This window comes from Heptranchias perlo, chromosome 8 (genome assembly GCF_035084215.1).
Source record: "Heptranchias perlo isolate sHepPer1 chromosome 8, sHepPer1.hap1, whole genome shotgun sequence".
Taxonomy (NCBI): Eukaryota; Metazoa; Chordata; class Chondrichthyes; order Hexanchiformes; family Hexanchidae; genus Heptranchias; species Heptranchias perlo.
In genome coordinates, this window is record NC_090332.1 from 34,138,747 (window position 1) to 34,199,694 (window position 60,948).

The 60,948-nt window shown below is 42.3% G+C and overlaps 1 protein-coding gene across 1 annotated transcript; it reads right to left on the bottom strand.

Moving 5' to 3' along the window:
* Positions 1-12,742: 12,742 nt before the first annotated feature.
* On the bottom strand, positions 12,743-39,445 carry atf3 (activating transcription factor 3). Its single transcript, XM_067988937.1, has 4 exons — positions 39,291-39,445; positions 17,654-17,892; positions 17,352-17,459; positions 12,743-13,560 (listed from the first exon to the last, which is right to left on the bottom strand). The coding sequence occupies exons 2-4, from the start codon at positions 17,882-17,884 to the stop codon at positions 13,363-13,365; spliced, it is 537 nt and encodes a 178-aa protein (XP_067845038.1). The 5' UTR covers positions 17,885-17,892; positions 39,291-39,445; the 3' UTR covers positions 12,743-13,362.
* Between the last annotated feature and the right edge of the window lie 21,503 nt (positions 39,446-60,948).

Consider the following 60,948-nt stretch of genomic DNA (forward strand, 5'->3'; position numbering starts at 1 on the left):
GAGAATGCTTGCTTTTCTCTATAATTAATGACTGCTCACAAAATTACATTCTGAAAAATTGTGTCTTTTAAAGCAATGCATTCCTGCAATTTTGTTGGTGGGTCTTTTAATAAAGAGAATGACAGGCATTAAACTGTTATTTGTTAAAATAGGAATTTCAGGCCCTAAAGTAACAATATACTGTGGTTACAGTAAATTTGTTTTCCAATATTGCTTATAAAGTCGACTGTACGTCCCATTTCCCAGCTAAACTAGAGGAAACAACTTCAGGGATTGGATGCCCTTTGTGATGGAAGCAAAGCTTCATCATGCCTTGAACTAAAAAGCTTTTGTTTTCTTTTTATATGCATTTAAGATAAATTGGAGGTGATTTTTAGCTTCTGCCTTCCTGTTTCTTGCCTAAACATTTTATATCTCGGGATGTTATTTTCATTCTCATCCTCTGGATGAAGCCATGGGCATGATCTCAACTAGGAGGCAGGTTCTCAGCAGGGGAGTCAATAATCGGGTGGGAAACCCAGAGAAAAAAATCATGCCGTTTCCGGAGCGACCGCAACTCAATTGGAACCACTTAACTCAGCTTCTGGGTTCCAAGCCCTCAAACTGTGCAGCGGGCAGACTGCGCACCCGCATGACGCGTTTAAAGGCCACTATTTAAAGGGCCGCTCCAGCAATGCATTTTGAAGGAGAAAGAAGGAAAAAACGAGTGCGGAACGTCGTAGAGCAAAGCCAGCACTTAGATTCTCCACTGCTGCCCTGGAGACATTGTTGGACGCAGTAAGAAGCAGGAGGGAGGTGCTGTACCCAGCTGAACGCAGCAAAAATCCTGGTCGTGTCAGCAAGAAGGCGGGGCTGGAGGTGACAGACGAGGTGAGCTGCAGAAGCACGGTGCACCGGTCATGGCTTCAATGCAGAAAAAGATTTAATGGCCTAACCAGGTCAGGAAAAGTGAGTACAGTTACTGATTGATCTGCATTCCGAGGTGAACATTATTCTCCCTCACACTGCCCTGTGAAGCCTATTCCATCACATCACTCCTCACATCCACTTAGAATCATAGAATGGTTATAGCACAGAAGGAGGCCATTCGGACCGTCGACCCTGAGCCGGCTCTCTGCAAGAGCAATCCAGCTAGTCCCACTCCCCCGCCCTTTCCCCGTAGCCCTGCAAATTTTTTTCCCTTCAAGTACTTATCCAATTCCCTTTTGAAAGCCACGTTTGAATCTGCCTCCTACACCCATTCAGGCAACGAATTCTAGATCATAACTACTTGCTGCGTAAAAAAGATTTTCTTCATGTCGCCTTTGGTTCTTTTGCCAATTACCTGAAATCTGTGTCCTCTGGTTCTTGACCCTGCTGCCAATAGGAACAGTTTCTCTCTATCTACTCCACCTAGACACCTCATGATTTTGAATACCTCTACCAAATTTCCCCTCAACCTTTTCTGCTCTAAGGAGAACAACTCCAGCTTCTCCAGTCTATCCACGTAACTGAAGTCCCTCATCCCTGGAACCATTCTAGTAAATCTTTTCTGCGCCCTCTCTAAAGCCTTCACATCCTTCCTAAAGTGTGGTGCCCAGAATTGAACACAATACTCCAGTTGTGGACGAGCCACTGTTTTATAAAGATTCATCATAGCTTCCTTTCTTTTGCACTCTATGCCTCTATTTATAAAGCCCAGGATCCCTGCTTTCTCAACCTGCCCTGCCACCTTCAGCAATTTGTGGACAAATACCTCCAGGTCTCTCTGTTTCTGAACCCCCTTTAGAATTGTACCCTTTAGTTTATATTGCCTCTCCTCGTTCTTCCTACCAAAATGTATCACTTCACACTTCCCTGCGTTAAATTTCATCTGCCACATGTCCGCCCATTCCACCAGCCTGTTTATGTCCTCTTGAAGTCTATCACCATCCTCCTCACTGTTTACTTCACTTCCATGTTTTGTGCCACCTGCAAATTTTGAATTTGTGCCCTGCACCCAAGTCCAAGGCATTAATATATATCAAGAAAAGCAGTGGTCCTAGTACCGACCCCCGGGGAACACCACTGTACACCTCCCTCCAATCCAAAAAACAACTCCTGTTTCCTGTCACTTAGCCAATTTCGTATCCATGCGGCCACTGCCCCTTTTATTCCATGGGCTTCAACTTTAATGACAAGCCTACTATGCGGCACTTTATCAAACGCCTTTTGGAAGTCCATATACACCACATCAACCGTATTGCCCTCATCGACCTTCTCTGTTGCCTCATCAAAAAACTCAATCAAGTTAGTTAAATATGATTTGCCTTTAACAAATCTGTGCTGGTTTTCTATCTTAATTCCCCCTTTAAATGTCATCCCGCTGGTTTTAATTGCCAGAGGGACTTCTGGGTTTCCGAAGCATGCACGCACCCAGATACGTTTGGGTGAAACTCATTTTTCAGCGCGTTGGAGCTTGGACTCGTTCCCGCTCCCAACTTTTTAAATTTTTACTGCCCCCCGCCATCCCCAACCCACCCGTTCTTCGGGGTTAAAATCATGCCCTATATCTCTGATAGTCCCATCACCTCGTACTTCCCTAATGCCACAACGACTCAAGTCTTATTTCAAAATTCTTCTAACTTTCATGTATATACATCTTATTATAGATTTGCCTCCTCTCGCCTTCTCCCATGTCAGCCTATTCCTGATTTCTGGTTCATGCTTCTCTCTCAAGGTAGTCAGCCGTATCTAATAGGATCGACTAATAGGATCATCTAAATTGAACAAAGTTAAGATTTTAACCAGAAAAAGGCTCAATTCAGACCACTTCTGTTTTGAAATTGGCTTGACCACCTAGACTTCAATCACAGAGCAACGCACAGATTCTCACCTATACTGAGAGCGCCAAGTAAAAAGACAACATTGAAAATCTAAATACAGGTTAATGTGTATCCAGGAGACATCAATAGAGGCCTGTGTTGATGAAATGGTTAAAACACTGGCTGGGACTCTGCACATAGCCCTGTGGGCTCAGATCTTGTTATCTATGCAATTTCTTCAGCTTTAAAAACTGTACTGAAACCACAGTTGTCTTTGTGGTATTAGTAACGTGGTTTTCCATGAGTTAAAAATAAAACTTCAAGAAGGCAACTGAAACAGAAAACTACTGACTGATAAAGACTACTTACTATAAGCTTTGTAAAACCAAACTACTGTTTTCTCCATTTTCTTTTTAGTTCCATGCAGTTTTTAGCAATTACAGTTTGTCCTTTATGTAGAATAGTGGTGGAGAATAGCCTACAAGTAGTGAAAGTGACTGAACGCCTGAATGAATGAATATTTACATTTGCTGTGTTTTGCTGACTTCTTTCAATTGATTTCACTTTTTGCTTTCTGTGACCTGCACATTGGTATACTCTACTTTCATTGAATCTGCTTTCTCCAGGACCTGTCCTCACCATTATGCTATTGTGACTGCCTTAAAGATCAGATAACTCTTTAGCAAGAGTGAAGTGAGCATGACAATCCCAAATCTGAATCCTCACAATTTGAATAGAATTTATTCCTCCAGGATTTTTTTTGCATTATGCACTCAGAAACTCAATACTGTGAAACACTTAACCTACGCTAGAAGTTGCACTGGATGTTTTCTATCTAACCAGGCCACCTACCCTCCATCTAATATTCACTTCCATTTCTATGAGCACCAAGGAACTCCCTATCACAGAATGCTAGTAGCCAACGGTCCCTCAAGGTCTTCAGCCTCTGGTCATCTTTTTTTTTGCTTTCCTTAACATCCTGAGCATGGTTCCGTTTGTAAGCTTCACTGATACACAACTGCTGGCCAATAAGAATGAGGGTCCTTTTATGATCAAAGGAGATGTTTGGTGATGTTTTTAAAATCTTTGAGGGAATCTTTAGTGGATGTGGAAAAGTTTCTCATACTAAACCACATGAAGAGAATTAAGGCACATGGTTATCATTACCATTCAGGCAGCAGCAGCAACAGCAACAGCAACAAATAACAACAACAACATCAAGCAGTGACAGGAGATGAGTATGGGGAAGTAATTGAAGGCCTGGTTGAAGAGGATAGGTATGAGGAGGCGTTTGAAATTGGGACAAGAGATAGCAAGGCATTACCATGTTTCACTATCATCAGCCAAAATTGCCCACTATCTCCCAGCCCACCCTCTCCAAGCTCATTTCATCCATGAGTCTTACCTCCTGCTCTCTTAATCCCCTTCCCACTTAACTTCTGACCACTCAACTCCTTTTGCTGGCTGCCATACTAGTTGTCATTGTCAATGGTTCCCTCTCCTAAGGCACTTCGCTTCCTCCTTCAAAATTGCTGCTATCATCACCTTCTCAAAAACCCACCCTCGTTAATTACCACCCATCTCCAACCTCCCTTTCCTCTGAAAGGTCCTTGAATATTTTGTCACCTCCTAGCTCTGTGGCCATCCCTGCCGTAACTTCCTATTAGAATCCCTGCCGTCCAACTTCTGCCTTTTTTACACCACCAAACCAAAGTCATGAATCATGCACTCTATACATGTGATCGTAGTGAATATCCCTCCATGACCTCTTTGCAGCATTCAACATCATCCTCCTTCAGTGCCTTTTATCCATCATTCAGCTCCATGGGATTGCTGCTGCATGGTAACCAGAGTAGCTCTAACAATGGCTTCTTTTCCACCTGCACTATCACCTTTGGAGTCTTCCAAGGATCTGGCCTTGCCCCTCTACTCTTTTCATCTACACGCTGCTCGTTGGCAACATCATCCACAGAAAAAGGGTCAGCTTCCACATCTATGCCGATGACACCCAACTCTGTCTCTCTGTCACTTCTCTTGACCCATCGTAATCGTAACTGCATTGTACTTTCTTCCCTTTGATTGTCTGAGGATAAGTGACTGTATACATGATCCTGCGTCAAAATGCTTGCCATGTGCCACTCCAATCTGGTTTGACAATTCTGTCTAGTTCTTTCTATCAGCCAAATTATTTGTCCCAGCATGATTGTCTTGCTGAAGTGGTCTCGTTTTGCTCTCCTTGCTCAATGTATTGGAATTTCTTAGTGTCACCTTCATGTTTAAGCATTGTACTTACACTCGTTAGCCTTTCAAGTACTCATCACAACAAAGAAAACAAAAACAATCATATGTAGCAAGAAATCAGCAGGATTCTTTTATACTTTAGCTGTGTTAATTGATGGAATGAACTACCATCTAGCACAGTGAATATGAACTCAGTTCAATAGTTGCAGTCCTGGCATAGAGGCACCAGGACCACTGCTGCTTAGACATTGCAAGTGCTTTTAGCCAACTGAGCTGACCACGTGCTATAATGTGAGGTCATCTCCTTTAAATAATTTTTTTGTGCTTCCATCATACAGCATATGACACACTTGGAGTGTGCAGGGATCGGGCAGGATACCCAAGTCCGGCAGCTTTTAAAGGGCAATTAGTCGCCTTAAATAGGAAGTTGGCTGCATATTTACAAAATGGCAGAAACAAAAGGCAGAACAGCACCATTTCATTTGCTCCTGTCAAGGCCCTTCTGCAGGAGATGTTGCAGAGAAGGGTGAATCTATTTGGAATATCAGGATACCCTTCAGTCAAGAGTGCCACCAGAGTAAATTGGATGGAGGTTGCTGAAGGGGCTAATGCTGTCTCTCCTGTGCCCTGGACCTGAAAGCAGATGAGCAAGAAATTTGTTGGGTTACACAAAGTTGTCAAAGTAATTGTCATATTTTAAGATTTTTTTGGTCATTTTTTCATCGAAAGATTTTAGAAAAAAGAGCCACTTTAAAAATATTGGCCCCGATATTTACGGGGAGGCGGGGAGGGAACGGGGTCGCCTGTCAGCGATCGGGAAACCTGGAAATACAGGGAGGGCGGAGGTCCTGCTGAATTTAACGGTAGGACCTGATTAGAATTTTTTTACTCCGTTTTCTGCCTGGCAGCCGGCCCAGATTGAAAGGTTGGTCGACTGGTGGGCAGGAAAGTCTGCTGTAAAGGCAGCTGCCGGGCAATCGAGAGGATCGGGGGTCAGTTGTGGGGGGGGGGGGGGTAGTCGGAGCGCGGAAGCGAGAAAGGTGGGAGGGAGAGATTGCGCGAGAGGGGGAGAGGGATCATGGAGGAAGAGATCGCAGAGGGGTCAGCCGATTGCGGGGTGAGTCTGAAGATCACAGGCGTTTGAAGATCGCAGAGGGAGAGATCGCGGGCAGGGGTCGGCCAATCACAGGGACGGAGAGATTGCAGCAGAAGATGTGCTTGAGGGGCCAGGGGGAAGCACTCCTGCTCCTCCCGGCCCACAAGCAATGCCGGAAAAGCACTTACCTGCTGGATCCGGCAGTTCTCGCCACCCTTCAGCTGCCAGGTTTCCCGAGCCCTGGGTAACCCGGCCCGCAGCCGTTAAATTAAAATGGCTGCCAAAATCTGAGGAATGCAGCCTCATTTAAATATTAAAATCACTAACCTGCCTCTCCAGAGTGGGTTACTTGGCCGATCCCAACCAGCCGCAGTAAAACCGGACGTAGGCGCATTCACATCAGATTGGGGTTGGGTTTCACATTTTTAACAATTTAATCCCCCTCCCGCCACCCCCTCCCCCCCACAAACACTCTCCTGCCTATCGTTCAAATTCCTCCCATGGTGCTTTAAAGTAACGTGTATTCACTCAAGTCTAGTAAAAAAAAGGCACTGAGACAATGGGCATGATTTTAACATTGAAAAGCAGGTGGGTTGGGATCGAGGGGGCTTTCAAAATCACAACCATTTCAGATCTGCCCCAAACCCGCCCCTAACCCACCTCCAACCCGCCCATTTCCAGTTTTCACTGGGGCGGGACGAGGGGCAGGCGACCAACCCGCTCCCAGGAGGTGGGTTGGTCACTAAAACTTTTCAAGGAGGCTGCAGGCCTCCATTTTTGCAGAATTTGCAATTTCAACCCATGGGGGCCAGGATTCCCGGGCCTTTTCCTTCACGCCAGGAATGCTTCCCCCAGGCCCAACAAACCTACCTGCAACGACCCCCTCAATGATAGCAACCTCCCCTCTCAATCTCCGACCCTCCCCCCCCCCAGCAATGATTGTGGACCCCCGATCCTGGAACACCCACCCAACTATCGCGGGCCCCCCCCGATTCCCGACCCCCCCCAATGATTGCGAATCCCCACCAAGACCCCCGATCCCAACACCCCCTCGTGACTGACCTACAATCTCTTCCCCCATGACTGACTCCCCCCCGTGACCCCCATGCCCACCGGTGCCCCTGTGCCCACCCATGCCCCCTGCCCACCAATGCTCCCATGCTCCCACGTCCCCCCCATCCATACAATCAAAGACTTATCTGAAGACTTACCTGAACACGTCCTCTCCCTAGCTGTTCTCCCGACTGACTGAGACCAGCCTGTCAATCAGGCCGGTCAGTCGGACGGCAAACCGTTAAAAAAAAATAAAAGACCTTCTTACATCAAAATCGTACTTCCGAGTTTCCCGTCCGCAATTTGACCCTCCCCACCCCTTCCTGGCTCGGGGTCAAAATCATGCCCAATACATGGCTAAAATGCTAATGAGTGAGCTTTGATGTTGTTTTCCCGTAGACTGTAATTAATAAGCAATATATTAGCCAGTCTTGACAATCGATAAACACCTCACACCCATTGCGTTGGAAAGTTTCCGGTTCCCTTCTAATTGTGAACAAGGGAATATAAAAAGAAATCCGAGAGGCAATTTAGACAAGTCATTCAGGTTTTTCAAGATAGATGGGAGAAGAAAATGATCTGAGCGGATCTCGTACATGTACTTAAACAGCAAAGTAAGTGAATTGAGTGATCTTTTCTTCTGCTTGTTTTATGTTCTTAAGAGGTTATATTATTCAATTCGTGATTATACCTACAAGACGAGGTCAAAATTCTCTGAGAATATATCAGAGATATTGTATACTTAAATTGCTCTTTAAGAGAAATAAAATCATAAATCGCAATTTACAAACTTCATAGTTTGCTGTTTGTATGGACAACTGGCTTTTGATTGGAATACCTGTAAATTGCTGTCGACTGGAAAGCAGACTATAGGGGGTAATTTTAACCCCCAAGAACGGGTGGGTGGGAGGTTAAAATAACAGTTTTTTGAAGCGGGAATGCATCCCAGCTCCATCTCGCAGACTTCTGGGTTTAAACCAGGCGGGTTTGTCTGCGTGTGGAAGTCCCGCCCACACTTAAAGCTGGCAGGCCTATACTTAAAAGGGCAATCTACCTCATTGAAATGCTTGAGGTACTTAATATTTTGTGTATTGGACAATTAAAATGAATTTATCCGTACCTATTCAGGTTTCCTAACGCTTCCCATTCCCGGTGAAAGCAGGCGGAAAGAGTCGGTTCCATGAAGTGAGTGCCTTTACTGCACTGCTTGTAGGCCTGGAGGAGCAGGAGTGCTCCCTGGCTGACAAGAACCCCGCGATCAGCCACCTCCCCCCAGCCCCCACCGATGGTGGACCCCCCCAAATGGTAGACCCCCACCTACTTGCAACTCTTCACCTGGCCTCCAGCGACCTCCGATCTCCAAGTCCTGGCCCATCCGATCTCCTCCCCAACCCTCCAATCTCCTCCCCAGCCCATCCGATCTTCTCCCCGGCCCATCCGATCTCCTCCCCAACCCTCCGATCTTCCTGGCCTATCTGATCTCCTCCCCAACCCATAATCCCTCTCTCCCTTCCTCCCTCCGATCCCTGGCTGCAGCCTGCTGCCGCAGACCTTGCTGCCCAACAGCCAGCCAGCCTGTTAATCAGGCTGGCTGCCGGGCGTGAAGCCTGGAAATAACATTTATTGGCCACATTAAAGTTGTGTCCGCAGATCGCAACCTGCCAACTTACCTTACAGGTTTCGCACCCGAAAATCTTCTCCCCCCACTCCCTTCCAGCTCAAAGTCAAAATTCTGCCCCTAGATGTCAAACTGTTAAGATAGTTGAATAATTATTATATGCTGTCTACAATTATAACTGCAAAATTGACTTATAGAGCTCTGGCATGGCTCTGTGTCCAAGCTATAATATCTGCGATGGATGGGTGAAATCTGAGCTTTGGTTTTGAGTCAACAATATCTCAACTTTCCATGAAAACTTAAATACTAGGCATAAACAATCTTAGTCTTCCACGTAGTACACAAAATCCAACAGTTACCTATGTCCATGTCTGGAGAACATGCATGCATTTTGAGTATTTGTCTTAAAATGTATCTTGTCCACATCTATTCTACAAAAATGACATGCACCATGTTTAGGCAAGATAGACACACAGCACCCCCTAGTGAACGTATTTTCTCATCTCATTCTCTCATCACTGTCTGATCTCAGCCCTAGCTGTTCTATTTACATGAAGTTGAGAATGTGGGTTTCTTAGATGACTACATAGCAACCCATTGTTAAATCTGCTCGATAAATAGGATAAGTCATTAATCTCACCTGTTACGTGTGAACTAATGTCTTGTCAACTAGTTTTTATCAGCAATGCAATGTTGACAAAGCAGGCAAAAATGGTAAAAAGTTAAAATTAAAGGCTCTTTATCTGAATGCATGGAGCATTCGTAACAAGATAGACGAATTAGTGGCACAAATAGAGATAAATGGGTTTGATCTAATAGCCATTACAGAGACATAGTTGCAAGGTGACCAAGGTTGGGAACTAAATATTCCATGGTACTTGATGTTTTGAAAAGAGAGGCAGAATGGAAAAGGAGGGGATGTAGCTCTGATAATAAAGAATGACATTCAACCTCAACTCCACTTTCCTGCCCAATCCCCATATCCCTTGATTCCCCTAGAATCCAAAAATCAATGCAAGCCTTGAATATACTCAACGACTCAGTTTCCACAGCCCTCTGGGGTAGAGAATTTCAAAGATTCACAACCCTCTGAATGAAGAAATTCCTCCTCATCTCAGTCTTAAATAGCCGACCCCGTTTCCTGCAACTATGCCCCCTAGTTCTGGATTCTCCAGCCAGAGGAAACAACCTCTCAGCATCTACCCTGTCAAGCCCTCTTAGAATCTTATGTGTTTCAATGAGATCACCTCTTATTCTACCGATGAGTCTCTATATTCACTGTTTGAGTGATAGTCACACCCAACAATCGTGTTGGGGGGCGGGGAAGCATTGTATGCACCCATTCACGTGCTCGCAAGGACCACCCGATATTGGTGCACCTACCTCATTGTACAGAAACTGGCATACAGCCAGCGCTTCCTGCGCTGCTTATTGGCTGCATGCCTGTTTGAGGGGGGGGGGGGGGGTGCACGAGATGGGGCCTCCCTGATGCTATTGACACACAGCCTGCAACTCTTAAAAGGGAGATGCACTGTGGCTACAGGCAACAGGAAACATTTTGAAAGCTCAAAAGTTGCTGGAAGAGCTGCAGAGTCAAAGGCCCCCAGATTTCCATAAGCAGCACTGGAAGTCCTTGTCGAGGAGGTTGTTGGGAGGAGCCAGTCTGCCAAAGGGCCAAAACTGCTCGAGGTCGTACGCCAAGTGTCCTCAGTGGAAATTCAGCAGCCTTCCAATTCCCAAGCTGTAGCCACTGGGGATCTATCTCGTATGAGCAATAGAATAGTTAAACAAGCACACAAGACAGGCACTGAGGTTGTGCACAAGGGTGATTCTTAGTTTAAGTTCAATATTATCAATTCTCAAATCAACAGCAATGAATTATGTTGCTGTAGTAAACAACTTTTGTGGAATTGGTGTTGGTCTTAGTAATCTAAGGGTAAGATCCCTGAAGTTGGACTGTACGGGGGCATTCAGATGGTGGTTGTAAGGACTGTGGTAACATGGATGGTGGGACTGTTGATGTATGGGGGATGGTTCAGCTGAAGCACTCTTCTATCAGTTGGTGTCTGAGATTTTTGGCAGCTGGTGGGACTGGTGGGTGAAGCAGTTCCTGTGCTTCCTCCTCCTCCATTTCTTCCTGCCCAGGGGGTGGTAAGGGCTGGCTCCTCTGGAGGGCAAAATTATGCAGCTTGCAACACACCTAGGCCAGTTCAGTGTCTGTGCCTGGCTTCCTGACATGAGTCATGAGCCACGAGTTGAGAGGATATCCCTTGTTGCCATAAGCTAGCCTGTGACCTGACAGTTTGGGTGGAGTAGAGCTTGGAGAGAAAGGACTGGCGCAGGACAAAGGCATTATGGCTGCGGCCAAGAAACCAGACACAGGCATTATCCACTGCTTGTTGTCACAAGTGTGCTGGATATTGAAGGGGTGGTATCCCTTTCCGTTTACATTGATGCCAGCCTCCTCATGTGAAGCACGCAGGGCAATGTGTGCGTAGTCTTTCACCACGTGCACCCTTGGGCATCTGCAATCTGTGCAAAGTCTGCTGCTCTCTTGGTCCATGAAGAAGGAGATGTAGTTGACCCTCCTATGCAGCAGCGAACAGCAAACTGGGAGATGTCACAGGTGTCACCTGTTGCAGCCTGAAAGGAGCCTGTGACATAGTAAGGGCCAAGGTCACCTTACCAGCCGCAGGCAATGCTGTCCATGCACTGGTTTGGGGCTCCAGTTGGGGCTGCAACAAGTAACACAGCTCAGTTACAGCCTCCCTGGTGAAGCACAGGCACCTCACACATTGCTCCTCCATCAGGTTGTGATAGGAGAACTGTTGCCTAAAGACTTGCACTGGGTAGGACCTCCTGCACAGTGCACTCTTCCTCCCTTTTCTCCAAGCTGCTCCTGGGGTCTGAGAGTTTTTTTTAATGCTGCTGCTGGTCCCCCTCCTCCTCTAGCCCCAATGGCAGACCCAACAGAGCACCCATGAGGCAAATAATATAGTTACAAGGCAAACAGCCACTCCAAAAAGTTGTTCTGAGAACTCAGAAGTCACTTCACCTACAGCCAAAATCATCACAAAAAAGCCCAGAAGTCTAACAGGACAAACAAGCGACTCGTCTGAATGGAGGCGATGATTCCTTTAAATCGTGCTCCTGTGGGCTCCTTCCTGATTGGTATGCCCCAGCGCCTGCCTCAATATACCATCAACTCGCCCAGCCAATTTTACAAAAGGGTCTTACAACCAGCATAGGACCCTTTTTTACATATTACAATGAGTTCCGCACATTTTTCCGGCAAGCAACCTGGATGACTGTAGGGCATCTGACCCAATAATGCGTGCAGCAGAATCCATCGAATGCACGTGTCCAGACCAGGGGTTGGGGCCCTAAATAAAACATTATTATCTATGTGCGATGCCTAGAATTAAAGATAGAGGCAATATGCTGGTGTGGAGGTGTGCTCTCCTATGCCACCCACCTCTACATCTCATTCCTTGAATAGTGAGTTAATCAATTAAATTAAACTTGTGATTTCTTTTCTTCTTGTGAGTAACAATTTTGACTTTCTTGCTAAGGTAATATATGTGCAGTCAGCTTCACTGGTTCTTTACCACTAGGACTGGCAGTCCACCTTTGAGAAAATCTGACACTGTTCATCTACCCTGTGAAAAACCAGACTTCTCTTGATTAGTTAATTTGCAGAATGCCATTGTTTCTGGAAATCACACAGGAGCCTGTGGCCCATCTTCCCAGTTACTGGGAATGCAGAAGGTTGAATGTGGAACTTCTGTGGAGAAGTGAGAAAACTTTATGTCATTTGACAAAGAATCTAATACATCCCAGTTATAACAGATCAGCAGACCATTTATATGGCTCAAAAGTGATTATGTAATCATAATTATAGCTATTATTCTTTCAAAACATAAGAAATTTATTTTAGAAGATTGACCAAACTAAATGATAATAATATTTTATTATTAAATGTATCAAATGCAAACCTCAACTATCACAATGTAGAAAAAAAATCATATTAGAGCACTCCGTTAAAATCTCTTTAGTGCTTGTATATTCATGCTTAGTTTCTGTTGTAACATTGCTTTTCCTTCCAAAAGTTGTGTAACACCCTTGCAATAATATTATATACAACTGGTGTAAATGCTACAGACCCGAGTAAAAGCTACAAGGTATAAGTGTCACACAGTTGCAAAGTAACAATACCATAAACACGGCTGGCATGCTGGTACATGAACTGGACATCAACAAACAGCAACAAAAGACAATAAAAGGCATGACGCCTGCGTCACTAATAAAAAATAATTGTGCAGCCTAGTGTCAAGGCAGAGAGTAAGTAAGTTTTTTCCCCCGTTTGCTTGCGGTTTAATGCCGCTCTTTTCCAGGTTCAACAGTTAATAGTAAAACAGAAGAAATCCATTTCGCTGAAAGTGCAAGCTCTTCTGTCTAATGAACAGTTTTTCCCTAGCAAGTTAATAATGTACTAACGTGGAGCTACTTCTGTTCTTGGCATCTCCTGGGAGACGGACTCTTTGGATCTAGAATTCAATTTCCTTTATGGTTTAATTCTGTAGTGTTCCTTCTTTGATATGTTGGATGAAAAGATTTTTCTCATCCTCTGGAGTCCTTCCATTCTGAGCCCGGACTATACACGTTGGCCTGTGCAGGTTCAGCATGTAAATCAGCTGCTGTTTCTCATTTTTCAGTTCTTCTATTTGTGCCTTCAGTTCTGCATTCAGAGATTCCAGTTTTTCTGACTCCTAGTGATAAGATATCATGTTAAGTACATTTGTCAATTCTCCTGAAGTAGTGAGTTATAATTTTTTTTTAAAACGATACATTTTGAGTGCAATGACTACACACTAAGATATTGTAAAACATTTTCCCCACTTTTCATGCTTGTCTCTATTAAATTGTCAATTTATTTTACCATTAAATTTTACATTAACAGATCATTACATAAAATGCCCAAGCTATTAACACACAAAAAAAATTGATTTTCAGGACATTAATTGGAATGTTATTCTTCATTTCAATAGTTTTAACTTTTCAGGTGATGCTCCACTTTATCTTTTTTCAACTCAAACTCTCCAAAACTATCCAAGTGCAAAATTGCCAATAAATGCTTATAACATTGTGGGATATGTAGTGCCCATCGTCATTGGTTTACTGATCAATCTGTATGGTCACATACAGACAGTGGCCTCACCTAAGCTGATCAACCAATTCAATTGATTCCCCAAACATGCAGGAATGTGTCAAAGTGTATTTTTCCTTTCCATGTCTAAAAAGTCATTGGTGTATCTTTTCCCTCAGAATATACAAGTATATATATATTGTTATACATTCCCACAGATCTGTCCTTTTTTCTCAATGGCCATATTTAATAGCAAATAAAGAAATTAACATTGTTTACTTATTTAAACATAAATGCAAATAAGAGTTCTGACACATATCCTATTTAACAAAAAATTCTGGCGAGTTCGCTCATTCTTATTTTAAGGGAGTTAAAAATACCTTTAAAGCTTAATCAGTGTTGAGCTGTGGAGCTTAGAGACAGACAGCTAAAATCTTCATTGAAGTCCAGTTCAAACTGGTTATGGTCATGGACTGCTTTTTGATCCAGATGATCAAGGAGTGCACAGGGAAGTGGGAGGTGACGCTGAGTCTGGTTTTATGTAGCAAGCCAGAGATGATTGAAAAAGTTAAAGTTGGGGAACATCTTGGAAACAGTTACTATAGTTTGGTATCACACTCACCATGGAAAAGGACAGTACAACAGAGACTCAAATTTTAGGAAGGTGGACTTTGAGGGCTTGAGAAAGCAGTTAATGCAGCTGAACCGGAATAGATTGTTAGAAGGACAAAGCTTGGAGAAGTAGTATACTTTTAAACATACAATGCAGGACTTACAAAGTCAATTTATAGCACTGGTTAAGAAAGACAATAGGAATAAGATGAAAACTATGTGAACGACAAGGGAAGTGATGTAAGCAACAAGAGTAAAAAAAGAGTGTGTTCCTCAAATATAGATCCTCAGCTTCAGTGGTAGACAAGCAGGAGTACAAGGATAGGTTGAGGACTGGTAGAAAACTGGTCCTCAACCAGTAGAGTGGAAGAAAAATAGGCAGAAATAAACAATGAGATTTGGAATGCAAGGAACAAAAAAGCAATACAAGGAGCTGTATGAGTACATTCAAAGTAAATAGAGTCAGAGTAGTTGGGCCTTTGAAAGGCACTTATAAGGAGATGGTATCAGGCAAATGGAAATGGCAGATGGCCTGAACAGTTTCTCTATCAGTGTTCATGGAAGAAGTCACTGACTCCTAGAAACAAAGGTTATTTTCCAAGAAATTTGAAAAAGTCACTAAATTATTGACAAGGAAGTGAAAGAAGCATTGCAAGGAGAGGATAATCCCCACAAGGCTCATGGCGTACGCAGAAGGGTACTAAGGAAATGGTCACGTTCTAGTGGGTTCTTTAGAATCAGAAGTTGTATCAAAGAATTGGAGAGATGAGAATGTAACAATTGTATTTTTTTTTAAAAGAGCAAAAGGATGGTCCTGGTAATTACAGTTCAGTGACCCTGACATCCGTTGCATGTAAAATATTAAGATGCTATCCTGAAGTAGGATATTGTGAAACACAGAGGAATAGAGTGTTCAGGGCAAGTCAACATGGCTTTTAGTGGGATGGTAGTGCGGGGTGGGGGCAAGACAAGGGAAGATCCTGCTTCTGAAACCTGTTTGATTTCTTTGCGGAGATATTGGAGCTTGTGGACAATGGAAGCTTTGGACATTTATCTAAAGCAGTGTTGTCCAATAGGTTAACCACATGTGGCTAATTGGGAATCCAGATGTGGCTGATTGCATTTCTGATTAGTAAATAAAAATTGAGTAATAGACACTGTCGTTGGACACGTGATCTCAATACACACTGTCAAAGTAACGGTGAGGCCAATGGCCCTTGCCGTTATTTATGCGCAAATGCTACAGCAACTTCAGGCGAGGGGCAGATGCGCAGTTAAACACGGAAATCCAAAAGTTGCTGAGCGAGATGTGCCGCTCATCTGTTAGCTTCACGAAAACAGAATCTTGCTGTCTGTCTCACCGTTGAAATGCATTGACAGCGTGAAATTGCTGTATTTGAGTGGTTGATACAAATTCAACTCGCCACAGAGAGTTACGTCTTGTCCATTTCAGTCTAACTACCCTTATTTAATGACATAAGTGTTAATTACTGCTAGTCAACCTCTCTGGCATGGAAAATTAAATATTACAAGTGTGGAGTCTCATTCCTTCAGTTTTTAATTGTTGTTGGAGATTTTAAAAATGTAAAATTTTTACATTTTTTTTTACTTTTCCTGTCTATCTTTTTTCTCTGTCTCTTAATCCAATCTTTCTTTCCCTCTCTTTCTGTACTTGATTTGACATTGAATTCACCTACTCTAATTTATACTTCCTTCTCCGTGTTAATTTCACAATCCTTCAATCTGATTGGTTAAGGGGATACCCAGTTGCTTGCCCTGTTCACTCAGGTCCCAGATGCCCCGTTTCTCTCGCTGTGACGTTATCAGCTCGCACTTTCAGCAACTTGCCGCACACAAAAAAAAATTGAAAAACCTAAATGTGCAAGGGCAAGTCTAACAAACGGCCGATGCCATTAGATGCCCTGCCACAGCAAATTGTGGCCCATTGTCTTTGAACACGTACGTGATAAACTTTACAGCATGTCTGTACTGAATTGGCTTGGTTAAGAAAAAGCCTCTGCAGCAGGAGATAACTAGAAAAGAATTGGTCTTGTTTAAGCCTCGGTCATGGGACATCCACAAAGAGGGGCAAGTATTCTGCATGTAAATACTCAGTCCGTAGAATAGTATTTCATTTAAGATCATTCACTGCACATTTACATTGTGGTGCCACTTCCTGCACAGCTGCAATAACTGAACTATGAATTAACAGTAGTGGCAATAACATCTGAGTGACTAAGATAAAGCGAGTCTTCATTCTGGATCTCAGTCTAACTCATTGTAACAGTTATGCTCAATTATCAAAACTCTTGTAAATCCCAAAATGGTCGATTTCCTTTTCAATTTCTTTCTCCTCAAAAGTTTACCCACAAGTAACAAATTATTTAGTTCTTATATATTCCTTCAGTTCTGCCTCAATCAGTTGCAACCTGAGGCCATGGAGTGTGAAGGTCAACGTCAAATAGTCCGCATACTATGTCTGATGCTGACAGACTGCGAGCGTGGGAACAAGGTCAGTCTACAGAGGAATAACACATCTCTGACTAAGAATCAGCTTTCAGGCTTCACCTACCTTACAGACATGGCAAACAATTAGACTGGCTGACCAAACATTATTATTGTTTTGAAAACTAAAACATGCAAAAGAGCACAGTTCTTTTTCCCGTAAAATATTTAGACTGTTAGATACCACATAGCTGGATATAAGCCCATTTCTACAAAATAAGAGCAGTGCAACTTCCATAAGTATTCTTGCCTCAGGACAAAGAAATGATGTGTTTATTGAATGACACTTGAACTTACTTTTTGCAATATGTCTGTCCTTTCCTTCTTCTTATTTCGACATTTAGCTGCAGCTATTTTATTTCTTTCTCTTCTCCGTCTTCTCCTCTCATCTTCATGTGGTGTCATCTGTAAGAATGAATATCTAAACTCACTTCCTTGGAATTGGAAGATGGCAGTAGTGCCTCAAAATCAAAAATATAACAAGATCATCATTTGTTTTACGTCACACCCTAGTTTGTACTATTTTGATGTTTTAGGTTTGGAGTGTCCACACAATGGTATAATTTTAGTATTCCAAGATATACATTTGTTAAACGTACCCGTCTTTCTACTGCCTCACTTGAGCTCTCGGTTCCTATTAAATATTCCATGGTTGATGCTCCATTTGATAGCCGTTTGCTTTGAATGGCAAATCGCAGCTCTTCTTTGACCAAAGGGGTAATGTTTGTAAACTCATCAAATACCAGAGACATTGAGGGTGAGATACATGGAACGACTGCTGCTGTACTGACATCTGATGCAGATCCTTGTCCTGTGTGTTGGAGCATCATGGTGTTACCTGTTCAGAAGAGCATGGAACATGAAATTATTTCAAGTAATTAAATTAAAATTTCAGACTTTTGTTTGTTACCCACCCCCACATCACATGCTATTTACCAGTCAGTCAATCTAGAATATGCCTCTTGGAAATAGCAAAGTGTAGTCTAGATTGATTTTATCTTCCCCTCCCTGTGAGCAAGTGCCTCATCTTTATCCACCCCAAAAACCCAGGTGAAATGGAAAGCTTCTAACTGGAAAATCACCATGATCCTTGATTCCATTCCAATGGTGCATTTCCTCTAAGCTTCAAGATACTCAATCTTCCAAGATACAAGTGGTTGCTAATTGACAACTGTTTGACACCTTCAATTCATTGGTCTTCCCAGAATATATCTCTGCTCTGATGTGTGCATAGCCATACTACTCTCCTCTCAGGCCCTCAGAATCCCCCAGATAGCAGCAGGGTCAGTGTATTAGCCTGACTGCTGAGTCTATTGTGACCTTAAGACCTCAGCATAACCATGCATGTTAACATCAATCCATGTTCAACCAATAGAAGATTTGCTTACTTGAAGTAAGAAGGGCAATGACAGTTTCTTCCCTACCCAAGGTAAGGCATTCTTCTTCCAAAGAATGCTCCAGTGGTCTGAACATGAACTATTGAAATTCATTACATTGGTTTGGGTCGGTTGGTAATGTTGGTTTCTCTGGCCTTGAAATTATGCAATGATAACTGAAATTCCTAACTCTACTATTTGAGATGATGTTAACCCATTTATTTTGAATAGATTAACACCTCCATTAAAACAGTCAGCAGTTTGTTACTACCTAACTTCATGTAAATAGGCATGATGTGGAGATGCCGGTGATGGACTGGGGTTGACAATTGTAAACAATTTTACAACACCAAGTTATAGTCCAACGATTTTTATTTGAAATCTACAAGCTTTCGGAGGCTTCCTCCTTCCTCAGGTAAATGTGGGTTATTTCATGTAAATAGGGTCATGGATTCAAATGCTAAATAGCTCAGTGACTTGAACCTGTTACCTGACCAAAGATTCATAAGGTAAATGGCTTGATTGATGCACCTCTTTCCTCAGCAACAAAACATATTCTGTGGCATTTATCTCATCTATAATCCAGCATGATGTCGAAACCAGAATATACTTGGTTAATCCCAGGGATGAGGGAGCGGACATATGAGGAGAGGTTGAGTAGATTGGGACTCTACTCATTGGAGTTCAGAAGAATGAGAGGCGATCTTATTGAAACATATAAGATTGTGAAGGGGCTTGATCGGGTGGATGCAGTAAGGATGTTCCCAAGGATGGGTGAAACTAGAACTAGGGGGCATAATCTTAGAATAAGGGGCTGCTCTTTCAAAACTGAGATGAGGAGAAACTTCTTCACTCAGAGGGTAGTAGGTCTGTGGAATTTGCTGCCCCAGGAAGCTGTGGAAGCGACATCATTGAATAAATTTAAAACAGAAATAGACAGTTTCCTAGAAGTAAAGGGAATTAGGGGTTATGGGGAGCGGGCAGGAAATTGGACGTGAATTTAGATTTGAGGTTAGGATCAGATCAGCCATGATCTTATTGAATGGCGGAGCAGGCTCGAAGGGCCGATTGGCCTACTCCTGCTCCTATTTCTTATGTTCTTATTCTTATGTTCTTATAGTGGGTTAAAATGATCCACTGGTATCTCACTTGCACAAAGTTGAGTAACAGTAACACAGCTGGTGGAAGTGATTTGTCTCTGGTCTATATGATGGTACAACTCCTTTTTTTCTAGTGAATTTAATTAGAGGGTTTACAGAAATTTGCAAGATTTGTACGGTCTGGTGAAATTACCAAAAAAAATGAATTAAGTATTAACTTAGGTTATTATTAGGTGTGGACATGTAGAGCACTACTGTGAGGCACAGGATCAATCCCCCACTTTATTGAGTTTATAATCTCAGCCTTGCTGCTGTGTGGAGGCCTGGCATCAAACTCTTACCATAGGTTTGGGGGGGTGGGGTGGGGAAGGAGAAGAGAAAATAAGAGGAGATTCATCACCAAACTGCCCTCACTCATGTCCTACAGCGCAGGTTTCCAAACTTTTATCTTTACGGGCCACATACCATGGAGCTTCAGGGGCCACATCCAAGGGCCGTTTTAGGAATGTGCATTTCTGGCAGGAAGCCTCACCCACCAGGAAAGTATATTGAGAAATCAAGAGCACACTCCCCATGACTTTCCATCCATTAAAATGAGCAAAGTTGGGCATTTTCATTGAGTGAGGCTGCCCACATATATACACAAATTAATGAGAAGAACAGGTCTTCAATCAGGCAGCAATGATAAAATCAACCCTGGGCTAGTCTTTTAATAAAACATTTCTCAGCCTCTATTACTCACTAAAAGTAGCCATTATCACATGTGAGCCCTAACTGTGAAGGTCACTAGCCATTATAAATATGATTTTGCCTTCTACAATCTAGATGACTGAGGCAAATTGTTGCACCTCTTTCACTGCGCTGTCTGAAATCAGCTAATTCATCACAGACTGAGGACCAACCCTGGTTTCTATGACTCAACTGTTTATTAGAAACAGTAATCTCAGACAACAGGGAAGGCCAGGCTTCTCACACTGACACAATGAAAATGGTGCAAAGATGGAAAAAAGTATGAAATGATTTTCATGTTGTGAACTGGTTCTACACTGTTATTTTTTCCACTCACTTAAGGCTGTTTGTCAGAGAGCTTTTCAGTCCATGATGACTAAATTCAAACTCAGTTTCCGGATATGAAAGGACATTGTTCTAAACCACTGTCAGGCAATTCTTCCATAGAGTTTGCTCTTATTGTGAAACTTGTGCAATGCCCTGCAGTAAAAATCCCTGTGTGAACACTGGTAGAGTTGGCTACCCTTTATTCACTAGTGAATGAACTCCCTCCTCCTGTAGGTGGTGTAACTCAAAAATGAATCTGAAACTGGCACCATGTAAAACTTCCCAGAATCACTTCAAGGCCAATTTGAAGAATGTTGTACATATCCAGGCAACAGGGAGATGTCAATGTAGCGATGTGACGTCACACCACAAGTGCTTTTATTAAGATCTAATATAGCTATGAGATTAGAAGACAGCTGTTCCTTGCCTACTGAACATGAACACTTGCTCAATGTAGCCCTGTCATCACCTCAGTGATCAATTATTTATTACTGATACATAAGCAACTAGGAATGTTTTAGGTCAGATCTCAGGGTTCCGTTCTGTACATAACACTTCCACCTCCATTCCTAACAGTTCCCACCATTGGGAATTTTTTTTTAGTAGTTAGGACAGTATGATGCAAAGGCTCATTTGGGTTTGAATACGCTATGGGTATGAGTCAGCTATCCCCATTATGCTAAGCTATGGCTCAGTTGGTAGCACTCTCACCTCTGAGTCAGAAGGGTGTGGGTTCAAGTCCCACTCCAGAGACTTAAGCACAAAATCTAGGTTGACAGTTCAGTGCAATACTGGGGGAGTGCTGCAATATTGGAGGTGGCGTCTTTTGGATGAGACGTTAAACAGAGGCCCTATCTGTCTTCTCAGGTGGACGTAAAAGATTCTACGGCACTATTTCGAAGAAGAGCAGTGGAATTATCTCCAGTGTCCCGGCCAATATTTATCCCTCAACCAACATCACCAAAACAGATTATCTGGTCTTAATCAAATTGCTGTTTGTGGGACCTTGCGGTGCGCAAATTGGCTGCCATGTTTCCTGCATTACAACAGTGACTACACTTCAAAAGAAAAACACTTCATTGACTGTAAAGCACTTTGGGACATCCTGAGGTCGTGAAAAGCGCTATATAAATGCAAGTCTTTCTTTTAACCTCACTGATATCATGGACAGGCAGTGAGTGGAAGTAGGGATGCAGGAAAAAAAAGAAAAAAGGAAAAGTCATCCCTCAAATGCCCTTGCACATTTGCTCACAGCTTATTTCAAAGTAGCAATGGTTTGGGAGCAGACCATGGATGGTGCATGGAGATCAGAAAAAAGAGGAATTGAAGGAAAATTCCATAAAAAGAGGGAGGCCTGCCGTTAACTGTAAATGTGTAGCTTATGTGGGTTGTCAACATTAAAATCTTTTGATGAAATTACTGCCTCTTATTCACTGCTCATTATTTTATGTGATATAAACAGTATAATATAATTTGTTTTTTTCGTGAAATTCTTTCCTTACAATTAGAAGGCATGTTCCAGCTACTGGCTAACTGAGGAAAAGCAGTGGATCAGGAAGGTACCTTGATGGTTAAGTGCTTCAGTAGTCAGGAACAAAGGTGGATTGTTACAAAAACAACATGTATAAGTTTTGGCCTGAGTGAGTTGAAGGAACCACAAGACATTTTAGGTTTCTGATCACATCAACAATTTTTGACTCAATATCAATTTTTGTTTGATAACATGCCTGTGAAGCGCTTTAGGACATTTTACTATGTTAAAGATGCTATATAAATGCAAGTTGTTGTGATTGTTGGTATTTAAAATTGGCTCCTTTGATGTGATAATGTTTCTGGTAACACAACACAGTATGGATGTGTACAAATGTAGAGATGTATATAGAACACACCTTCTACTTGGTCAGAAAAGAAAGCAAAAATTAGTTTTTTCACAATGAATGGGTTAAATTCTCTCGGCCTCAACATGCGAGTTTGTCACTTGTTCTGGTCCCCCACCCAGAGTTAAAAATCGAGGCCATGGGGGTAATTTTAACCCCCTAGGAGGGCCGGGACAGTAGCGGAGTGGGGCGGGTGGTGGGGTCAAGTTGTTAAAAATGGGAAACCTGACCCCAACCCGCCACAAACACACCTATTTCCAGTTTAACCGGGGTAGTCTGGGCGATAAACCCCCTCATGAGGCGGGTCAGTAATTATAATATGTTAATGAGGCTGTGTGCCTCAGATTTCAGCAGCCATTTGGATGCGGGCTGAGTTTCCTAGGGCTCGGGAAACCAGACAGTTAAAGGCAGGTGAGATCTGACGGCCCTGGCAGTTAAGTGCTTTTCCAGCACTGTTTATAGTCCAGGAGGAGCAGGAGTGTTTTCCCCCAAGCTAAAATGCAGTGATCGGCCTCCCTCCCCGCGATCTCCAGAACCCTCCCCCCACCCCCCTCACAATCTTATCTACCGGACCTGCTATCCGATCTTTTCCCCCGGATCCATCCCCCCCCTCCACAATGATCTCCGCCCCCCCCTCACCCCGCAATCTCTCTCCCCTCCCCCCCCCCCCCCCCCCCCCCGCAATATCTCTCCCTCCCCCCATCCTCTCTAGGCCCCGCTGTGGCCTTGTACCGCAGGCTTTCCTGCCCGGCAGCCAGCCAGCAAAAAAATTTGAATGAATCCACCTGTCCCGTATTTCTCGGTTGCTGACAGGCGCCCCCGCTCCCTCCCCACCTCCCCATAAACATAGGGAGGTATGTCTATCTGGAGTTTGCAATCAGGAGACTCCCAAGGAAATTCTCAGCATTGTATATAATGTCAGCCTTGGCTTAGTGGCACTACTCTCAGAGTCAGAGGTTGTGAGTCCAAGCCCCACTCGAGAGACTGGAGCACAAAATTTAGGCTGACATTTAACAATGCAGTACTGCACTATTAGAGGTGCCATCTTTCAGATGAGAAGTTAAACCAAGACCCCACAAGAGATCCCAATGACATCGTGGGACCCTGATTTGAATATATTCATTAGGCACCCGTCTGTTCCTGTTCCCGGCATATATTTTTCTGACCTCAGTCTGTGGCACAGTTAAATTTGCAATCAGGGAGTTTCCAGCGGGAATGGGGCAATAAGTTGATTTCCACAATTTTAACTGCTCTCCTGTCCCGTTCCTGCCAGGCGGTGGGGTTAAAATAGGGGCCCTACAATTTATATTATCTGTCTTCTGCACTAGCAATTTTTTTGTTGTCATAAGCACAGAACAAAACAAAAATCAGAACATCCACTCCTCTTTAAGAGATGCTTTGTCATCTTGTAAAGCACCATGCTGTGGCCAAGTTTATAAATAGATGAATGTACACAGTAACAGGTTGCGGACATGATCACATCACTCTGTCACTGACTGAGTTTACCCCAACCAATTTACTAACTTTCTGTAAAAGCAAAGACAGAATAAATATAGGACTGCAAACCATCACAATGTACCAGATATTCATCAGCTGCAGTGCAAATATGCTCCTCAATGCCCAACACACACTACAGAAGACAGTTATACCACAGCGATTGTTTTTCAAACAAACTTTCTGGAAGGATCCACTTGCAGTACCAGGCAAAATCCAACAACAGGAAGGTGACAATCTAACGTGCACATAATGTGAGTGAGTTAATTAAAATGTCTGCCATTAAATGGGTGTGAAGTCAACAGCCATTCATTTTTATGACTGCTGCCCTATATTGGGCTTGGCATCCAGAACCAAGATTGATAGAAATGAGCCCTGTGACAGTCTATAACACTGTAGACTGAAACACATCCCTTACAGTATAGTATGTAACAACTCAACATGTCTTTCAACAGATGGCATCAAGTAGTAGTTTAAAAGTTGAAATACCAAAGATTGTGTTTATTAACTAATCTGGAGATAATACTACATGGTTTAAACTGATGGCTGGGCTAATACCTATGACTTCACTTTAACATGCACACATGAAACATTTCTGATGATAGAAATACAGCTTCTGGGCTTTCAACATGGTCATGCACCACCTACATTACAGAGGCACAGTAAAAGCATTTGCAAAAGGTCAAGTATGCTGTTTATCTCTCATTAAAAAAAGTCTTACACTCCATTTATATTGGGAGTTTGTGTCAACTGCACTGCTGTGGTCATTGGCAAACTACAGTAGAGGTGGTGTGCACCATGCAACTTGATGGGTTTTGGCTATACTTCTGATGGCAGCATTACATTAACCTCCATTGTAAGCACCAATCACCACTATTGTCACAAGAAGAGACCAGCAAATAATATGGCAGCCTTCCAAAAGAAGTGCCCGCGTTCACCTCCATATAGGCAGTGAAGCAGTCTTGCTATCAAAGGCTCTATAAAAATCTTCCTCAGTGACAGAGTAACATACAAGTCCTCAACGAAATAATCATGAACATCAACTTTAAAATAACAACATATTTGACTGCTGTAAACCATAACAGCATAAAAATAAACAGGGCTTGTTTTAACACCCAGAAGAAAAGAAAGAGCAAGGGAACAAAGAAGCTGACTCCAAACTCCAACATCACCACATCATAAATATTAAAGAACATGATGTTCAGGGTTGTTCTTTCAGGTCTCCTATTGCCTATGAAGGATGCTCCCGAATGGAACAGCAGAATTGCAAATTTCAACACCTTATTATAAAACAGAGCAAAGAGGAAGAAGATACTGTTCATTGGGAACTGAAGTCAGTTCACTGGAAAACCGAGGCTTTTCAATAAAGATGGGATTCAGCTAAGCAAGGTAGCTGTGAAACTTTTCACTACTAATGTGGAGGAAGCACTCAGGGTTTCTCTAAACTGCTCAGGCCGGTGGGGAGAACAAAACAAAATAGCAGTGTGATTAAAAACAAAGGCAGCGTAATTTAAAACAATATAGGCATTAGCTCACCCACATAGTTGGACCCACCACAAGAGGATAGAATCAGGGGGTAAAATTGCATGAAATCATCAGGGTATTTTATTAAATGCTTCTATACAAATACTGGATGCTTTAGAAACAAATTGACCAAACAATAGCCGTATATTGCAACTGAAAACCTTAAGCTGATAGTCTTCACAGAAATGTGTCTGGGCCCGAATTTCACATATCTCAATATACATTGTTTGGAAAGGATAGGGTAGATTGGAGTGTGGGGGGAGTGGTAATTTTCGTTAGGAAAGGAATAAAATAATGGAACATGTTTTTTTAAATTAGTTCATGGGAAGTCGGCGTCGCTGGCAAGGTCAGCATTTATTGCCCATCCCTAATTGCCCTTAAGGTGGTGGTGAGCCGCCTTCTTGAACTGCCCGTGTGGTGAAGGTTCTCCCACAGTGCTGTTAGGTAGGGAGTTCCAGGATTTTGACCCAGAGATGAAGGAATGGCGATATATTTCCAAGTCGGGATGGTGTGTGACTTGGAGGGGAACATACAGCTGGTGTTGTTCCCATGTACCTGCTGCCCTTGTCCTTCTAGGTGGTAGGGGTCACGGGTTTGGGAAGTGCTGTCGAAGAAGCCTTGGCGAGTTGCTTCAGTACATCCTGTGGATGGTACACACTGCAGCCATGGTGCACCGGTGGTGAAGGGAGTGAATGTTTAAGGTGGTGGATGGGGAGCCAATCAAGCGGGCTGCCTTGTCCTGGATGGTGTCGAGCTTCTTAAGTGTTGTTGGAGCTGCACTCATCCAGGCAAGTGGAGAGTATTCCATCATACTCCTGACTTGTGCCTTGAAGATGGTGGAAAGGTGTTATTCCAAGTGGAGAAAATAGTGCAAAAACATTATGGCTCCAGTTAGGGCTTATCAGAAATACCAGAGCTTCTAGGTCTGTGTTCTGCCTGATACACATCTTACTTCAAATTCGTATCTTTACTTGGAGATTGGCGGCCTCCAGAAACAAATGTAGTAAGACACTGGATCTATCAATTAACAGTTATTGCAGTTCCAGCACAGTTCTCACACAGATGACATTGTTTTTAAAAAAAACTACTTTAGCAATTCCTATTGTTATGCAGCTGGCTGCCCTGAAATACCTAGATTTGGATAGATAGCAGGACAAATAATGCAAATACATCCCATCATGGCTTGTTTGCAAATACAGTCTGTGTGTTACAATTGTGCACTGATTGTGGACAAAAGATATTTATTTATTTATTTATTTAAAGTGACATTTGACAACATGTTTTACAATTCACACTATGTACTATAACGGAGAATTAAAATGCTAATCGCAGAAATCAGGAAGAGTAAAGCTCTCACCGGGGCCTTCCCTGCACAACAATACTAAAACAAATCCAGTTACTAACAGGTATTGAGGTAAGGCCAGTTGCACCCAGCCAACACTTGCATAAATTATGTTTAATAAGGCGGCAGACTGAAACAAGTAACCTTTTAAATTTTGTTTTCTTCTATTATGGAATTACTGAGGCAAGAAGCAAGACGGTACTAAAAATGACAGGGTTTTATACTTTTGAAGATGTTTGGTCTCACAATTTCATTATTCAGTTCTAAAGCACTTTCTTTTCAAATACCACTAACTTTGGGGAGAGTCTCTAATTTCATTTAATTACTGAGATAAAGTAATATAAAATTAAGATTCAGAGCTAGTCAGTCAGCAATGTGGGTGGGACAAAATACACAGGCTAAACGCCTGGAGTCTTTGATCTTAATGTCCATGTGACTGGTGGACAGCTCTAGAGATATAGAAACACAACTGGCATTAAATTAACGCAACTTAGTAATTAAATGGAATTGAGGGCTGCTTTGTTTTCAGGTTAGATATTTTGGAAATGTTTTAGAAGTGAGTAAAATTGTCGACAAGTTACATGAATTCCAGATATGGACGTTGAAAATCCTTGGCCCCATTTAGCCAGCAGAAGTGCACTGGATTGGGTGCCAGCGACCTCCACTCCTAGCCCCAGTGGAATATCTAGGGTCTCATAAATACTAAGTATGGGTGCCTGAGCTACTATGGGTGCAACTTGGGTACCCAATGGAGGGGAAGACTGCAAATGCAGTGCAAGCAACTCACTGGTGCATTGGCCAGCACCATCAGCCAGGGAAGTTTTTTTAAAGCGATCAGCCCAATTGGCCCCCATTCATAAAAGGACCACTATCAATATTGAAGGCAGCATTTATACAGGGATCCAAGCCAGGATACAGGCCGGCACCACTAGGTGGTCCCCACTTGTGCTGCTGAGCTAACTTGTATGCCAAGCTCATCCCGGCACCTAGGTCACTCGGCAGCAGGGAAACCAGGTCCGAAGAAATTCCTGGCATGGGAATTCCCTCCCATTGGCCCCGCCCCTCTGACATCAGGGATTATGTTTGGGGCAGTTGGAAGTGTCACTTGCCCCAGACCCTGTACAAACTGGGGGTCAGTGGGATTGCAAGCAGAGATCCAGTGTCCCTAGTTTCCGCAAAAAATCCTGACTCTGTCAGGTCTTTTAAGCCTGACTTACTATTGGGACCGAGGAATTTCGGCCCCATAGTAATTAATAAATTGATTTTCAAGCTTGAAGTGTTTTCAGGGATTATTTTGTAGAAGTTAAAATCTTCACCTATGTATACTGTTCACAAATACTGTGGAATCCCCCCTCCCACCATCTCTACTCCACTTTCTGGCTCTGTGTTAGGCAAGAGCAAAGGGTAAACAGCTGTGGCTAGAGTTGCTTTTAAATAATATTTGAATAACTCAACATCCACTGAGAAACACTTTAAGCTGTGATTTTGAAATGTGATTTTTGATGAGGAGCATAATTTTACATTAATATTTAAAGAGAAATTGTCATCCTTGTGGGAACGTTTTCAGGCAGGCTTGATTCCTGGAAATGCCTCTTATGAAGTTGGACTGTAGTAAGGGTTGTACTGTATCTGCTGCAGCACAAATTCTCTGATGCAATTCTTTTGTTTTGGTCTTAACTTAATGATGCCATTTGCTTATATGATTGTGTAAAAAAAAGTTATGGATTTATGTCACATGTATACTGGTGAATAGCTCCACTAACATTGGTAACAATGCTCCTTTAAAAATAGAAAATTGAGTTGTACAGCTTTATCGCTTTTCAGCAAATCACATAAAGGACAACTGAGACAAGTGTGTTTGTAACAAAGCCTATTCCAATGTGTGGCTGGAATTCACAAGAGAAACGTTATGACTGATATATTCATTGAATACAAATATTCTGAAGTAACCCTAATTAACTATTTTTTCTGGAACTCGTGGCAGATTCCATTTCCATGAAGATGAAGTAGCACTTCATTCTTCGTCCAGCCACTCTTTGTTTGACTTTACTGCTTGTAATACAGCTGGATTCTCGTACAATATCAATTCCCAGAAAAATACCTTTTACCGTCCAGAAACAGTTTTAACAGACAATTGGCATGATTCATTTCTTTTCCTGCTGCAGTCATTTAACAACATTGTACTTAGCTGGGCTACATGAGTCGAATGGTTTATTCTTTGAACTTTATTAACCTCAAGTTTGCTATCATGAGTTGGTATCTTGTTTATTTCAGCTGTGGATATTAGATGTTAAACTTATATAGTAAGGAATCTTACAACACCAGGTTATAGTCCAACAATTTTATTTTAAAATCACAAGCTTTCGGAGATTATCTCCTTTGTCAGGTGAGTGAGTGAATGAGAGGTTCTCAAATCGCATCTCTTATATTAGGCTGGGACACCATCACACCAAAGAGAATGTCCAGTTGTATTAAAAACAGATAACTTTATCTGTTTTTAATACAACTGGACATTCTCTCTCTCTGCCTTTCGGGTCTCTTTCTCTTTGTCTGTGTATTTTGACCCATTGTGTATTCAGTATTCTGGGACCTACTGTTTTCCGTGGCTAACCTGTCTGAACACCAACGACACCTTTGATTGGTGTGATGATGTCCCAGCCTAATATAAGATATGAGATTTGAGAACCTCTCATTCACTCACTCACCTGACGAAGGAGATAATCTCCAAAAGCTTGTGATTTTAAAATAAAATTGTTGGACTATAACCTGGTGTTGTAAGATTCCTTACATTTGTCCACCCCAGTCCATCACCGGCATCTCCACATCAAACTTATATAGAACCTTGGTTAGACCACACTTGGAGTACTGTGCACAGTTCTGATCTCCATATTACAAAAAGGATACAGAACACAAGAGAAAGTGCAAAAAAGATTTACAAGGATGATACCAGAACTGAGAGGGCACAACTGTCAGGAAAGAGTGAACAGGCTGGCGGTCTTTTGTCTAGAAAAGAGAAGACTGAGAGGTGACCTGATAGAGATCTTTAAAATTATAAAGAGGTTCGATAGGGTATACGTAGAGAAGATGTTTCCACTTGTGGAGAAGTCCAAAACTAGGGGCAATAAATATAAGTTAGTCACTAATAAATCCAAAAAGGAATTCAGGAGAAACTTCTTTATTCAGAGAGTGGTGAGAATGGAACTCATACCACATGGAGTGGTTGAGGCGAAAAGCATAGATGCATTTAAGGGAAAGCTAGATAAGTACATGAGGGTGAAAGGAATATGTTGATAGGGTGAGATGAAGTAAGCTGGGAGGAGGCCCATGTGGAGCGTAAACATCGGCATAGACCAGTTGGGCCAAATGGCCTGTTTCTGTGCTGTAAATTCTATGTAATTCTATATAGGCTTTCTCTAGTATTGCAACACTCCTTTTGTTATAGCTGCAAATACATCGCTGAGCATTTACATCAATTTATTATGTGGCCAGGGATTTAAAGTCCCTGCATTGTTCATTTTCTTGCTCATTAGAAAACAAGTTGCACATTAAGCAGTGATGTAATGTCACCGAGTGTTGATGTCATTGCATTGTTCCATCATTGCCAAACCACTTATATGGACTCAACTTGTAGTGCTGTGGATGGAACACAAATGATGTTGTTGGTACTAAATACAATGCAAATAGAACCACAGAAGTTTACAGCACAGAAAAGGCCCTTCTGTCCATTGTCTGTGCAGACTCTTTACAAGATCCAAAACTATTCCCAATGCCCTAATCTCTCCCCAAAGCCCTGTTTATCCATTTTTCCCCTTAAAAGAGGGATTGGTCTTTGCTTCAGCTATTCCCTGAGGCAAAGCTTTTCATGCTCCAACAACTCTCTGATTAAAGTAATTTCTCATAACCTCTCTCCTCACTCTCAGTGACCATTTTAAATTAATAGCCCCTTGTCAGTGACTCTCCAACTAGAGGAAATAATCTTTCTCTGTTCACCCTATTGAAACTCTCCATAAAATTATAAACCTCTATGGAATTTCCTCTATCTTCTCTGTGGAAATACTTCCAATATCTCCATTCTCTCCTCATAACTAAAGTTTCTAATCCCTGGTATCATCCTGGTTAATTTACACTTATGCTGTCTATGACTTTAATGTCCTTTGCACCATGGGGTGCCCAAACTGCGTACAGTGCTATAACTGTAGCCTATCTATTTCTGTGTACAAATTTATTATTTCTTTGCTCTTCTACTCTATGCCCCTATTACAAATCCCAAATCTTTGCATTGGCCCATTGGAAGCATTATGGAAATACTCTGACCATATCACTGAACTGCCTCGCCTCTCCAAATTTTTTCCCCCCCCGCCAACATCTTCTACTTAATTTTTTCCCCTGCATTCTCTTTGACCATGTAGGGCAGGATTTTGCTGTCATCCCTGGATGACAGCAAGAGGTGGGGTGTCAATCGGCACGTGGGAAACCCAAAAAAAGTCCCTATCTTTCCCCACGCGATCGCGACTTAATTGATGGCCCTTAACGTGGCTTCTGGGTTTGCCGTCTGAAAGCTGCACAGCGGGCGGACTGCGCACCCGCAAGACCTGCTGTCAGCTGGAGTGTTTGTATTTAAAGGGCCATTGCATCAATGGCTTTTGCTGGTGAAACGAGGAACCAGGCAGAATGGAACAGATGAGGGGCAAGCCAGCTCCAAGATTCAGTGACGCCTCATTTGAGGGCTGCTGGCCGGGGTGAGGAGGAGACGGGAAATCTTTTACCCAGCAGACAGGAGGAAGCACCCTGCTTCTGCCACCAAGAAGGCCTGGCTCGAGGTGGCTGAGGAGGTGACCAGCAGGAGCAACATATCCCACACTTGGGTGCAGTGCAGGAAGCACTTCAATGACCTAGCTAGATCAGCAAAAGTGAGTACACTTACTGATTCGCCTGCATTCCGTGGTGCACATCCCTCCCCACCTCCTCATATTCTGCACTGCCAAGCCTACTCCATCATATCACTCCGCACACCCACTTAAGGCTCATTGTCAACTTACCTTCACTTTGAGCACTTCCTCACCTCCCCATTTGTGAACCCACCACTAAAACTCACCCCAATCCTGATCCAATGTGATGTATATGTCTGATAGTCACCCTCTAATGCATCTCTTTCATGAATGCATTGCTTTGGGTGAGGCTGATCACTTCACCCTCACTCACACGTCTATTCTTTCTCCCCTTGTAGGAGAAGAGAGCTCAGAATGCACATGAGAGGGCGAGGGCTGGAGGGCAGCCACAACGAATAGTGGTCCACACAGAGGCGGAAGAGGAGACCCTGGAGATCAGCCGCACCCTTGAGTACCTGTCCCTCGGGGATGTCGAGATTGGCATCCCACAAACGCCTGGTGACAGAACTTTTACATTCATCACACACACATGAATTGCTGTTATTAATGATTGGTATGTTGAACACCTCAGTATGCTCATCGCAACATTACATCTGTGATGATGCTTAATATTGCCTTCTGTTCTCTTCCACGCCCTTCAACGACCGAAGTGATGGGAGAGGGCGATTCCTCAGAGGAGCTCCCGGCCTCTGAGGGTGCACCGTCACATCTTAGTGAGCCATGCACCAGTGCAGATACTTACACCTCGGTGGGTCCTAGTAGTCAGTTAGTTGGGTTGGCATCTGGTGAGCCACTACACACAAGTGAGCATGAGCAGATACTGGTGGCAGGGGCAGCTGTGGAGCATCCATGTTGGTGGGTGCATTCCTCTCCAGGCCCTGCTCAGCTGGACGCAGATGCTGAACCCCGGGGGCCATCATTTAAGAAGGAGAATAATCGAGGGACAGCAGCACATTTGCGAGGTGCTGGAAGACGTGCCACGCACACTCTCCACAATAGCAGCGAGGATGGAGTAGTCCAACTCCTGCATTAGTGGACTGGTGGCACAGGTAATTGCGGAATGTCTGTGATGGAGAGAATGGCAGCCTTCATTCAGCTTCAAGCAAGGCTCACAAATGAGTCCCTTCAGGCCCTGACAACGGCCATGTGGACTCAGGGCGAACTACATTTTGGTGCTTTAAACAAGCTGATGGAGACATTAGAAGTGGCCTTTCAAGGCACCACACACGTCCTCCAAGCTGTTATCCAGCAGAGTGGTAGGAGTGATGTGGCCCTAGCCCAAGAGAGGGATGATGGCGAAAGGGGACATGGAAGTGGGGACTCCACTCAAAGCGCTCCCACATCTCACCCATTGCCTCCCTCTCAACCAGTACACGCAATGCTGTCTCCTCTCCAGGTGGCCAAGTCTGCCCCTGCACAGATGCAGGTGGAGCAGTCTTTGGAGGGGCCCTCATGGGCTCCAAAACCCAGTAGACCTAGAGCATCTCAGCAGTCAGGGCATGAACATGAGCAACCTGCCACTACCTCTGCTACAGCCATAGGGGATGCACCACATAGGAGTAGTAGGAAGTGAAAGGCTAAGGTTTTGTGATCACAAAGGGTATGCACAAGGGTGTCTGACAGATTATCATATTTTTCATTTATATTTGTTTTTGTTAAATTCACATTAAATGTTAGCATTCTTACCACTTCTGCCATGCCTTGCCCATTCTTGAGTCCCTTTTGTGATAGCGCCCTTTCATGTGCTTCATTATGAACGGTGAGACTTGATATCACCCAGTGGATGCGTTTATATGGGTGTATGTGTGGTTATAGGTCTATTTTGTGCGGGGGGAGGGGGGGTTTGCTGGTGTTGGCGGTGCTCATTCCAGGTGGTCTGAGGACTGGACTATCCTCACTTTGCAGATGTCCTTATGAGAATCTGTCAAATATTAATGGCTCACTGGCATCACGAGCAGCCAGGTGAGCTGCTGCTCGGACGTTGGGTTGCCCATCCTTGGCCTCTTCCTCATCCTCCTCAATGTTGATGGCAGATGTGGATATTTCATAAGGGCATGGGGCCTCATCCACCAGTAACCCACTCTGTTGCGCTTTGTTGTGCAGGATGCAACAGACGACTAATTCTACCCTCTCTCGCTGGTGCGTATTGAAACACTCCCCCAGATCAATCCAGGCACCGAAATCGCATCTTGAGCAGTCCTATCGCATGATCAGACCTGGTGGTGATGTGACTGTCATTGTATCGACGCTGTGCCTCGTTGATGGGGGTTTCTCAGAGGTGCCATGAGCCACGTGTGCAGGGGCAATTCCTTGTCTACGAGGAGCCAGACCTTAAGTCTGTTTGGTGCTTGGAAGAGGGCCGGGATGTTGGATTCCTGCAGAATGAAGGAACCATGGCAGCTGCCAGAAAATCTAGCACACACGTGAAGAAATCTTTTCCAGTGGTCAAAAACGAGCTGCGCGTTGATGGAGTGATATCCCTTTCTATTGATGAACAGTCCTGGATCATGTAGAGGTGCTCGGATTGCTACGTGTGTGCAATCAATTTCACCCTGTACCTGTGGGAATCCAGCCAGAGAGTGGAAACCCACTGCCCTCAGTATGACTGAGGTCGTCCATGGGGAAGTTGACGTAGTGGGATGCCCTGCAAAACAAACCATCGGTGACCTGTCATATGCACTTGTGGACAGACGACTGAGACACCCCGGCGATGTCACCGGTGGCGCCCTGGAAGGATCCGGAGGCGAAGAAGTTGAGGGCAGTAGTCACTTTAACTGCCACGGGCAATGCCATGCCACCAGGCCCTGTCGTGAGCAGCTCTGCATGAAGGAGCGACCACCTGGCAACTCACTCTCAGCCTTCGTAGGCACTGCTCCTCAGAGAGATCCAGGGAACTCAGCTTCTGCCTGTAGAACCTCTCAAGGGTAGTGCCTCCTGCGACATTGGGCCCTCTGTTGTCCCCCTCACTGCTCTTCTGCAGGTCCCTGTGGCGCACCTCTGTCTTGTGGAGCTGCAAGTGGAGGAACTGCCATGAGGGGCGCAGATGGTGATGTGCCTCCTCCTCAGATGTACTGGTGAATGTAGCCATTGCGCCCCCCCCCCATCCTGATGTTGTCAGTATGAGGGGGTCCAAAAAGTAGGTTAATATGTGTAAACAAAATAATTCTGAGTGTGAACCAAGAATTCTCAGTCTAAACACAAAGAACTCCCAGCCAAAAGTTTGTCTGAGAGAACCGAGTGCCCTGCTGCAATAGCTCACTTATTCCCATCTGTCAAACAGGGATTTAAATGGCCAAATGGCTGCGGCTGCAACCCGCCTCGGTTTCCATGGTGTGTTTCACACAGCACGGGAAACACGTTGAGGCAGCATTGAAATCGTTTCCCTGCATCACTAAAAATGAAAATCACCAGTTCAATGGCTTTAACTGCCTTAATTGATGGTTTAAATATCGGCAGCCTGCGGGACTTCCGTCTTCCTGAAGCGCGCACACTCAGATGCGTCTGGGTCGTACATGTTTTTCGGCAAGTTGGAGCCAGGATTCCTTCCCACTCCGGAAATCTGCGATTTTGTTTGCCCCCCTGCCCCCAGACTTCGGGGATAAAGTCGTGGCCGTAATCTTCCATTCATCCATGGTAATTTTTCCATTTAGCTTCTTTCTGTATTTTTTTAAATTTAGCTATGTTTGTCTCCATTTTCTTTCCTCTCTATTTTGTTTTATCTGAATCTAAGTTACAATGTTCAATTTTGTCTTAAGCCTTTGCATAGGACTGTGCATGTCTGGAAGGGCATGCCAGCACATGCAAAGAACATATTTCCTCAAATGCAAAGAGATCCATTCAAGATTCAGGGCAATCCAGTTTCAGGCAAAACCTGGTAAGAGTTCTGATGACGGGTACTATCTAAAATGCTAGAGGCACTGAGGGCAGACTGAAGGTAGGACTAATATTTGGTGGTTACTAAATCTCAGCTGTCATGAGAAACTTTAGCAGTGAGGGTGGTGTGGCTGTGACAGTTTTTAACCTAACCACAAGTGAAATATGAACTTTCATTTGTGGGACATGTTTGGCTGGTGTACAGCAGGTTTCTTCAAATCCCAAATAAGGAAAATAAGGCACTGTAACTAGCTAATTTAAATTGCAATCATAAAGTTCATTTTTCACCTTCAAACTCAGTGTTGCTAATTAATTATGACTCAGCAAATAGTATTTTTCCTCTCCCACTTTTACTCATAAAAGGCAATGACTACATTTTGTGGAATTTCCTCTACTGAACAAACCAGCAATGTAAAACATTGGTAGTAGCAAAGTTACTAATATTAAGCCCCTTTAAGATTGTGTTTAACTGAGAGAAAATCTATCTTATGATCTTTGTTCAGAGCCCCTCACCAAATTTATTCCACAACAAAACTGCACTATAACAATCATCTTTGGGATTTTTGTATACAAAGAGTCCCTTAATGGGGATTCAAACTAGAATTAACAACTTGTTAATACTGCCATTAGATGATTATTATGGGTCTTTGTTTTGTCTATGCTGGTGATCTTTAAGACAGGATTCATTATATTCTACATATAATTATATTAGGTTCTTAGTTCCCTAGAAATTTACTTTACAATATTCCCCTGTAACTGGCACAATATCATTCTTTGTTTACAACCTTCATAGGTGATGCAATTATTCTGCAATAACAATGTCACAGTAGCTTCTCAGAAACTGACGCTTCACAGCCCAGCCAATGTGGTAATTCCAGTATTATTGGTCAATTAATCTGCAACAAGTAACAAACGATAGTGAGAAAATATAAGACTACAAATTAAAGGGATGCCATTGCCATAGCCATCAAATGGCTGTATGGGAAGCCTTTCAGTAATACTTGTTATTGCAGTGCATGTATTCATCATTGCAAAATTTAAATGATATTTCTGAAATATATTTAAAACAAAAACATTCTTCTGCAAAAATCATTTGTAAAAAATAAGTTTACTAGTCTCAATATATACAATTATTGAAGCTTTACAATTTTTTAAAATATTAGTTTCTACACACAATCTCAAACTTTGGTGTGACATTAAATCAAACAGAAATAAAAATCAGAATGTGCCAAATATAAATCTGTTTTGTCAGATATTAAGCACAAAATGATTTATTATACCAAATGTGTGGGCATAACCATTATGGGATACAGTTATGTTATCAAAGTACTTTGTAATGTTACTTTTCCATTGTGGTATCATGCATGATTATTTCATATTTATAAATGTATATTACATCATAAACATACATGTACAATACCACAATGGAAAAGTTACATTACAAAGTATTGTAAATTGACTGAGGTGGGAAAGTTAGAAAACTATAAAACTACTGTTATTGCTTTCAGTGTTTAACTCTCTACACACTAGAAAGTAACTTTGAATGGAGTTTGATTCTAATTTTGGCCTCTGAAGTACACAGAATGCACCATTTATTCATACTACTAATATCACTATTACTGTTGTCATGGTGAAAGCTCTCTGCCTTTTGTCCAAGAACCAGGAAACATTAGGACACAATCATCAAATCTTTACTTAGAAATATTGGAGCACTTTGGAGAAAGTGGTCTCTGGAACACTGTGGAACATTCCGGTTCTTAAGCAAAAGTGGCTGTTCCTTAGCATTTTAGCCCACTCACCATTCAAAGTGAAACCTTCATTTCCCTTTCCCACTGGGATCACAGCTTCAAATCACTTAAATTAATTATTTGAACTCAAACTCAAGAAATGTTTTTTATATTTCTTTCTTCAGTGAATATCATTCCCCTATGGTTGCCCTCTTTATGGCTTTGGCAAGGAAACTTGTGCACTATCTGTTAAATTCTCCATAGCACATAGTGGTGTCACCACTGAGAGTTTCCAATGTCAATACCCAGGGCCACTGAATATGTGAAAAAACACAATCGGTCCAAAAGCAACAACAACCCCATATGTTTGGGACTGCTCACAGATAATCAAGACAGAATTCAGTATTTATCAGCTGACCAAAGTCACCACCCCCATCCGTGTGAAGAGGCTCAGTTACATGGATGGGAAAACTTGGTACAGGTACACCACTATAAGTTATTTTCCATGGCAGCTTTGAGTTCTGCATTCACTCAGAATTCCAAGTCCTGTCATAAACAGAATGAAAACTATATAGGCCAGTTATGCAATGCAATGTGTCAATACAAAGAAGTTTCAATTTTTTACTGATGCAAAAATCAATAACTCAGGTGCAGTGTCACAATTGAATTCAGGCAGGTGATGGGGAAAGCATCTCAAAGAGGTATTCTCACACTGCTTCAGCTTAGTAACCTCTATGGAAAAGAAATTCCACCCATGATGTCCAGTATCACCACTTCTACATTTACCACTACACCACTGCCTGAGAGCTATTACAAATTTATTTCAGGGGATCTTATTTGGTCAAAAGGGAGTGTTTATTTCAAAGAGGGAAGACTCTGTACCATGTGGATTCAAAAGGACCAAGGGAGAGGGGGCAAGGATCTTTTGCAATGACCAATATATTTCATGAAACCAGCCTAGCTTGCCACCCTGTTGGTATTACTGCTGCTCTCATGAATCACTGGCCATGCTGTTGCTGTTCCCCATGGTCAAGGATTGCAGGGGTAGAGTCAAATGTTTTAGGCGGGGCAAGCCATTGCAAGGTCAGGGTCAAAGGTACACAAGTTTCCCTTTTTAACAAATTTCACTTTAAGGACTGCTGATTACAGCAGCAAAGCAGAACCTGCAGTATAACGCTGCTCTGAAAGTCACTGGCCCTGATATGCCAAAAAGAACACACTCAAAACTACTTAGATAAGAAGCTAAGTGAAAAATGGAACATAACGATCAACTGGGAAAGAAGGAGTCAATTATTTAGCCCTGCGAACGTCAAACGCCTTCAGATAACGTCAGATCTGCGATCCTCGCTATTTCCATCATGTGTGCAAATACAGGTACTGCAGCTTATGAACTTTGGAACTAACTGCAAGACAGCGATTGGGAAACTTCAGGCTTTTTACAGGAAACTCCTCCGTGTCATCTGACCAGTTACGTCGCTGCTCTGACTAAGCAGATCTGAGACTGCTCGTTACATTGTACTCGGGGGAAAAGAGTCTGATCACAATAATTGGCAAACTATCAACTCTACTGCCCGAAACCACTGACTCCTGTTTAAAATGATGACTTGTTATTGATCGAGTGAAGGTAAATGAACGGGCGCTGACAACCCTGTAAACTGTCATAGCGAAGGGTCACCATGACCAGTTACACTCAATGAACTCAACAAGCAAAATAAAAAGTTGTAGCGATTCAGAAAAATCTTGTATATCACAGGAATGTTTACAATAACCTCCTCCTTGTCCCCCGATTCCTGGATTTACAGCAATCCGTGGGTTATTTCCCGCTTAGGACAGATCCCAACATCGTAAACTCACCAGCGTGACCATTACAATTTGTCAAATGTAGTACAGGTTTCCGGCTTCCCCAACTCACTCTAACCGGCCTCGGGAGAAAGAGGCTTAAACCCGAAACGTCCGAGTGTTAAATGACTCGACCTACCTCTTGAGTTGATTCGCTCAGCCCTCAATGAAACAAAAAAGACTGCTTAGGTGTGAAAGAAGCGGCACTTTCTGTGCTCAGCAGCCGACCCGCTCCAGTTTTTCGAAAACTTGCGGAACACCGCTCAAGGTTGCATCACTGCCTTTATATAGTGAGTGTGAGCTCTGGTATTTACAAGCCCAGTCAACTGACGTCATTCTATTTATAGAGCGGGGAAGCTTTCTTTGTGATGATGCAACCAGCCCCAATCCAAGGGAACTGAGCTCCACGCACCATAAGAGGACCATATCAGTTTGATTAAACCCAGGGATGGCATAGTAATGAGGAAATGTGCCCCCGAACAGCTAAATGACCGTAGATAGCAGGCATCTGATAAGAAAGGAGCTGAACTTTGATGTTCAGGCTGTTTGTTTAAAATAGACAAGACTCTTTCAGGACAACAATATTGTTTTCGAAAATATGTATCTCATTTTGTGAACCACAAATAACAATCGATTTATTAGTGCTGACTGCGCTAGTTTTTTTTAATATAGATACTCTTTTTACCAAAAAAAGCGTATCTAATAAGATTATAATTATCATTCATTGTCTTTTATGGAGTTAGACAAATCGAAGCCTGACAGCCCACTGTAGACACAGGTATTCCGGGGCACGCTCTTCGAATAGAAAACTATGTTAAATTGAGAGAAAATAATCAAAAGTCTACCTCGGCTTTTAAATTACATTGTAGTCCTAAAATTCACAAAAATTCACAAAGATCTAACAGTGATGTTTATTCTTGGGAAGTAACGAGATGTTACTGAAAGTGTGGAACAACACTTTATCGACTTCGCAGCGGAATATTAATAATATCTCAAAACCAAAATACTGCGGATGCTGGAAATCTGAAATAAAAACAGAAAATGCTGGAAACACTCGGCAGGTCAGGCAGCATCTGGGAGAGAGAAACAGAGTTTCAGGTCCATGACTTTTCGTCAGAACTGGGAGAAGTTAGAGATTTAACAGTTTACAAGCAAGTACAGAATAATAACGTCTCTCACGTTCAAATAACTCAAACATAAGCATAAGAATTATTACATTATTAATATTAAAGCAAGGCTTCAAAGTATAGTATAGCCTATAATCAGATGGTTTCGATTCTTGACTACACTGAAAAACATCTTGCTCACATGGCGCTGATCAAAAGATCAACATCTCCCTCAAAAGCTGTTTCAATTTTTTTCAAACACTCAACTTGAAATAATTATTTCTCAAATATAACAGTTGACGATGTAATTCATATATCATTTAACAACCTTTAATGTAGAAAGATGTCTCAAGGCGCTTCATAGAGGCGTAAGGTAAAACTAGACTTCAGAAACTATGTAAAATTCTAACCGAGTATCGTTGGCTTTTGACCTTTATACTGACTTGAACCCCCCACAGTCATACATTTAAAACTTGCAGAAACATTTTAAAACAGCCAAATGACTGTAGGTAGCCGGCATCTGATGGCCAGTAACGTATTATGCGATCACTGAACTGACTTGTTTTTGATGACTACAAATAAAGGAATTTCTTTCCACGGTGCTATCTCCTCAATCACTGCCCTTTATAAGTAATTTTATTCAGCGGGTAGCCCTGAGTCCTATCGTAAGTTTATCAGACTCTTGGTTAGGATTGGAGAGGTCTCAGTTCTTCTATATTCATCTACCTCCGTGGAACAACAAAGCTTAAAAGGTATTTGCTTATCTCGGCTATCTTTGACGGAAATAGGTGTGTTTAATTGTCGTTATGTGAATGTGAACCTCACACTTTGAAGTTCCCCATCTCAGATCCGAGGAATTTTACCCAAACACTGCGAAACTGGCAATTGACGTCTTGGAGCTACGTAAGAGATGCTTAAAAAGGGAAAAGAAACTCGAAACTGTCACCTTTCGGGTCTATTGTACGTTCGGTTCTTGATTAGTCTGTTACTAACTTACAGTATAATAGAATGTCATCGACCGTACTGAACTTTAGTGACTGATTTTCCTTTCTTCATGTACATTTCGTATGGTATTTTCAATTTGTATTTTCTAATGAGCGTGGTCACAATACTTAACTACAGTTTAAATTTTCCTGGTGTAAATTTTACTTTAAACGGCATAGGTTATAAATAGAGATTTTATTTTAGTTCACACAGGGCAACAACGTTGAAGGCTGATAGACTCTAGAACAGTCCACATTCTGATTGGTCCTTCTCTCTAGTAAAATGTTCTTTTTCTATTTAAGTCTGTTTAAAAATAATGTCTTAAATGTTTGTTTTAATGTACACGACTATGGAGTACAACTTAAAAGTTTTTATTTGTGTCCAGTAGCAAGAAACATAAGTTCCTGGTCAATCCATAAAGGGAGCCACAGTTGAATATTGGGCAGAAGAGAAGTTTGATAGGTTGGTTTTCTAATCAAGATAAACAACAATACCTAAATGTTTTGGAGCAGATTGGATTAAGTAGTCCTCAGTGTATATTACATCATGCATATATTAAATTAAATGTTACTATGACTTCTAGCTATAGAGATCCTTTGACATATACATCAAGTGGACTTTGTCACTGACTCAGTGGTAAAAGCAAAAAAAACAGAATAAGGGCAACCTTATTGTTTTTTGTGGAATGATAAATTGGAGGATTTCACAACACAAGTAACTCCTCACCTCCACCCTTCACAAGCTTCAGCTAATCCAGAGCTTGGTGACTTGAATGCTCTTCTAGATAAAGTGCTGCACATGAATCATTCTAATCCTAGCCCAGTTTCACAGTCTTTTTGTTCCCCAGCAAAATGACTTGATCTTCAACCCCATTTTCAAATCTTACCACACTCATACCTTACTCCAAATGGGTAATTTTCTCCAAGCATACATCATAACTGCCCATTCCTCTGACTCTGATTTCTTCCTGTCCCCTAACCTCCTCCACTCCACCGTTAGAGCAAAAACTTTCAGCCATAACATTGTGGTCTTCTGAACCACTTTCCCAAAACCATTTTGCCTTCACAAGTCTCCTTAAAACCTATCTTTTTGATTGTACTTTTCATCTATCCCTAAATTACTTTACTTCTTTCTCAATGTTCCCTGTGCAAGCAGTTCTGAGGAGTTCTGTTATGTGAGTAACCCTATATAAGTGTAAATTGTTGTTGTTGAGACTTTACATCGTTTGTCATTATGACAAAATTTCTTAAGGACTACAAAAAAGTCCATGCCACCTGTTGAAAAACCTTTTCCGCAAATATAAGTGGCAGAATCTATATTATATGTTGTTGGGTATTATATACATTATTCTGTAGTCAATAGGTTGTTAATCAAATGTTTGTGTCTAATGAGCCCACTCTGGTTGTTTCATTTCATTTATACATAGAATTCCTTAAATTCACACTGTCAGAACTTGAATATTAAAATTGATGTAATATAGAATAATAGGAGATGTATTCTGAAGATTTATATCCTTTCTGTGGATGTTAATCATATTGACTAAAAGTTCACTGACGACCATAATTACAAATAGTGTCCCTCAATGTAGTGATAATATACAGTATGCATTACACTGTAATGTTATGCCTTTTGGCGCCAGAGTGTGTTAAAACAAGAGACAAGTTATAGCTAAGCATTCTAAATGGTCTTAAGTGGTTTCCCAATAAATGAGACATCCATAAACAGTTTCAATGCATGTTACCGAGGGCTGGGCAAATTGTCTGAGGTCCAAGTTTGAATCCATTACAGACCAAACGTACTCACAATAATGCTGGATAATTGGTGTGCTGCAGGAGAACCCTTGGATGATGTTATCTAAATACTGCTGTTTACCATTTTCACTATAAAAGAACAAATTTACCAAAAAATACATTTATGTACCCTCCATATTAAATTAGGTAGTTTTATGTCATAAGAATTACTCTGCTAACAGATTCATACCAGACACTGTAGAGTTCCAGGTCAATGCTTAACACTTTCCTATTGGACAGTTAAGTAAAGGAGAAGGAATATTTTCAGTATAAAATAGGGCAATTTTAACTTAACCCGCCCATCTGGAAACTGATGGAATCAGGTGCACCATTGGTTATATACCCACCCGATTTTATTCTCCATTGAAGTCAATGGAGAGTAATATTGGATTGGGTGTAAAAACGGCATTCTACCCAATCCTATGGTTTTCCTGCCCAGCGAGTGATGTTAAAATTACCCCCTTTAACTCCATTCTAGGTAATGTAAATATTGGCTAAAAAATGTTCTACTTTGTAAGAAATATTATAATTTTGGGATTTTTCTTCCCTGTAAAGACCATTTTGAATCTCCCCTCAGCAGGAAGCTACTTGACACATCTGTATGGGGCCATTACTGAGCAGCTACCCTGGAAACCTCATAAATCTATATCTTTTTTGGATGCACATTGGGAGACCTCTGCACAAAGGAAATTCAATATTAGCTGAACCTAGCCATTACTAAATTGATTTGATCATAATGTCCCATAATTGTGGAAGACTTATCTATTTTGACCTGACACCAATTGGTTATTGTAATGATCTTTTATTTGAACAAAAGCAAGGATCAATACATACAAGTATTTAAGCGGTAATGATCAGAAAACAAGGAATCATATTACCCCATTGTCCTCTGGGTAGAGATGGTAACTTTTGGTCCTGTTCGTACTCCTGCCCTCTTTTCCTCTTACTTCTTCTTTCTTCTCTACCCTTCGTCTGAGTAGGAGCTGGCTACTTCTACACTGAACTTGCCCCCCCTTTTCACTGTGGCAAATTTAAGCCACTTGTAGATGGTTCCCTTACCAGCACTTTTAGGGGCCCATCAATCATTCTTCCTTGATTCTGGAATGTAATTGCTTAGCGACATGTTCGGACACACAGGCCATCCTTTTTTCACTTGTTTTTGCCTCAGATAGCCTGGTTGTGTGTTTTTAACCACAAGTATTGCTGCACTAAGGCTGGTTCCTGTTGTTTCTCATCCATAACCCCATTAATTCTAACCCTTTGAATTCCTCATACATTTGTGCGAAAACAGTGACAGCTTGGAAAGGGTGCAAGTCTATGGACTTTCCAATCAAACTTGATGATAATCTCATAGGTCATGTCAATAAAGTAACTTCCTGGTAAGAGGTATGACAGTTCTCTACAGGAAGGGAAAATAAATATTTAAACTACAAACCACTCCCATAAGGTACAGGATTATAAATCATTATTTGACATTACCTCAATAGGGGGAATACTTCATGTTATGAGTAACATACTCACCTCTGTGCTTTTATGTTAAAAAAAGAGGAGTCTCAGTCTACAGGATAGATTTTCTGAGTCCTCACCTCGGAGAGTTAGCCTGCCACTGTGTAATTTGTATAGCGTGTATCACAAAATCATGGTCATTTGCCCTCAGTTTTCCAATAAGTACAGATGATGGGTGATGTACCAAGGCAAAGGGTATGGATTCAGAGAATCTACCCTGGCATCCAAGCCATGGTATACTTGCATGAGTGTGATATTTTTATTTCATCCACCATCCACCGTTGTGAGCTTTCTGAGCAAAATTTTCGGAGGGGAAATTTTCTAATGATATACACCATTTGTGCATGTATGTGCCTGGTGCAAGAAGATCTCCAGAGGAGGCTTTGTACCTACTCTACACTGGGATCATGAAGTCTGCTGTCCAGGTGGCCTGGGAAGAGGCGACAGTGCAGTTGAACACCATTGCACACATAAGATCATGAGCAAATAGAGGAAAACTGGCCATTGTAAACGATACTACTGACATTCTAGGAAAACTAAAAGGATTAATCCTTGAATTCTGAAATGTTGCCAACTTGGAGAAAGGACTTATACATCTTAGTACTATCAGGATTTCCAACATACAGCTACAATTGATTCTTTATTGAATCATTTCAACAAGCAAATAGAAGAGACTGTCAACCCATTAATTTGGTCTTAACCTCAGATTTCAGAGGTGAACAGTTCACTAAACCACTGCATTAACCAAGCCCCCAGGATAAACCTGTGAAAGGCAGCATTTGATTCTGACTCACCTGAATTGAAATGCCCAGGGTTTTCCATATTTTGCAATCGATTTTGCGCCACCCCTAGCGTTATTAGAGCTACAGATATAACAGAGAATTTTATAATTTCTGCAGCAAGATTTCCAGTGGGATTTTTTGAAAATAAAATAAAGTTCCAGGAGAATTCACTGAGCCAGGGACTTTCCAAAACAATGTATTTTTTTACAGTAGGTATAAGGTCATCAGATTATCAATATTATTAACTGTGAATAAATTTGGCAAAGCAAAGTTGGCCTGTATTTCCTCCAGTGTAGTCTTATATTGTGAACAGAGAACTATAGAACTCATAGTATAGAGTTTTACATATATAACAATGGTTGTTGGAAGGGCTTGCAAGATGAAAATTCATCTGCTGCAGCTACTGGCTAACCGCATTTCGGAGCTGGAGCTGCGGGTGGATTCACCGTGGAGCATCCGCGATGCTGAGATTATAGTGGATAGCACGTTCAGTGAGGTGGTCACACTGCAGGTAAAGATTACGCAGGCAGAAAGGAAATGGGCGACCACCAGGCAGATTAAAAGGACCGGGCAGGTAGTGCAGGAATCCCCTGGTGCCATCTCCCTCTCAAACAGATATACCGCTTTGGACACTGTTGGGGGAGATGGCTTATCAGGAGAAAGCAGCAAGAGCCATGTTCGTGGCACCACGGGTGGCTCTGCTGCACAGGAGGGGAGGAATAAGAGTGGCAGGGCTATATTGATAGGGGATTCAATTGTAAGGGGAACAGATAGGCGTTTCTGCGGCCACAAACGTGACTCCAGTATGGTATGTTGCCTCCCTGGTGCAAGGGTCAAGGATGTCACGGAGCGGCTGCAGAGCATTTCTGGAGGGGGAGGGTGAACAGCCAGTAGTCGTGGTCCATATCGGTACCAACGACATAGGTAAAAAAAGGGATGAGGTCCTGCAAGGTGAATTTAAGGAGTTAGGAGATAAATTAAAAAGCAGGACCTCAAAGGTAGTGATCTCAGGATTACTACCAGTGCCACGTGCTAGTGAGCATAGGAACAGGAGAATAGACCAGATGAATGCGTGGCAGCAGGGATGGTGTAGGAGGGAGGGATTTAGATTCCTGGGACATTGGGACCGGATCTGGGGAAGGTGGGACCTGTACAAGCAGGACGGGTTACACCCGAGCAGGACCGGGACCGATGTCCTCACGGGGGTGTTTGCTATTGCTGTTGGGGAAGGTTTAAACTAGAATGGCAGGGGGATGGGAACCTGAGCAGGGAGATAGAGGAGGGGGAAACAAGGATAGAAACAAAAGACAGAAAGGGAAGAAGTAACAGTGGAAGGCAGAGAAAACAAGGGCGAAAAACAAATAGGGCCATAGTGCCAAATAAAACTAGGAAGACTAGCAATCTTAAAAAGACAAGTCTAAAGGCATTGTGTCTTAATGCGCGGAGCATTTGCAATAAGCTAGATGAATTAACAGCGCAGATAGATATTAACGGTTATGACATGGTTGCGATTACAGAGAAATGGCTGCAGGGTGACCAAGGATGGGAACTGAACATCTAGGGGTATTCAATATTTAGGAAGAACAGGCAAAAAGGGAAAGGAGGCGGGATAGCATTGTTAGTAAAGGAGGAAATCAATGCAATCGTGAGGAAGGATATTGGCTCGGAAAATCACGATGTGGAATCTGTATGGGTGGAGCTAAGAAACACCAAGGGGCAGAAAACTTTGGTGGGGTTGTCTATAGGCCCCCAAACAGTAGTGGAGATGTAGGGGAGGGCATTAAACAGGAAATTAGAGACGCATGCAAGAAGGTACAACTATAATCATGGGTGACTTTAATCTACATATAGATTGGTCAAACCAAATTCGCAATAATATTGTGGGGGAGGAATTCCTGGAGTATGTACGTGATGGTTTTCTAGACCAATACGTTGATGAACCAACTGGAGAACAGGCGATTCTAGACAATGAGAAAGGATTAATTAACAATCTTGTTGTGCAGGGTCCCTTAGGGAAGAGCGACCATAACATGATAGAATTCCTCATTAAGATGGAGAGTGAAGTAGTTGAATCCAAAACTAGGGTCCCGAATCTAAATAAAGATAATTACGGAAGTATTGATACTAGCTCAATTGCTAAATTTAAATCTGAGATAGATAGTTTTTTGGCAATCAAAGGTATTAAGGGATATGGGCCAAAGGCGGCTATATGGAGTTAGATCACAGATCAGCCATGATCTTATCAAATGGCGGAGCAGGCACGAGGGGCTGAATGGCCTACTCCTGTTCCTATGTTCCTATGAGGTGCGAGTTGGCTATCATAGATTGGGGAACTTTACTAAAAGGGATGACAGTGGATAGGCAATGGCTAATATTTAAAGAATGTGTGCAGGAATTACAACAATTATTCATTCCTGTCTGGCGCAAAAATAAAACAGGAAAGGTGGCTCAACCGTGGCTTACAAAAGAAATTAGGGATAGTATTAGATCCAAAGAGGAGACATATAAAATTGCCAGAAAAAGCGGCAAGCCTGAGGATTTGGAGTAGTTCAGAATTCAGCAAAGGAGGACAAAGAGATTGATTAAGAGGGGAAAAATAGAGTATGAGAGTAAACTAGCAGGGAACATAAAAACTGACTGTAAAAGCTTCTATCAATATGCCAAGAGAAAAAGATTAGTGAAGACAAATGTAGGTCCCTTACAGTCAGAAATGGGGGCAATTATAATGGGGAACAAAGAAATGGCAGAACAATTAAACATATACTTTGGTTCTGTCTTCACAAAGGAGGACACAAATAACCTGCCAGAAATGTTAGGGAACTAAGGGTCTAGTGAGAGGGAGGAACTGAAGGAAACCAGTTTTGGTAAAAAAAATAGTGCTAGCGAAATTAATGGGGCTAATGGCTGACAAATCCCCAGGGCCTGATAATCTACATCCCAGAGTACTAAAGGAAGTGGCCCTGGAAATAGTGGATGCATTGGTGATCATCTTCCAAAATTCTATAGACTCTGGAACAGTTCCTACAGATTGGAGGGTGGCAAATGTAACCCCACTATTTAAAAACAGAGGGAGAGAAAAAACAGGGAATTACAGACCAGTTAGCCTAACGTCAATAGTGGGGAAAATTATAAAAGAACACTTGGAAGGCATTAATGGGATTGGACAAAGTCAGCATGGGTTTATGAAAGGGAAATCATGCTTAACAAATCTACTGGAGTTTTTTGAGGATGTAACTAGTAGAATAGATAGGGGAGAACCAGTGGATGTGGTGTATTTGGATTTTCAGAAGGCTTTTGAAAAGGTCCCACACAAGAAATTAGTGTGCAAAATTAAAGCACATGGGATCGAGGAGAATATACTGGCATGGATTGAGAATTGGTTGACAGACAGGAAACAGAGAGTAGGAATAACCAGGTCTTTTTCCAGGTGACAGGCAGTGACTAGTGTGGTACCGCAGGGATCAGTGCTTGGGCCCCAGCTATTCACAATATATATCAATGATTTGGATGAGGGAACTAAATGTAACATTTCCAAGTTTGCAGATGACACAAAGCTGGGGTGGATTGTGAGCTGTGAGGAGGATGCAAAGAGGCTCCAATGTGATTTAGGCAAGTTGGATGAGTGGGGAGGAACATGGCAGATGCAGTATAACGTGGATAAATGTGAGGTTATCCACTTTGGTTGTAAAAACAGAAAGGCAGATTATTATCTGAATGGTGATAGATTGAGAAAAGGGGAGGTGCAACGAGACCTGGGTGTCCTTGTACACCAGTCGCTGAAAGCGAAAATTCAGGTGCAGCAAGCAGTTAGGAAGGCGAATGGTATATTGGCCTTCATTGCAAGAGGATTTGAGTACAGGAGCAGGGATGTCTTACTGAAGTTATACAGGGCCTTGGTGAGACTACATCTGGAGTATTGTGTGCAGTTTTGGTCTCCTTATCTGAGGAAGCATGTCCTTACCATGGAGGAAGTGCAATGAAGATTCACCAGACTGATTCCTGGGATGGCAGGACTGATGTATGAGGAGAGATTGGGTTGACTAGGCCTATATTCACTAGAGTTTAGAAGAATGAGAGGTGATCTCATCGAAACATATAAAATTCTAACAGGACTAGACAGACTAAATGCAGGGAGGATGTTCCCAATGGCTGGGGAGTCCAGAACCAGGGGTCAAAGTCTCAAGATATGGGGTATGCCATTTAGAACCGAGATGAGGAGAAATGTCTTCACTCAGAGGGTGGTGAACCTGTGGAATTCTCTACCACAGAAGGCAGTGGAGGCCAAATCATTAGATGTATTCAAGAAGCAGATAGATATATTTCTTAATGCTAAAGGGATCAAAAGATATGGGGAAAAAACGGGAACAGGGTACTGAGTTAGACGATCAGCCATGATCATTTTGAATGGCGGAGCAGGCCCTAAGGTCCGAATGGCCTACTCCTGCTCCTATTTTCTATGTTTCTCTGTTTCTATCTACATTCAAGTTAGTAAATTAATAGCTATGTTTCCAATAATTCTAGAGAAAAATAGTTTGTTGCCACTTTATGAGGCAATCGGAGTGTCACATTTCAGGATTTCTTGACCATTTTTACACAGAAAGGATTTAGATATTTTAAAATGTGCTTTAAGTTAAAGCTTGCTTTAAAGAGATTCGTTTATCAGGATAAGCCCATGGTATGTGGATCCGAAGTCAAATGAGAGGTGGTTAATATACCAATCAGAAATTGTTTTTCCTAACAACAACAAGAACAACTTGCATTTATATAGCGCCTTTAACCTAGTAAAACATTCCAATGTGCTTCACAGGAGTGTTATTAAACAAAATTTGACACCAAGCCACATAGCTAGGACAGGTGACCAAAAGCTTGGTCAAAGAGGTAGGTTTTAAGGGACATCTTAAAGAAGGAGAGAGAGGTAGAGAGGCGGAGAGATTTAGGGAGGGAATTCCAGAGCTTTGGGCCTAGGCAGCTGAAGGCACGGCTGCCAATGGTGGAGCGATTAAAAGTGGGAATGCGCAACCAAATTCCAATCGTAACACCTTTCTCAGCATTCCGGCTAGAATTGGGGGAGCACAGAGATCTCGGAGAGTTGTAATGCTGGAGGAGGTTACAGAGTTAGGGAGGGGCGAAGCCATGGAGGGATTTGAAAACAAGGATGAGAATTTTAAAATCGAGGCATTCCCCGACCAGGAGCCAATGTTGTTCAGCGAGCCCACTGGGAGAACGGGACTTGGGGTGATGGGAGAACGGAACTTGGTGCGAGTTAGGATACGGGCAGCAGAGTTTTGGATGAGCTCAAGTTTAGGGAGAGTGGATGGGAGGCCAGCCGGGAGAGCATTGGAATAGTCGAGTCTAGAGGTAACAAAGGCCTGGATGAGGGTTTCAGCAGCAAATGAGTGAGGAAGGGGTGGAGACAGGCGATGTTACGGAGGTGGAAGTAGGCGGTCTTCGTGATGGAGCGGATGTATGGTCAGAAGGTCATCTCAGGGTCAAATGGAACGTCAAGGTTGCGAATGGTCTGGTTCAGCCTCAGACAGTGGCCAGGGAGAGGGATAGAGTCGGTGGCTAGTGAACATAGTTTGCGGAGGGGACCAAAGACAATGGCTTTGGTCTTCCCATTATTTAGTTGGAGGAAATTTTTGCCCATCTAACACTGGATGTCAGACAAGCGGTGTGACAAATGAGGGGTCAAGAGAGGTGGTGGCGAGGTAGAGCTGGGTGGCATCAGCACACATGTGGAATCTGACGTGTTTTCAGAAATTGTCACCGAGTGGCAGCATGTAGATGAGAAATAGGAGGGAGCCAAGGATAGAACCATGGGGGACTCAGAAACTAAACAATAAACAATTTGTTAGCTTATCTGGGTAATTGAAATCGCTGTCTGTGATAGGGAGAGTAGAAAAGAGACAGACTTTTTGACTCAGAGAGAGAGACGTTTGCAAGAGAATGCCTAAACAGGCAATCAGGCAACAAAAGGCTGGAAAAGGCAGGAGACTGCAGGGAGAGGAGGTTCAGCGTTGGACTGTAGGACAGACTGCTGAGGGGTTATTTGTTTAAGTTGAGTAGGACCACCCACTGAAGTAGTGTAGTGTAACACGTTCATTATTTTCATGTGATCACTCGGAGATAAGTTGTATCAGTTGATCATAGTTTGAGCATAACTATTGCTCTATACTTTTGCCTTACTGTGGAATAAAGCAGATAAATGATTAGAACCAAATCTCAACTCATCCAGTGTTACATCGGTCTACTTTCAGAGAGATTGAAGAAATATCTGGTCCAGATCATGAAGGGGTTTCATTATTACACCCCCAGGTTTCACTACTGTACAAGTCGATATCGGGCAATGTGAGTTAACTCCTATAAAAGTATGACACTCAGATCACTTATGGGAGCGACTGACACCACTGAAGCCGAGCAGACCAAATTTGTAACAAAATTGTTGCTACAATCTTTGTAAGAATTTCAGATTAAGTACCTTGTGAAGCCAATATTGTATGTATAGCCACCAGATCCTAGATTTGGTGTTCTGGGTTTTGTTGTTTCAATAAGGTTTAGTATACAAAATAATCTGACCCATTAAATAGGCCTGGGCAGCCTCACACCAGGCCAATAAAAATCAGTTGACATCTTCAGCTTTATTATATGGTTATACATGGAAATCAGAATCTCTTCTTCAGGTTGTTTTTCCATAAACTTCCAGATTTCAGAGGAGCATAACAAAAAGGCACAGTTGGTGACAGCTATAAATTGGACAAATATCTTTCCAATTTGGAACTTTGTTGAGAGCACAGAAAGACTTGGAGAATTTGTATTGAGGTACTATCAACCCAGAAATTTCACACAACCTAATGCATGGCATTGAAACCCTGGTTTAGCAAATAATGGTTAATCTTACATTAGAACTCCTGCATACATGAGTGTTCCAGACAGTGCCACTGTCTGAGAGTTCCACAGGCAGGAAATGTGTGCTGTTTCACTTCTTGCATTCTGGGGAGACTTTTTTTTTAAAGTTTGTTCTTAATAATTGCAATTTTATTGAAGAGTATTTCTATATACATATAGTTTGGTGCACAATAGAAACAATAAGCTATTCTATACAGTACAATACAATACAGTACATCATAGCAGAAATATTAAACAATAATAGTAATAACATGTCTACATATATATTCATTGTGTACATTCAAAAAACAATTTAGATAGCGTGCAAGGAAAAAGAAAGCTGCCGTTGAACTCCTGCAGCATTCACAATTACAAAACACTGCTAGCTCCCAAAATTGAATTACTTGAGAAATTACAAAATATAAATTAAAACAACAACAATAAAACTCCTCCCTCCCAATGGAATATATTGTAATGTTGTGTATCTGCAGTAGTGTAGTTATGCAGAGAGAAAGTATCAGTGTGTATCTATATAAAGTGCATGTACCTCTAACTGTGATCCCATCTCCATCCATCATTTTATTCCTGATCAAGCACACTGTATTCTTGGTGTCCCAAGTAGAATTATACAAATGCAGCAGCTTTTGTATTTCTGTCATAAATATGGAAGTATGGTTTAACACTACCAAGTGCTGTGGTGCTGCTTCAAGTGAGCTCCACTGGACTTCTTTGATGTTAGAGAGGAAGGACTCATCAAATCCTTTGGGGTTTGCATGGATTTGGAGCACAAGATAGTTTTTTTCTTTAGCCTGCTAAACAGATCTATATTTTCCATCTCTAGATAGATATAGCTTTTGCTGAATACTGGCGTTACCAACAGTGACATGCTAAACTTTCTTGAGGATTCCCAGTCTTCTCCCAACTTTTACAATCACCTTCAGCAATATGAGATAGCAACATCCTGCTCAACTCTGAACTGAGATTCAGACCCCACATCCACTCCAGCACCAAGCCTGCCTATTTCCACCTGTGAAACATTGTCCACCTCCAACCTTGCCTCACCTCATCCACACCTTTGCCACCACCAAGCTTGATTTTTCCCTCTAGCTACTGTCCCAAGTTCCACCCAAATCAAACTCCAACTGATCCAGAACTCCACCACCCATATCTTATCCCGTACTAAGTCCCATTCACTTGTCACCCCAGTCCTCACTGACCTCCACTGGCTGCCCATCCCCCAGTGCATTGATTTGAAAATCCTCTTTGTGATTTACAAATCCCTCTGTGACCTCATTCTACTCACCGGTGCGGTGACCTCATTCTACTTATTGTGTCTCCCTTCCCTTCGTTCCGCTACCAGTGGTTGAGCATTCAGTAATCCTGCCCTCTGGAATTCTCTTACATCTCTCCTACCTTCTGAAAACTTATCCACTGGGCCATGACTTCAGTCTTCACCCATTTAATCTCCTCCCAATTCCTGCTCGGGTGTCCAATCTGCTCTTTCGTGAAGCACCACGGGACATTTTGCTACATTAAATGTGCTATATAAGTATAAATTGTTATTCTTAACCTTCCATCTGCTAGCTGTGAGCATCCTACATAAAACTGTTTGGGTAGTCACCAACCTGTTTCCACAATATGCCTGTAGCACAGTCATTTGGGACACTCACATAAGATGGCTGGTGCAGTAAAGATACTGTCTTAAGGTTGTGGTAAGGCGCATTGTTGGGAAAGAGTAGAGGGATCGGAACTGTGCACCTAACCATGCTGCACCACCTGACCTGGGAGTTGCTTCACTCTGACACTGGGTGCCTGAAATGGAAAGTGTTCCATCACCCAGCACTACTATCCCTCACCTTAATGAGTGCAAATAAAAAGAGAATACTTAGGTAGCGCAAAATGGGCGATAGCAAATCGGCAGCCCATTTTACATCTCGCTTGATTGAAATCAATGCAAAAGAAAATTGGGTTGGTTGTAAAGCAGGCTGATGATTTGCTATCGCCCATTTTGTCCTGCTGCCCAAGACCAATTCCATCCCCTTAGTGTTTATACAATAAGTTACATCATGAATAAGTTATGGAGGCACTTTTTCTTTCTCCTTTTTCTGACAATTTAGTTCCATCCCTTTCTTCATTCCTGAAGGTATTGATTCCATACTAGGTTACAATTCCATGCTGGCTTCCCTCTGGTACTTCTCCCAAATGGGCATTCTTGTGTGAGTTCAGACAGTGTGTGTTGGCAGGCTATTCAACTGGAGAGGACATGTCACAACTGAAGCAGATACTGACTCCAACAGCATCCACACATGTACATTATCTATCAGAGTCACTGGATTGTGACCAGGAGTGCCTGATTTTCTTTCCATTAACCCAGCAATACTGAGGCCAAGTGTAATGCTTCTATTGTTATCCCAACTGAGCTCAGCTAACTCAGGACAAATCAGGGAATAAACCTAGTCTATGGGGCTGTGCTACTCACTGCCTTTACCAGCTGAGCCACTGGGGAGCTTGGACGTCATGTTTATTGATAAAAATACTACAAAAACACACAAGCAGACACTAACACAGGGATTTCTTCCGGGATTCTCCCGATCAGCTGTTGCAACTTCGGCGGATACTCTGGATAAATTGCTTAATCGGGTTTTCTACCGATTCGGGTTTTAAGTCATTCAACACCTGGGAAAACTGGGACTAGCGTGGGCTTTGGATGCTCCACCCATTTGTCCAAGAAAATTGAGTAGGACCTGGATTTGCATATTTAAACAGCCTCCCGCCTGTTTTGGGCAAGAGTGCTGGGTGTCCATTTAAAGGCCAGCCTGAAAATCAAATCAGGTGGGCAAATGGATATCAAAATCCCTATCAGATTTTTCTCTGCCATTCACCCATTTTTCAGGCAAGAAGCAGGTGGCCAGCAGTTGCAAATCCTCCCCCCACCCCCACCAAGTGAGTGGTGGCATGCTATTTGACCATGAAGACTTTCACAATTGAGATCAATCCTGTCCTCCACAAGGTCCCTCATAATACATTCTAGCAGGCATTTCTGGTTAATGATCAGGAGTGGTGAATTCTGCTGATTATTCCCTTCCTTAGTCTGGGGACACCAAATTCCCCCACCACTGCAATGCTGAGATAACCTAATTTAGTACAGACTAGGGATTGAACTGAAGACCTAACTTGCCTATACAGCTCAGGACCAAACATACAGTGCATTATCTACTCATCCATATTGAAAGCTTTAAACACATTTATGGTAACTTACATTTAACATTTAGTGGTTATTACCACCAGCTGAGGGGAGATAGAATTATGCAACTATTCTACAAATAATAAATTAAGCATAATAAGTCTGTCCAAACCTAAGAAACTTGGAATACTTGATGCTTGGAATAATTTTTTTTAAAAGAATGACTTTTTCACTGAAGTTGTCAACAGGAAGCATTTCCAACCACCCCATGCCTTTCAGTTGAGTTAATAGAAAAAAGACACTTTTGAAAATGAGTCAGTGAGACAAAATTCATTTGATTTTTAAAAAGTCAAGTCTTTCAGATGAATCAATTGATGGGGAGGGGGGTGGGGGGTTGTGAATTTTACAGCTGTGGTTTGTGGGTTGAGCTGTGGAAGAGTGCAAGATGATTGAAGGCTGAGGGGGGCCCATCTAAAACTTTGATGCTGAGTCTTGTATTCACCACAACAATACCTCTGGCCACCACCAATTAGAAAGCTGCAAAGAACTAATGCCAGTGAGACTCACGTATGAAAAAATATTTGGGGCTAACAAGAAATAGATTTAAACTGATATTTTTTGGCAACCAGTTTTTAGATGCTGTTGATCAGCATGTTGCACAGCTACACCACAAAAAAGGTCTCCACTCTAAAATAAATGTGATGATTAAAAAGTCTTGTGATGAAGGAAAAAGACTAAGAAAAACAGTTTTTTGCATGGTGGGTTATTAACTCTGTTATGAGGGAAAGGAAAAGTAGCATTGCTTTGGGAGAAAAGATTCTCAGTTTTACACTTAGTGGGAGCGCATTCACTTCTAGCAAACTATAGGATCAAAGTCTGGACATTAAAGGAAATTATTTTCATTTGCCAATTTACTCAGCCATTTTTTCCCCTGTCCCTCCTCACCTCTCCTGGAGATGTCAACTCTTTCCTAGGATACAGTTTCACCTCAAGTACTTTACCCATGTGACCATTCTGAACCATGACCATGTGTTTCAGCAGGGCTACATGACTGCACTGAACACCACAGCCAACCAATCCTGTCCTCACTCACCTTCCACACATGTAGACATCCTATAGGGATTGCCAGAAAGCATTCATGAGAGGAACCCCTATCTGATTTTCCCCTACATAACTCAGGGATACTGAGTCCAATTGTAGTGCATCTACCACAGAGAAGGTCAGCTACCCCAACACAAGGATTGAAACTGGAACCCTACTAGTATGTGTCTCAGCTACTCGCTGGATAAACTCACTGACCCACCAGGGAGCCACTGTATTTTTATTAATGTGGTTTCTATTTCCTGTGGTAGGAAAAGGAAGACTTGAATAACTACAGTACAATTTAAATGATTCTTAGATTTATATTACAATATTTTATAGTGGGTTTCTTTCATATTAGTCAGAGCTGAGTAATTTATCAAAGGCTAGCTATCAATGTGTCAGCTGTGGCTCAGTTGGTAGCACTTTCACCTCTGAGTCAGAAGGTTGTGGGTTCATATCCCACTCCAGAGACTTAAGCATAAAATCTAGACTACTACTCCAGTGCAGTAGTGAGGGAGTGCTGCATTGTTGGCAGGTGCTGTCTTTCAGATGAGATGTTAAACTGAACCCCCGTCTGTCCTCTCAGGTGGATGTAAAAGATCCAATGGCACTATTTTGAAGAAAAGCAGGGGAGTTATCCCCAGTGTCCTGGCCAATATTTATCCCTCAACCAACTTCACTAAAACAGATTATCTGGTCATTATCAAATCACTGTTTGTGGGAGCTTGCTGTGTGCAAATTGACTGCTGCATTTCCTACATTACAACAGTGACTACACTTCAAAAATACTGCATTGGTGTAAAGCGCTTTGAAATGTCCTGGGGTCATGAAAAGAGTTGTATAAATGCAAGTCTTTCTTTCTTTTAATACTTGTACAATGAATCAGAATAAATAGTTCTTTGTGAACACAATTAATGTTAATGTATACCAAATAATATGACATTAAAATAGGAAACTGTGCAAATAATGTGGAACAATAAACTAGACTCAGAAGAATTGCAGATTTTTGGGTAACTAAGCCAACAAGTGTCAAACACAATTCAATGTCGATAACTAAAATAATTAGCATGGGAGCAAGGAGTCAAAATGTAGGAGCATATAAGGTACTGGGGTACATTATCAAAGGGATAAAGTACTAATCAATGGAAGTTTGGGGTAAATTTATGCAGTGATTCAGTGATTGGGTCAGCCGTGGCTCAGTTGTAGCACTCTCACCACTGAGTTAGAAGATTGTGGGTTTGAATCCCACTCCAGAGACTTGAGCACAAAATCTAGGTGCTGAGGGAGTGCTGCACTGTCGGAGGTGTTGTCTTTCAGATGAGATGTTAAACCAAGGTCCCATCTGCCCTCTAAGGTAGATGTAAGAGATCCCATGGCACTATTTTGAAGAAAAGCAGGGAGTTCTCCCCAGTGTCCTGGCTAATATTTATCCCTCAACCAATATCACTGAAGAAACAGATGATCTGGTCTTTATCACATTGCTGTTTGTGGGAACTTACTGTACACGAAGTGGCTGCCACGTTTCCTACATTACACCAGTGACTCACCTCAAAAGTACTTAGTTGGCTATAAAGCGCTTTGGGATATCCTGAGGTCATGAAAAGAGCTATATAAATGCAAGTCTTTCTTTCTTTTTTATATGATAATTATAACAGTGGAACAGCAAAGAGATCTGGGGATTATTGTGGATAAATCTACAAAACTGTGAGCCCAGTGTGTGGATGTAGCAAAAATACAAATAATGTACTGGGTGCATTAACAAAGGGATAAAGTACAAATCAAAGGAAGTTGGGGATAAATTTCAGCAGTGATTCACTCTCTTGTCTGCTGTTACTTTGGTGGAAGAATCACGGAAACTCCGGAAAAGTGGCAGAAATGTTTGCACTGTTTTTTCCAGGGGTTCTGCAGCTCTTCCACTGAAGCAGGAGAACCCTGGTGGAAATTTGCCCCATAATTTTATTACTGTATCAAACATTGATCAGAACCCATGTGGAGTACTGTTTGTAGCTCTGGTCACCTAATCCTAAGAAGGATACAATTTTCCTCGAGATGGTACAAACGCAAACAACAAAGATGATGATTTGAGAGTTTCATTATTGATGTGCTTGTGTTTCTTATTCTTCAATAGTGTTCTTATTGACCCCACAAATTTTGTTTTTGAACTCACTAGTAGTCATCTAAATAAGTATACCAGGAAAGATTGTGATTTATCTCCACTTAGCTTTTGCAATAATAAAATATAAAGTTAGTTGAATTAAATATAAAGAAGCCAGGCTCAAAATTTTCAATTGTCCCCAAGTTCCATCCACCCAAATAAGGTTGGCAGTCACTTGGATAATTTAGAGGACTTGTCTGACAGGACAGATGATTAGATACAAATTGAGGAATGACAGGCATAGGGATATGGAGAAGGCAGGACCAGAGACTTGGAGGAAGCTGTTGGGAAATTGATAACATGTTGACGCTATTGTTTGTTCTTTTTTGTTTTTTCCTAATGAATTAAAGAGGGAGTAGCACTTGCAGGGAGCATGGTTCAGTGCATCAGTGCTGCGATGTTGTAGGTCTATCATGGGCTTCTCACGAGAGTGTGGGATCACAGAATTACCCCTTAAATTCATTGTCCATGTGCAGACTCCCATTACAAGTCCTCTACATTTGCTGTAGTCTTGCAAAGCCTGAGTTCAAATCTAGTAACTGCAATTATTACACAAAAATGGCAAATAATGATTGCAGATACTAGATACATAGAGAACATCCACTCGTGTTTGACATGAACAGTCAGGGTTTTAAGGGCACTGTCTGCACGTCTACATTTGTGGACAAAAATTAGCATTACTCTTGGGCTCGCCAGGGCTCTTACCTTTTATTGTTGCTCTGATTTTGAACGCTGCCGCACACTCTGTTGGGAGCTCTTCAGGAGATCTCACCGCAGTTTTCAGCAGTGTTCACAATTGAAACAGCTGCAACAACAGAAGGTAGGAGTACCAGGGCAGCACTATGGAGGAAGTTCAAGTGGTGCTTCAGGGGGAGAAAGAGGAAAGCTCAAGAGTGGCACTGAGAGGGTGAAGGAGAGGAGTGGAAAGCGGAAGAGCAGTGCTAAAAGAAGAAAAGCCCCAGAGTAGCATTTGGGGAGGGGGAAGAGAAAGCCTGAGAGCAGCGTTGAGGAAAGGAGAGAAGTGAAGAAAAGAAGGCGGACAGGAGAGGAGAGTGAGTCCAAGAGGATCACTGGGAAAGTGGAAGATGTGGAGCATGTCGGTATTGACTGGGCAGGGAGTGGGACTGTGGCAGCATGAAATGAGGAGAGGAGAAGAAATCAAGTACAAACTGTATGGGTTGGAGGGAAGAATGAACTAGTGGGATATTCAGAGACTGCCTCTGTGAACTGGGGCGGGGGGTATTGGATGGGGAGAGCGTCTCTGAATGGGAACAAGGAGATTACAGGATTTCTGACCTTAAGGAAGGGGAAACACACAGGTGAGTTGAGTCACCCAGGCGGCTCTATTGCAGATCTTAGTGGTTGACTCCAGAGCTGACTGGCAGAGGTGTGGGAGCAGACCGAATGATCATCTAGCTCGAATGGTTTAGGGGAATATAAAGATAACGGGAGAAAATGTTAAACAAAGGTTCTTTTTAAACAATTACTATTTTATAGAGAAACACAAAGCCTTTTTTTCACTGGCAGAGGGAGAACTCCCTCTTGCTGCCACTCAGCTAATCTCTCTGACCAAAAACACCAAATGCACATGACACTCCTTTGTTTATATGTCCTAAAGTAAACCTTAACCTTTCATACATATGACTTAACCTTTTAAAAGTAGCTTGAGAACTGTGAAAACACACTTGTGATGCCATAGAAATATGAACCAGTTAAAATATACAGGGAGAACAATGAACGGGCTGGGAATGATTACATGAAAACAATTATGTCAAGGGAATTAGACAGCGACACAAACTGAAAGCAAAACCCGAGATAAAAACATTTTTGTAGTCATTCCATTCCACTCATTATTTTGAAATGGTTATTGCTGCTATGTTGTTACATAAGATGAAAATCAAATCTAGCCTCTTGTTGTCTGTGGAAGTTATTTTTTTCCAGCACCAGCTGAGGAAGCAATAGCTGGTGTCAGGACACGACAAACAATAGATTATTAGAATCTTAGAATGATACAAAGCAGAAACAGGTCATTTGTCCCTTTAATTCACATTTTATGATTAATATTGTTCTCAAAGTCAAAGCACTGATTCCACCAGTGTAGATAAGAATCATATATCACACATAGGGAAAAATGTCAACTTATTGCCAATATTGCTGCGGTGTCTTCACACAATCAGCAGCGAGTCCTATTAATGCAGTATCCACAAGAGTTAGTGAAATAGGCTACAGGGGTAAATCACCATACTAATATTAGAAATGTACACTTTAGTGTTCTTGGTGCGTTGTTCCTGTTTTAAATCGTTGATATCCAAAATTCTACTT

Coding starts and splice junctions, on each gene's coding strand:
- atf3 (XM_067988937.1), bottom strand. CDS start 17,884: ATGATGCTCCAACACACAGGACAAGGATCTGCATCAGATGTCAGTACA. Junction 17,460..17,653: donor GTGAGGCAGTAGAAAGACGG/GTACGTTTAACA, acceptor TCATTCTTACAG/ATGACACCACATGAAGATGA. Junction 13,561..17,351: donor GGACAGACATATTGCAAAAA/GTAAGTTCAAGT, acceptor TCTTATCACTAG/GAGTCAGAAAAACTGGAATC.